The 72089-nt window shown below is 39.7% G+C and overlaps 4 protein-coding genes and 1 long non-coding RNA gene across 5 annotated transcripts in view; 4 read left to right on the forward strand and 1 right to left on the reverse strand.

Annotated features, from left to right (window-relative positions):
• LOC146307814 (neutral cholesterol ester hydrolase 1-like) overlaps window positions 1–1344 on the forward strand; it is a 5844-nt gene extending 4500 nt beyond the window's left edge. The window contains exon 5 of the mRNA XM_084747468.1: window positions 6–1344. Within this exon, the coding sequence (XP_084603594.1) occupies window positions 6–626 (621 nt within the window). The 3' untranslated portion in view covers window positions 627–1344. The remainder of the gene's footprint in view (window positions 1–5) is intronic.
• A 17637-nt stretch (window positions 1345–18981) lies between these two features.
• tnfsf10 (TNF superfamily member 10) lies at window positions 18982–32259 on the forward strand. The gene is made up of 6 exons (XM_084747715.1): window positions 18982–19189; window positions 21019–21144; window positions 27015–27060; window positions 27169–27285; window positions 28522–28766; window positions 31728–32259. Exons 1-6 carry the CDS (start codon window positions 19082–19084, stop codon window positions 31935–31937), a joined length of 852 nt encoding a protein of 283 aa, XP_084603841.1. The 5' UTR covers window positions 18982–19081; the 3' UTR covers window positions 31938–32259.
• Window positions 32260–38252: 5993 nt separating this feature from the next.
• msl2b (MSL complex subunit 2b) lies at window positions 38253–45151 on the reverse strand. Its single transcript, XM_084747108.1, has 3 exons — window positions 43790–45151; window positions 39763–41150; window positions 38253–39002 (listed from the first exon to the last, which is right to left on the reverse strand). Exons 1-3 carry the CDS (start codon window positions 43929–43931, stop codon window positions 38703–38705), a joined length of 1830 nt encoding a protein of 609 aa, XP_084603234.1. The 5' UTR covers window positions 43932–45151; the 3' UTR covers window positions 38253–38702.
• Window positions 45152–49872: 4721 nt separating this feature from the next.
• On the forward strand, window positions 49873–53078 carry LOC146307817 (C-C motif chemokine 3-like). Its single transcript, XM_084747592.1, has 4 exons — window positions 49873–50070; window positions 51400–51526; window positions 51730–51802; window positions 52786–53078. The coding sequence occupies exons 1-4, from the start codon at window positions 49992–49994 to the stop codon at window positions 52849–52851; spliced, it is 345 nt and encodes a 114-aa protein (XP_084603718.1). The 5' UTR covers window positions 49873–49991; the 3' UTR covers window positions 52852–53078.
• Window positions 53079–54878: 1800 nt separating this feature from the next.
• Window positions 54879–56738, forward strand: LOC146307818 (uncharacterized). The gene is made up of 3 exons (XR_014772755.1): window positions 54879–55031; window positions 55491–55563; window positions 56543–56738. It is a non-coding gene; the product is annotated as an uncharacterized LOC146307818 (long non-coding RNA).
• The last annotated feature ends 15351 nt before the right edge of the window (window positions 56739–72089 follow it).

Genomic DNA, 72089 nt, shown 5'->3' on the forward strand with positions numbered 1-72089 from the left:
CACAGCTCAGCTCAGATGACAGCCTGACAGTGAAGTTCAAGGCCCAGGCGTTGATCTACCCCGTGCTGCAGGCACTCGACTTCTACACGCCGTCCTACCAGCAGAACCGAGCCGTGCCCATCCTCTACAGGCCCGTCATGGCTCGTTTCTGGCTGCAGTACCTGGGCGCCGACTCCTCCCTGGAGCCCCTCCTGCTCGCCAACAACCACAGCTCCCTGGACCAGCCGGCCATCAACGCCAGCACCCGCTCCAAGCTGGACTGGACCTCCTTGCTCCCGGCTAAACGCAGGAAGCACTTCCGGCCGGTTGTCAAGGAGACGGGATCAGCGGGAGTGATGGGGGAGGTTCCGGAGCTGATGGACGTGAGGGCGGCACCGCTGCTGGCGGATCAGAGGATTCTGGCTAGGACGCCTAAAGCATACGTGATGACCTGTGAGTTTGACGTGCTGAGGGATGACGGGTTGATGTACGTGAGGCGCCTGCAGGACGCCGGCGTCACGGTGACCAGCGATCACTACGAGGATGGTTTCCATGGCTGCATGGTGTTTGCGTTCCTGCCGATGGTGTCGAGTGTCGGGCAGAGGAGCATGAACAACTACATCCGCTGGCTGGACCAGAACCTGTAGACAATCAAACCGCTGCAGCGTCCGTTTGTGGCACCAAAGACGTCGTGGAGCAGAAAGTCTGGTACTGGAGAGCTCCTTGTTGGACCTGCAAAGATGAAAAAATGTCTTTGGTAATCAGAAACGTAGTCCATGCTTGTCCACACAATGGACAAGTGGGTAAAAAATTAACCAGAAGGTCACAGGTTTGATCTCACTGTCTGTCAGCAGCAACGTGTCCTAACAAAGACACCAGTCAGCTGCTTTGGACAGAAACATCTGCATAATATGTCCAATTTAAAAAAACAGAAACAGAACCAACAAATCAAATTCAAAAGCTCATGATTTACTGAAAATTATTTCCATGAGGAGGTCGAAAGGAAGGAAATTCTCCCGTAGAACCTCTGATTTTGCAGAATGTAAACAAACTAAACACAGTGACACCAAAGAGGGTTCTAGTAACATGACACCCATGTCTATAACACATTATAAACACACTTAGTGCGGGAGTGTGTGCTGCAAACACATGTGGGGGAGGGGCCATCGCCCACCGAGGTCAAAGGTCACCAAAGTTGAACAGGACAAGAAGAAAGGATGCAGATTTGCAGCCACAGATTTGTGAGACTTTTAGCAATGTACAGTATAATTATTAATATCCATAATGCTTTACACCACTAATCATAGCACATTATAAAGCATCTTATAATGACTTATAAGGTCACAATATTTCATTACTGGTCATTCATTTTTGACAATGACATTCTGACTTAAAAAATAAGTCTTATAGTTGTAATACATTACAGACATTTTATAATTTTTTTCTAATCAATATTATAATATATTATAATGATTATAAATTACTTACAAAGCTCATATACGGCACTGATATATGAAAATAGATACATCCATTTCAAAAGATGTAACCGTCAGTGCGCACATACTCCCATGTGTCCTTGATGTTGGCGTGGATGTTAAGTACAGACATACTGTAGAAGTGAATACCAGACACAAAGATGGCGCCCATTCTGTCCAATGAGAGTTGCTCGCCTGGAGCATACTCCAAAAAACCTTTTCTAGCGACATCACTAATTTTTAAACCGCTTTTCTCAGCTCTAAAACATTTTACAAATATAAAACCTCCATGGAACAAAAATGCACCACAGAAGTCAAAACTGAGTTTGTTTGCAGTTTGAAACTCACAAAACACTATAAAAAGTAATTTATCTTTAAAAGAAATTGAGTTCTTCAATTTGACGCAACTTTTTAATGATGAAAAACTGAAGAATACAGACATTAGAATTTTACTAGTGTGATATTTTCCCCCCAAAATATAGTTATAATGCATTATAATAACATTATAATTTATCAGAACATTGATTATAATGTATTATGACCTCATAAGTCATTATAAAATTGATTTGAATGTTTTCATGAATACTTTAGAGTGCTTATAATTATAATTATGCTTTGCTATAAGTGCGGCATAACACATTATATCTATGTCTATAATGCATTATAGAGATGGGCGTCATAGAAAGTGTTACTGATGTTGCCGTGGTGTTTCTGTTCAGATCGCAGCCTCCTGACATCCTGATCACTGCTCCCACTGCTCATGTCCTTAATCTCATCCTGTGGACATGATGTGTGGAGACGCCACACTGTGCATTCAAACACGTATTTAAAAACACCAGAAGGACCACGAAGCGTCCTCACCGAACCCTGAAACCAAAAGTCAACCGTAACCAAAGAAAGTGACGCTTTCACACTCATGTCAAAGGCCATAAATCCAACGCAACAGTCTGGAGAAGGACACTTAAGGCTCATTATTTTCTAGAGAACCAGAATCCAGGAGTTTATGAAACAAATGTTTTAGGATTTAGATTTTGGTATGACTGGAAAGATAAGGGCTTCCCTTTGTGTCCATTTAAAATAGATCACAAAATCCATATATGGCTGTACGTTAGCGAGCTGGACAGCTTTTTCAAGTCACTCATGAGGACATCCACGACTGTCCCGAAACTGTTAATTCACCCTGATCATTTAATCGTGTTTTTGATCTGCGATATGTCGTCCCATCTCTGGTTTGAACTAATCTTCTGCTTTAAACAAAAACTCCAGTATCTTCTTAGTAAAAAGTGAAAATGCTGAGCCTTGAATATTCAACCTGACAGGCTCCTAATCTGTTTCAGAGGGTCAAAGTCACTCTTTAAGTTATCTTCAGCTTTTATTCTTTTATGATGCACTGAGACACTGGAAGAGTCTGCTTACACTCACACAACAGGCCAGTCAAGGTTACTGTGTGTGTGTTTATGTGTGTGTGAGTGTGTGTGTGTGTGTGTGGATAAAGTATGCCAGAGTTCACATCTGTCACTGGATTGTGCAATATTGTATGTTTGGACGTATCCTTCACCCTCTGTAACTCCACTCTCTGATGACCACTGTACCGCAGGGCCAATGCAATGATGATGACGACGATGATGAAAGCTGTGAAATTTATGCGAGAATCACTGTATCGCCACGAGAGACGAGGTCCCAAGTGGACTATCGCGTTTCCCTCCCCCACCGCTGCTGGCCCAAAACTAATATAACGAACCGACGACAGCCTGTGAGCGTCAGACCGACTCGGTTTTGGCTTTCGGCCCAAAGCGCAGCGAGCCAAGAAGCGCCGACTGCGGTCATTATTACACGGCTTCACTTTATTTAGACAAAAAAAAAAAAAAAAGTTGTAACACTGACTATCAGGAGATTTTCTTCTTTTCTTAAAGGGAAATGATTCCAGACAGTTCATTCCCTAACGTGTGGATTTCTGTGAACAATGCAAATTCCATAAGCACACGTTTTGCACTTTTTATTAAAGAGTGACCATGTTTGATATGTGTGTAGAGAACAACCCTGGTTCTAAAACGACTTTAAAAAAGGTTTGCAGATCCTTTTCAACCTGTATTCGATTAAATACAGCACAAAGACAAGATATTTAATGCTCAGACTGAGTACCTTTATTGTTTTTTGTAATTCTACACTCATTTTGAATGTTCCAGAAAGTTGGAACAGGAGCACGTTTACCGCTGTGATAACCTGACAGTGTTAAAGAACTGAGGACAATAATTATTGAAGTTTTGAAAGTGATTCATGCTTGATATACGACTTCATCTGCTCAACAGTCCACAGTCTCTGTTGTCGTATTTTGTGCTTCATGATGCACCACACATTTTCAGTGGGAGACAGGTCTGGACTGCAGGCAGGTCAGTCTAGTACCTGACGACACGCTGTTGGAACACGTCCACAACGTGTCTTGGCATCTCCTCGCCAAGACACGTCTTTCTCTTTGCATGGTAGAGTCTGAACTTACATTTGTAGATGCAGAGACAAACTGTGTTTACTGACAACAGTTTTCCAAAGTGTTCCTGAGCCCATGTAGTATCCTTTATACAATGATGTGGGTTTTTAATGCAGTGCTGCCTGAGGGGTCAAAGGTCGAGATTTCTCTGGACTCTCATACTCATATTTTTTATGATATTATGGATTGTGGATGATGAAATCTCTAAACTCCTGCAGTTTTATGTTGAGAAATGTCCCTAAACTGTTGCTCACATAGTTTTTCACACGGTGCACCTCACCCTGTCCTTATAATGTCCAAACATGACCCTCTCAGCTGTTAACATTTAACCTGTTTACCTGTTTAATGCTCCAGACTGGTGTCTTTTGTTGCTCCTGTCCCAACTTTTGCTTTTCAGAATGAGGCTAAAGTTAATCAGTTTGAACATTAAATATCTTGTCTTTGTTCTGTATTGTGTACAGGTCAAAAAGGATCTGCATTCATTTTTATTAACATTTTACATGTTTTTTGGAATCAGGGTTGTAACATAAGTCATGAATAAATGAGAAATATAGATTTTTAGATTAGATAAGGAGATCTGGACTTGACTTTTGAATGTTTCCAAGTGCTGTTGTTTTAAAGCTGTATGTGAAATTGTGCATCAAATAGTTCCATATTGTATAAGTAAGGTTTTAATATTAGAGGAGGTATGCAACAGGTTGTTTCAGCCAAGCAAATATACAAAACTGGCCCCAATTGTGCTCCTTCAGCGCCAGTAAATCCCATAAATTAGGTGTTTTATTGGCTTCTGTGACAACTCTAGTGGTACGTAGGGAGCAGGATCACAATATTTCATGTTTTCTTTATGTTTTAATAATGTATTGTATTTGTATTATCATGTGGGAGGATTTTTTATTTTTTGCAGAGGGTGTTTGTCTGTCAGTGCACATGTGTCGGTGTGTGAAGACATAACAGTGTTTTATTGCGAGGACAAGATGTGCTGCTGCAGGCAGCATGCGGCAGCGCCTGCAGACGGCGACCTCTGCTGGCCGAACTGGAGACCCTCAGCTTTCAACAGAGGATTTGGGATTTTATATAAGATAAGAAACTTAAAGCAAGACTGTGTAACTTTTGAAAGAAGAAGAAGACTAAGTTGTAATTTGAATTAAAGGGCAATAAAACGGACGACTTCAGTTCAACACAGTCTGGAGTTTTGCCACTTCTGATGTGACGGAGGCTGACGTTAAAAAACTTAAGACAGATACTGCTGTGGAAGTGACATTACTGAGTCTCTTTTACCAACTCTGTGATTCTTATTTGTTTAACCATGTATACATAATGTATATATTAGCATTTAGCATCTTGAATTTTCCATTTTGTGGCCACAGAAGCAGCAGTTCAGCTAAAGTTAATGTGTCGCTTTAAAGGAGGATTGTTTAATTTGTCACAATAAGCTAAACTGAATATGAAAAGTATTTAATCTGCTACAACATGTATTTAAAACCTATTAAACGTGACCAAAATGATGTAGAAAGAAAATCTTTTGCACTGATGATATTTGGTAATAATGCAAGGTGCTGTTCTGAAACAAATGGAACCATGTTCTGTGTTCTTTGAAAATTAATCAGCAATGTTTCTGTCGCTTCTTAAGACCTGTCACATGAAACAGTTGTCAGCTTTTCTCTGATTTTTCTGTAAAATCACTGTGAACTCAATATCTTTGGTTTGTGGACAAAACAAGACATTTGAAAACATCATTTGTCCATTTTTCACTATTTTCTGACATTTTATGATAAATGAATATTTGATTAATTGAGAAAATAATCAGCAGATTTTTCAAAAAGGAAAGAAATCTCACCAGAGAAGTATGACATGATCTTCATCAGCACGTGGAATTTGCGTACTTTTTGCAGATGTTCAGTTTTCCTTTTTAAAAGATAGAAGTTTCAAAGAAAAATGATCGTTAACTGCAGCTTAACTGTTAACTGGTTTTCAGATATCCACAAAAAAAAACATTTCTCATGCAAAATAAAACATTTCACGTGTGACAACATTAATCTGAAAATCAAGGAATAAATTAAAGAATAAAGTAAATTTAAAAAATGTGGAAATATAAAGAAAGATGAATTCATGTGTGCAGAGGTGCCTCAAAGCCAGCTGACTGACAGAATAACAAAAGCAATGAGGAAAAGAATAAAGAAAAACAAGGAATAAAACTTAATGAATATTATATGCAATAAATAAATATGTATTGAAAAAATATAGAAATGTTTGAAATATAAATATATACAGAATTAAATGAAAAATAAATGTCAAAACAAATTTTATTGCTCAGAATTATACTTTTATATTTGAATATTTGCCTCTATATTACCAGATTTATTATTTTATTTGTCTCTTTATATTTCCACATTTACTTTCTTATTCTTTGAACAGAACAGAATATTGTTCATTAGGTGTAAACTTACAGTTCTCAGTAAAATGTCGTCCCCATCCTGCTGTTGTTTTGTTTACGTCTGCATTTTGGGGTCGCGGCGTTTTCAGCTCACCAGCTGATCTCCAAAACGGCTCCAGATGTGTTTTTGGTGATTTGAGATGCAGCTGCCATCAAACCTGGAATCACAGTTGCTAAAATGTTTCTTTGCTGTTCTTTACTGTGATGAAACAGAGTTTAAAGGATGAATTAAAACTTTAAATTATTTATTTTAAAATAATTTAAAATATTTTTGTGACTGAATTTCAGAATAAAAGCCTGACACAGGAGGTGGCGCCAGAACCTCCTGCTGTTCATCAGCCTCCTATCAATAAATCGGCTGTTATAGATAAGTGTGGATATCATTAATCACATGGATCATGAGTCTTTTATTCTTTTTGTTTTTCGTTTTCATGTTAGATTTATGAACACCATAAAACTTAATGGTATTTCTGTGAAAGATTTACACCTCAGTACTTTTTTTTTAAATCCCTGGACTCAGACATTGTTCTTGATTTATGTCTGTGATCTGACGTCCAGCCATATAAAAACCACGTCCAGAGCGAAAGACTCCTGCCAAACTTTACCCATCTGTCATCCCGGTGAAGCGCTTCTTTTACCTACAGCTTCGGCTTCCTCGCCTCCCAGCAGATATCAAAGAAAACTCGCCTTCATCTCCTCTCCTCCTCCTCCTCCTCCTCCTCCTCACACAAACACTCGTCCTTCAAGTCAAAGCCTGCAGAGAAACAGAAACCAAACCCATCTGATGGTTGCGTGACAGAATGTAACATGCCTGTCAGATCATGTGATCAGAGAGGTGAGCAGGAACATGCTTCTCCTGACAGACAGGTTTGTGTGTGTGTGTGTGTGTGTGTGTGTGTGTTTGCGTGCCATTAGCAGCCAAACCTGCATCACCAGACCTGCATCTGGAGAGCCACAGGGCACCCTAAATGTTGGCCTGCTCAGATCTCACACTTGATTAGTGTGCAATTGTCCATCAGGACTTGATTAGCCAAACATTGTGTGTTTGTGTGTGTGTGTGTGTGTGTGTGTGTGTGTGTGGGTGGTGGATCAGTGAAGCAACAGTCAGTCTATAACTCTGCAGCCTGCTGCCTAAAAGGCCGCACGTCTGAGAACAAGTTCTACATTGATAATCCACTCAGCCTTTGTTTTCTCATAACCACTTGATCCCATTTGGAGTCACAGCAGAGCACGGAGCTTATCCCAACATGCACTTTGTTCTCACATTGCAGGGTGGATCCTTCAAAGTTGTCATAAACATCTGGTTTAACCTTTGCAGCCCTCAGCATCCCATAATCCACCGCACATGGTCAGTTCTCAAACGGTGCGTTCAGGAGATGCTCTTCGACAGCTGTGGATCAGCAGCACTGTTCTTTACTTTATATTTCGCATTTTGTTTTTCTGGCAACTTTTTATTTTTATTTTTTAGATATCAGATTGTTACTTTAGTTCTAATGCATTTGAGGGGAATTATTGATTTTGCTTCATAATTTTTTGCATGATTGCACACGGCCATCCCAACATCAAGACCGATTTCAACCTAAATGGGTGAGACAGTAACGCACAGAAAAGACGATTCTTTTGAGTATCTAATCAGTGCATATCACACAAGACAGACACAACGAGACAAACAGGATGTAGGAAGACAAAAATCGATGTAAACGACCTAACAAGATGCAAAAGACCTTACAAGACAAAAAAGACATAACAACATGCAAACAAAGAGGGAAATTTTTTCTTTTATAATTTCACTGACTTACTTATATTTTTACACAAGTATCTGCACTTATACTTGAGTACAGACTGTGAACCTTTGGCTCAAAAATTGAGTCAGAAACTCAGATTGCACAGTGTGTGTCTGGCTTTAAAGGTGCATAGGAATCAGGATGTTTGTGGAACTACTGCTACAACTGGAATTACTGTTATATTAGCGAAGGTGAAGGCAGTATGTGGATAAAACTTAGTGGCCATGAAGCATTTGGTGGCCACAGAGTAATTTTTTGTGGCCACGGGTTGGGGTTAATGTTGAACCGTCATCATAAACAGAAAAACGTTACTGTTTTTGACGTTGCTCAAACAGGTATACAAACATCAGAGATGCCTGTCAGGAGTTGCACTCAGACAAAGTACTTAGATCCTTAAGTATAAGTACTAATTTCTCATATGTCTGTATAATCAGGGAAAAGTACTGTAATATGATATCTGTGACCCCTTCACAATACTTGTTTTGTCCAACTGAATGTAAAAAATTCAAAATTATTATATATTTATTTTTTATTAGATTTTTTCCCCCACCTTTTTAGGCTTTTTATTGACAGGATGGTTTTAGACAGACAGGAGATGGGGGAGGACAGAGGGGGGAGGACAGAGGGAGAGGACAGAGGACAGAGGACAGAGGGGGAGGACACATGGCCCCTGGCTGCTGCTGCTGAGGACTCATCCTCTGTACACGGACACACACTCGTCCAACCGGCACTCCACAAAAATTAAGAAATATTAAAAATACATTAAAACAGTTGAAAGGCCAATCATTTAATTTAATTAACTCAGTTTCAGTTTCAGTTCTACTAAAGAAAATCGTCTAAAAACAAAAACAAATCAGCTAAATTTAATGAAGTAAAAGGTAAAATATTTCCATCTGAGATGAAGTAGAGGCAGAAAGTGGCATAAGAGAAAAATACTCAAGTATAAGTACCATATATTTGTACCTGAGAGCAGTATTTGACAAAAAAAATGCTTGATTTGTGAATTTGCACGATGAAAAAATGGAGGAGCGGCTCACAGCTGCAAAAAATTAGAGGAAAGTGTTTAGCGGGTGAGACAACTACAGAGAGATCCAAGAGAACAATAAGTGTCAAACTGTTGGGAAAACATTTCTCTGGCTCTTCATGAAGGCAGTTTGATCGATGTCCTTTGGCGCACGAATCGTATCATTTACTGTTAGTAAGAAACGGTGTGTTCAGCAGCTGTGACAGCGTGTGGCTGGTATCGTTTTCACCTTTCACCGCCTGTTTGTGATTTTGAGTATTTGATAAATAAATTAATACATATTGTGACATTGCATAAGCTTACTGAATCGATGCCGTGTTGAATGCGTGTTGTAATCAAAACTAAAGGCGGTCAAACAAAAATCCGAGGTGATGTCTTCACTCACTTACTAACTTCACTCACTTAACTAATGTCCTTTTTTGAAAACTCAAACCACAATCTCTTCCTAAACCTAACCAAGTAATTTTGTTGCCTAAACCTGTGATGGCGTAAGTCACCATGACGATCACCTAATGGTGTTAATTGGTGCAAATGTGGCGTGTTATTTTAACAGCGTCCCATGAGACACAGGACAGGACGCCACATAGGAGCTGCGTCCACTGTATTTGATGTCTTTTTGGAAATGACAGGATATATAGTTGGAGAGGAGGTCTGCGAGTCATATTTTGCCCCAGGGCCCCCTTTCAGCTTAATCCATCCCTGCCTCTGGGTCTCATTTGCAGACATTTCCACTCAATCCAGGAGGGAACTTTAAAAAAACACGACTTCACGCGGCTTTTCACTGTTCACACAGATTAAAAAAAAAAACACGTCAGGTGTGACCGAGACAGGCGTGAGACGATAAGGAGAAAAAAGAAAAGCGATGAGACGCTCTTAGCAGCGGTGTGAACATATATTCAGTGTGTGTGTGTCTGTGTGTGACCCCGTGGAGGCCCGACTTCCTCCCTGCCCCCTGGTGCTGCTCGTTAATCACCGGGTGCCGAGATGATCATTTCTTAGAAAAACAGAGGCGCCGGGAGCGAAAACAAACCGGTGAGAATGTGAAAGGAAAGCCGGAGCGGCGGGGAATTCATGAGGGAGAATGTTATCGCTGCGACTAAAGGTCATATTGTTCACTTCTTCCTGACAGGCAGAGGGAGAGGAGGGAGTGTAAGGCAATTTGGAAAGACGGGGGGAGGGAGGGAGGGAGGACGGAGAAAGATTGGTGGGGAGGAAGAGAAAACCACAATGTGGGCCTCAAACTGCACAAGGACACATTCTGCATTTTACACACACACAAAGACATGGAAACAAACCGCGCACACTTACACACGGCGTGGCCAAAAGTATGTGGACACCTGATCATTGCACCTTTGTGTGTTTGAACACGAGTTTTACACGGCTTTGTTCAATACTCGATTGTGATTGGTCAATGACAGCATTCTGAGGTCATCTGCTTCTTTATAGTAGACTGAAGAGGAGCAAAAAATAAATAATTTAAATCCATAAAATCATTTTAAATTAACATTTTGTGTCAAGTTATTGATGTTTTGGTTGGTAACCATGTAAGAAGTGGTACATTTTGCTTCTTTAATGCTCAGTTTCGGTGCTGTGAGAAAAACAAATATGACGATAAGCCTGTTGCATTTCAAATATTAAAAGATTTTTGGTTTATGTCAGTAACTGTGTAGATGAAACACCAAACAATGTTAAAAATCAAGCATTTTATATAGTACACTCAGCAAAAATCGGATCGCAGCATCGCAGCACTTTAATTTTTGCTCCCATTTTTCATGAGTTGAAGTAAAAGATTTAAGACCTTGTCTGTGCACACAAAACATGAACAGCACGATTATTGCACAGGTGTTGCCTTGGACTTCCCACCACCGAAACCACCTTCACTGGCATGTGAGCATCAGAACTGGACTGTGCAGCAGTGGAGGAAAGTTGCCTGGTGTTGACAAGGTGTTGACTTGGACTCCAGATCTGAATCTGATCAAACACCTCTTTGATGTGCTGGAACAACAAGTCCGATCCATGGACGCCGCCCCGGCTCAAAACTTACAGGACTCTGCTGTTGACGTCCTGGTGCCAGATACCGCAGAACACCTTCGGAGGTCTGTGGGGTCCACGGTTTTGGCAGCTCGAGGGGGCAGGTGGCAGGTGGTTTTAATGTTGTGGCTGATCGGTGCACAACGAGGAGGAAAGTAAGGCTTTAATGCAGGAGGAAAAAAAACAGCTGAAAAAGGGACTGACACGAAATTAATATGAAAAAGACCACTGACAGACTTTTAAACCAAAAACAAAAGAACACGGATCTGGAAGCACATTTAATGACATGAATTTTATGCCTGGGTTCAGTCCAGTACAGCCCAAACCCGACGTAAGCCCATGAAATATGCTAGCAATATGGCCCGACCCAACCCAAATCCATCGGGTCCCGTCGGGTTCGGGCACAGATCTCAAGCTCTAATTCAGAGTTTAAACCAGGCAATTCTGTCTTTAAAGTTGAGACCCTACAGGAAAAGCGGGTCTCGGTTCCTTGTTCTCTTTTTCTGTTTTTTTCTTTTCTTCTCCATTTCTCTCTCCTCTGCTGCGTCCCATTCTTCGAAATCGTTGTATCCTCCAAAGAAATATTAAAATCAGTCCTCACCCCGCTGTGATTTACACTGTGACTCACAGCTTGATTGTAAAAGGGATTTGAATTATTTCCTCTCATAACAACAGAGAGCTCTTGCTTTATAACTGTCAGCTTTCACCAAAAAAAAAAAAAAAACAGTGAATGCTTTTATTCCATATTGTTGGCATGGTATTAAGCAGGATAATGAACTTGTGGGTGTGCGTTTAATAGTTTGAAGGCACGACATGGAGGCAAAGAAACACTCGACGCAAAGTGATCCTCTGCAAGTGAAGCCTCTGTAAACTATCAGGGTCTCACGTATATAATAGTAAGCAAATAAAACATAGTAGAAAACAGATAAAATCCAAATTTGAAATATTGTCATCTAAGTTTTTGTACACTTTCCTGTATTGGGTTTGAATTGGTCATGTTTGTGCTCGGAGATTTATTATGAAAATTGCACAATTAATTCCACAAACCAGTCATAAAAAAATCAATGCCATCTGGACGCAACAAAACTTCTCCTCTCGTGCTGCTGCAGCTGCTCTCTGAGTCTCCACCAACTCAACAGCGTTATATCACTCCTCCAACACAAACCGTGATTTAACCTGGCCAAAATCAATATGGGTTTCAGTGTGTGCTATATTTACTTGCTTTACTTGTCTTGACAGCCACAAAACTCCAGAACATTTTCCCTCGCAGGACACTGGAGCTGCTGCCGCCTCAGTTAGTTCAGACCCAAACAAATGTGTTAAAACACCAAAGTCACACTGAGGTCAACAGGATTAAAAACTAACTGACAAACACAAACACACACTCCTACAGCTCCCGTGTCCTGCAAGATAAAAAGACAGTTTCTGTTCATGGAGTCTGGTGGTTGCAAAGACAGCAGATATGGCGGCTTCAGTTCCCCGTTGGAAAACATAGAATGTAGTGTCCATTTAAACCAATATTTATCTTGGCTTGGTTAAATCACTGTTCGTGTTTAAGTGTACGCTATATTTAGAACATTTTCCGCCATTTGTGCTCTCTTCATAGCCACAAAACTCCACTGAAAAAAAGAGTAATTTTCACTCACAGGACACTGGAGTTGCTGCATCGATCTGCAGCAAGTAAGTTAGTTTGGACCCGAACAAATATGTTAAATCACAGAGATCACACTGAAGTAAAAAATAATACAAACTCACCAACAAACTCCTAGAAGCCCTGTGTCCTGCGAGGCAGAAAGACTTTCTGTTCATGGAATCTGGTGGTTTTACCTGTGCTTGTGCACAATGAGCTACACCGCCTCGCTTTTAAACTAACCTTAAAACAAGCCTTCACCATAAAATTTAATGATTTACATTATGGGCGCGTGCATTTTGTCCCCACAAGGAAACAAGGAAGACATGTCCCCACAACGTGAGTGTAAAAACAGATTAATGTCCCCACAAGAAAGACATGTCCCCCCAATATGAGTAGTAACACACGTCCACATTTTAGTCCATGTATCTGGAGGGGGTCTGTGTCTCTCTCTCTCTCTCTCGGGAGAGGGACTCTTGATTCCTGAAATGAAATGAAGCAGTAAGAGAGCAGCCTCCACACACACACACACACACACACACACACACACACACACACACACACACACACACACACACACAAGGAGAGGGGGCCCATACACACACACATACACATACAGTAAGAGAGAACCTATCATAGGCCGAACAGGAACACACACACACACAGACACACACACACTCATACGTCAACGTAAAAAATAAAAATCTGACAAAAGCAAGTTGAGCCAAAAAAGTTTGGAAAGTCCCCAAAAGTTTCCTCTTTGCTCATTGGTCAGCTCTCGGGTTTCCGGCGTAGCCATTGGCCGCTGCGGTTGTCCCACCTCCCCCTTTCCCGAGGTGTGTGCGTGTGGGTGTGTGTGTAGGAGTGTGTGTTTGTGCCAGATATCAGTGATATTGTTCAGCTCTGGGTACTGTGTTCTTTCTAAAGGGAGGGATAAAATTAATACACTGTGTGTGTGTGTGTGTGTGTGTGTGTGTGTGTGTGTGTGTGTGTGTGTGTGTGTGTGTGTGTGTGTGTGTGTGTGTATGTTAGCAGGGAGTTTACCTTGGCTAACTCTCAGAGACAAAGAAGGTTAGTTTTCAGTTGTTTTGATAGATAATGTCTGTGTCTAAATTAATAATCATCTATGAGAATTATATAGAAAACTACTCTGAACTAATCTAACCAAAAAACAAGCCTTTAATGGTTTTAGAAATTTGATGATTTACCTTATAAGGACCCGCTTCTGGTCTCAAAATCAGTGGTCTCCATAATGTGCCTGTGTAAACACATTTTTGTCTAGACCATGATGAAGTTCTTTGCCATTGATTTGGATTTATTACTTCATTAGTTTCTTTGCTTTGGCAGTGGGGACACAAGTGTTTATGTGATTCAAACTGATGTAAGCTGAGTCAGAGGGAGAAATTCAAATTTTGCCAGGTATCCGCTACAAACCTAACACATCATTAAACAAGGTTATAAAGCCAGCAAAGGAAAAACAACAACAGTAAGGGAATAAAAAGTACAGCACTGACATGTCGGCGTGAACACAGTCGGAGTCTTGTGGAGTGCATCACCTGTCTCCGCACGCATCCGTCCATCCGACATCATGTCTTCTAAATTTACAACTGAGCAAGTTCAGACAGCATCTTATCAATGCGTAAGGCGGTGTTTGCTTTTGGCTGCAATTCAACCAAAAACAAAAACAAACCGCTCCAGCGAACACGGCATCATTATTTTACAAGTACTGGTGAGGCTCTTCCCAACCAAAGACTTCTTCAGTCGAATCAGATTTGGTTGTCCAGTACATGTCTCCTACGATTCATTCTTTTTTTCCAGTTCAGTGCACCACATATGTATAGAGTTGCATTTTAATGCCTTTTGTTGTCATCTGTTTTGTCAAAACCTGAGATTTTCACACAGTCAGAGAAAGGAAAAGTTTGCATCCTCCTATAGTTCAGTCATTAAATCGGCACACAGCTGGCTGCAGCAGCGCCGGCGTCACCCACCCTGTACGCTCCGTCACGCCATGAATTCAGGATTTATTTCAACCAAACCAGAGTTGGTGATTTTTGGAACAGTGAAAAGATGAACCAGGAAGTTTTTGGTGAGCTCTATTTAGTTTCTGACGAGACCAATAAATTGTTTGTCTCTGGTTAAAGAAAACATATTCTACTTTTTATTTAAAAAAAAAAAAATCTCTGACTTTCGCGATCCTTTCCATAATGTTGTCAGACATCTCTGCACTCCACGCTCCTTCACGCCATGAATTAAGAATTTAATTAGACTGAACCACAGCCGGTGGTTGTGGGAACGGTGGAAAGACGAAACAAGATGTCAAGTCAAGTTCAAATGAAGCTGACAACAATGATGATTTACAAAGGGAGTCTGGTGAGTTTAAGCAAAATAAAACTAGTTTATTCTCTCTTATCAGTTGCAAGGTTATTAAATGGATGGCAGTCTCTCTAATGGACATAGCTGATCCAGGTGGATATGTAAAGTTTTCAGGATATTTGCAAAATGAAAAGGAAGTTTCTGAGCGTTTCCACCCACTTCTGTTATATGAATATTGGGAGTTCAGTCATCAATAAAAGCAGTTGGTACATTTACATTTTGCTTCTGTTGATAAGTTTTCACCTCAGCTGAGAATAAAAACTTATTTTCTGCATTTTTGTTATGTGCACAAAACAAACCCACTGTCAACCTTGTACAACATGCTTGTCTGACTGTACCTATTTAAGCAGAAAATTTGAATCTGAGATGAGGAGAAGGCAGAGATGCCAAGAAGCGGGACGAGAACAGACAAAGAAAAACCAAGAAAGAGGCAGACAGAGCCGGGGAGAGGAAGAACGAGGGCAGAGGGGAGTGGAAGACAAAGTTTTGGGAGGGAGTCGACTTTGCGGGGGAGTCGGTCAGTTCTGCTCTTCATATCAAAACTTGGCTGGCGTTCAGAAACACACTCAGGAGTGTGTGTGTTTGAGCCTGCATTCATCACGACGTGGGGACTTAAATGTGCTCATGTTATGGGGAAAAGCTCATCCTCAGAGGCTAAAGGTTTATTTTAGGGTTAAGACCAGTTTTTCTGGTCCGTTTTGGTTGGCTCCTAAGTGAGAAAATCAAGTCTGGATGTGAAAGACAGAACTTCTATGTCTGTGTATCGAGGATGCTCTCATGGACGATCTTGACCCTCACATACTCTCTGTGCTCTTTATCACACACACACAGTTTACAGACTCTGTTACCCCCAGCAGGCCTTGCTGGCGTAGCGGTGGAGCACAGTGAAACCTAAGTGGAGAGCGTCTCCCGCGGGACGGCGAGGCGTAGGAGCCAGATTGAGGCCAGATGTTGCAGATGCAGGAACGAGCACACGAGACCGGGATCCATTTATAGGCTCAGCCCACCGCGCTGCACAGAAATACACTGATAACAACACGAGCAGAGCTGTTCACAGCACTTAATGTCAGGGGAAAACACACATTACTGCTCACATTGTTATTTTTTATGTTTGTGTCTGATTTTACTATCATTTGGCTTGAGGTTTATTTTTGGATGTGATCTTAAATGCTTGTGTGGTCAGTCTAAAAATAAGGCTACGCTTCCAAAGTTGCAAAAAGTTGACCTTTGGTTGAGACATAAGGGTTTCGCTGGAGAGCAGCAATAAATCTAGTGTTAAGAGGTCATCAAGAAGTTTTTAAAAATGCACAGATGTCTAAATAATTGGATACTTGTGGAGCTACAGGGGAATACAAGATGTTAAAAACAAGGAAAAAGAAGATTTTGAGATTTTTAGTGCAAAAGTCAACATTTTAAAGGCACGGATGATAGATCAATTAATTATTTACTATTTTTGGATGTTGTCATGCTTTTATTTTTCTTTCTTTTGTGTCACACTGTAAATGCAAACATTGTCCTTACTTAAATACTACTTAATATTACTTTTTCTGAGTAAATTGGTGGCAGTAAAACACAACTTGAGATAGTTCAGTTTGTTTTATTTACTTTTTCCACAATAACTGATTTCCTAATTTTTAAGTAAACTTAACTTTTAACAGTGTACCTAAGGCCTGATAGAATCAAGGAAACCAAATAACACAAAATCCAACACAGAACCTTTAAGCATATGTTGAATTAAAATAGAAATGTTCAACATTATTTTAAAACAAAAAGCGCAGTGAGCTGCCAGCAGTTTTCCTTACAGTTAACTGAAAAAAAAAGATAAATAAACAAAATAGCCCCTTTAAGTTTTATAAGAGAGGAAGAGGTGTGTTTCATTTTCCGGTTGGTAATCAACAGAAGAAGAAGAACTAGAGCTAATATGGTGGAAGAACCATATTAAGAACCCTTTTGTGAAGAAAGGGTTCTTCAGGAGTTATTTGTGAGACTAAAGGTTCCACTAAGGAGTCTTTTCATCTACAGAACAGTCTTTGGAAGAAAGAGTTCTTTGATGACACCCACTTTGGTTCCCAAGGTAAACAGGAAACCAACTCTGTGGACTCTGGACCAATTTATTTTTGGTGGAAATCAAAATTAGGTGCTTGAACAAGAAGAGGGCCGGTTCTACAGAGAACCCTTGATGTATGATTCCAATATCCAAAACTTTTCCACCATCTAATGGTTTCAGAAGCAAATGGTTCTGTGTAGAACCCTAACCCTTCAGGAAGAAGCCCTTTTAAAACGCTTATTTCTAAGAGTGCATGTGGGAAATAAAATATGTGCATATATGGGCATCACCCAAAGTGAGCTGGAAAATATCAGCATAGTGGACATCTGCAAAAATCCAATATAGTGCTTCCCAAATTAATTTGAGATTACATATTTTACAAAAGCAAAGGCCAGAAGAGAAAGGCCAAACAGCAGCTGCAGGTCAGGCTTTTAGTTTCGACAGTATTTTCTTTGCACTGACTGACACAAAACATGAATTTTACACCTTATTTTGACAGTTAAAGGTTAACAATGTGAGACAGTGAGGAACATTAAGTAACAAATGTTTTGTCTTTCACATTGACCTCGTCACTCCTCATCATGTGACCTCAAAATTCTTTCCGACGCACTTTATCCTTCAACACGGTGGCAACAATGTCAAGTGAAAAAGAACATCGTGTTTTTGTTCTGCAGCCTGATAATAAAGTCTAGAAACCCGTCAGCTTCCAAGAATCTCTCATCATCCAACGTGTTGTTCTCAGCGGACATCTGCCTGTCGATAAGACGGGATTCACACCACCAACCACCGATGTGAGCACAAATATGATTATATTTTATGATATATTAGATCAGAAAGAAACAATGACCGGCATATAGTAAGACATCTGGAACTAAAACAGATAAAATGGAGGAAAGAAATGCCTGGAAAAACAACCCGACATCGTGGTTACATGTGGTCTGAGTCAATACAGTCGCAAATAAGTCAGGTGTGCAAAAGAACTGATAGAAAAGCTTAATTTATGGTTTTCCCCCGGAGAGACCCCTGAATTGTATGGCCTAAATCAATGTGTTGCTCCTCAGAGATGCAAAATATATGAATTTGTGTGTGACGTCAATACAGAGAATTGGAGCAGGTGTTCGCTATATTCACATGGCGGCCATTTTCCCGTTGCTTCCCAGCATTCATTGTTTGAGATTTTCTCAAGTACAACTAAAATAACATTAAGTTTATTTCTCTCAACTATTTTTCAAATTCAGTCATCTTAAAATTTAAGGCAGCCAGGACACCAAGTTTTTTTTTTTTAAAGTTCGACGAAATAGTTTGTTTTAGAGTGATTTGTTGTCTTGATGTGTTAAAATTTCAAAATGCAAATAAATGTATTGGTCAAACAAAATAAAGAGATTTGAAACTCTATAATATGATCAAAGTGATGTAGGTACGTGCCAGAATGCAGCTGTGGTGCCACTCTGCTCCTGTTTGAAAAGATTATCTGTGATCATATTCTGATGTAAATGTGTTTTTTCTCACGGTAAAGTTCAGTGAACAGATCTGCAGCAAAGATATGAAGGTTCACAATAAACTCTGAGGCTATCTGTGTTTTTCCAGCGCAGAAATGAAACAATAATCTCTGCAGGAGAAAATCATAGAGGGAAAAAGCTCTTGTTCTCCAGGTCAGGCCGGCCCCGCCTCCTCCTCCTCCTCCTGCAGGGGACGAGGAGGGAGGGTAAAAGTGAAGGAGTCAGCTCTCTGCCATTGTTCTTGTTCTGGAAGTCTGGGACGGGACGGGACGGGACGGACGACGCTGGCGGGTCGGGTACCGGACGGCGGGTCTGTCGTTATGACGGGCTCCGGTCCGAGGCTCGGGGTGCTGCTGCTGCTGGCGGTCCTGCTGCAGACTGTCGTGGTCACCATCACCGTGCTGCACTTCACCACGGCTCTGAACTCGGTAAGGAAAAAAAGTGACGGTTCGGACTGATGAACCGGAGACGCGCGGAGGCTTTTACGCACCGCCATGCAGTGCGCACCGCGGCGTGGGCGCGAAGCTGTTCGGCTTTTGAACGCAACTCTAAGAAAATTAAACTTTTTATTGACCTTTAAAACTTGACTCTACTTTGTATAGACTTTTGAGCTCAATTTATTGTTGACAGTTTTATTGTGGAAAGGCGTTGAAGTCGTTTTTATGCGCTTTGGTTCTGTTGCTGAGCTCCACAGCACAAATACTTCAGGACATTTTTAATTTCCTTTTCCTTTTTTTTGCACAATGCAATGGATGCCACATGTATTACTTTTACAATGAAGTAGTATTTTCTTGCACAACGCTGCTTCATGCACTGACACTTTTCTCTGCGTTTGCAAACACAAGGAAATAAAGAACTCTGGCAGCTGCAGAGGTGGATTGGCTGCAGCTATTTTTTATGATTAACTGTGATTATCAGGACGGGTTTTCACAGAGCTGTGTGTGTGTGTGTGTGTGTGTGTGTGTGTGTGTGTGTGTGTTCTGAACTCACTGCTTGTTGGGTGAAGTCAGAGTCCTTTTGTTACCTGGATTCAGTCCAGTCCAGCTCTCAGTCTGTGTTTACAGGAATTGATCATTAACTCAGATGAGATGTAGCAGCAATATGTGGAGAAATGAAACCTAAAGACATGAAAACAAGGAAGAGGGACACATGCCAGGAAATTATGTCGACTCAGGAGAAACTTAATGACTTGTAGTAGTGATAGTAGAGGAGTTTTATGTTTTATTTTTCTCCCAGTGAAGCATGTCTTCATCTAATTATCTTAATCTGCCACTGGAATCGCTTGATTCATTTAAATCATTTTTTTAGGAAGAGAAAATTGGTACCAGGTTATGATTAAGAATCACCTTTGAACAACCACTCAGATCTTTTTCTGTGTTACAGAGGAGACTTTTATGAGCAATAAACATTTGTCAGATGATCTGTCGTAATTAGTGTGAGGTTTTCTCACACAATGCTTGTACTAAAAAGGCATTTTGGAACAAACATATTGAGGCAATTTTCAAAACTTTCCCTTCATCCATTCCTTAAGGTTTTTTTTTCGTCTCATGCAGAACCAGGGCTGCCCTCTGGTAGTCGAAGATTTGAATCGTCAGCCCCTCAGTCGAGTGAGATTCTTCCAGTCAAGCATTTGTTTTTTTTCTTTTGTCGGTCAGTGTGCATCACAGTTACAGGATGAAACAGATAGAAGCTTTAAAATATACACAGGGAGAACATTTCAGTGATGGATTATAAACATGAGGAATCATAAACAGAATTTTTTATCAGCTTGTGCACTTCAGAAATCCTTGTGATGACAGCATGCACTGGTGCTTAACTAATGAGAGAAGGTTAAACAAGCGGTTTCAGCTTTTGTTTTTCAGCTGTGTATTTGTACACAAAGCACGACAGGCTGTAAACGTCATAAACTGAGTCTCTAAACCACCACAGCCATAAAACTAACTGTGACTGAAGCAGAGAAGAGTGACAGTAACAGAACAGCTGATTTATTGCTCTCGCCAAACTCACCAGACTCTTTTTGCAAAACATCATCATCGGCAACTTCATTCGGGGGGGGGGGGGGCAACATGCAGCCACGGCCGCTGCACACTCGCTTTGTCTGACTGTGAGAAAATCACATCATAGATGATGCTGAAAGACATAAAACACAATTGTTTTAGTTTTTGCTGAAAGTGAGGAGGAGCCTTCGTCTGACACGTTAAAGGAGACGTTTGCTCTGATTGTTTGATGCCCCTCTTGACATTTTCACTCTGTGCAGATGAAGGAGACGTTCGCCAGGAGCAGCGTTTCCTGCCTGACGGGCGCCGACCTGCAGAGCATCACGGCGGTCCGGGGGGATCCGTGCTGGCAGGTCACTCAGCAGCTTCACCTGCTCATTGAGAAGGTATGAATACACTCAAACAGTGACCCTCCACACCTCCGAACTCATCAGTAAAATCTCAAAACCACATCTTCAAGCTGCCCTCCAACCCAGAATGACCGTTACAGGTCAGTATTTGTTGATTGACTCATTGATTATTTGGCCAGCTGCTGGGATTTCTGGCTTTACAAGCTCCTTTTTTTCTTTGGCCTGTGTCTGGATCAAAAACTCCCCACCCACTGGAGTTTGGAGACATTACTAAACTCCCCACACTTCAGCTGCAGAGGCCAACAGAGCGAATGATAAAGCAGCTTTATTATTAATACTCCAGGGCCCCACATGTTATCATACTTTTTATAACTGGGAGTTCTGTGCTGATGAGTTCATTTGAATGGAGCCACATGCAGGTTTCATCACAGAAAAGGGAGTAAAACTGAAAAACAGGGCGGATTGTTCGATGACACTCAGTGCTGCTCTGGAGAAAACTTACAGTGTGTCTGGCCTTGATGGTTTTCCTTGTGTTATTGTTCGAACAGTCAAATGAAAATCTTTGTCACATGAAAGAAGCTATTTGAAGATGTCACCCAAACTGATTTTTTCCTCACCAGATTAATATATTTATAAAAAGATTGCTCCACTGATTTGTTGCTGTGCACTCTTGACACACAGTCTAAAACACAGAGGTGGAAAAAGTACATGCATTCTTTACTCAAGTAAAGAGTATAAACGTAGAAAGTCGTCCTGAAGGACATTTTTACCAGCTGTTCCTTTGCAAAGTTAACTGAACCTCAGCTTTTCTCTGCAAATGAGTCTCCATCACTTGTTGTTTTTGTCTTGTTACGTCATTTACATTTTGTTATGTCTGTCTACATAGTTTTTGTCTTGTTGACACCATCTTCATCTATTTACATTTTTGTGTCATATTTGTCCTGTAATGTCTTTTCATTTTGTCTTTTATGTCTTTTTCATTGTGTTACATGTTATACGTTGTATTTATCGTGTTACGTCGGACATAGTTTTTGTCTTTTCACATAATTTTTCTTAGTCTTTGATATAATTTTTAAATCTTGTTATGTCTTTAAGTAGTTTTGTTTTGTTACATAATTTTCATTTCGTCACATCTTTCATGTTGGATTCATCTCGTTATGTCTTTCACATCATTTTCATTTTGCGTCTTTTAGGTCATTTTCATTTTGTTACATCGTTCTGTGTGATACAATCACAAAAATCTACTGTTCACTAGAAAGTAATTTTTCAGAGCAGTAGGGGAGTTTTCTTATTCATCTTCCTGCCTGAAAAATATGAACACCTGCACACGTTACTTGGTTTCAGTCTTTTCTTGGAGTTTGTTGACAAGGGAAGAAAATCAGCAATAACACAGCTTTGCTTTTCAAAATAAGTGATGAGCAAAGAAGTGATTTGTAGGGACATCTGGTCCTTGTAAGTAATAAATCACAAAGTTATTGTTATTATTATCATCATCATCATCGTCAGGGGCTTCTCGTGCTGCTGATCTGAACTCTGAACATTAGCAGGAGAAGAAAAACGTTGAAATGATCTGAATCACTGTCTGCAGACACACAATGAGCTCCTTCATAGCTGGAGATGTGATGTGATCCTGTGTGGTTTAATCAGCACAGGAATGTGTTCACCTGCCCTGCTCTCTCACACACACGCGCACACGCGCACACGCGCACACACACACACACACACACACACTTTCTATTTGTGTGTATTGTTTGTTTTTGTCTCCTGGTCCTCCTCCTCGGACTCTGCTGCTCTTTTTTTTTAATAACACTCGCTGGTATTTTCTGACTCAGCTGCTTGATTAAATTTAGTTCAGAATATAAACATGATGCTCGGATAGTTTGTGCTTCTAACGGAGAGAAGCACATCGAAGGGTCTTGTGAAGTTAAAAACGACATTTTCTCATCTTGCCGTCTGCTACGATCATACTCAAAATATTTGTAAAAATGCATTTTTCACATTTGTTTTCTTAAAAACATATTTTACTGAGCTGTTGAATTGCGTCTAGATAACTAACTGAGTTGCTGCTCGGGTTTGTTTGTTTTGATAAAATTTTTATGAAGTCTCTACAGGAGGGTAGATTGGATATAAAGCCAAACAATATGTTATAACCAGACAGTCAAGAGCAGTGGTTCCCAGACTTGGGGTCGCGACCCGAAATGGGTCACAGACATGTCTTTATTGGGTTTTATTGGGGGAGAGATTTCTGTGATTCCCTCACTCTTGATCGCATGTACGATGTCAAAATAAAACTACAAGCAAGCGCTAATAAACTTTGGCGTTTGTGTCGCAGGGAGGAACTCAGGTTCTGTTTTGGGCCTCACGCCAAAAGCTACCAGCTCTGTGAGGCTGCCAGCAGTGCTTTGAGATAAATGCTAACTTCAGGATGCTAGCATCTGTGATGCTAACCAGGGCAGGGAGGGTTACTTTAAAAAAGTATTCAGATACAGTTACTTATTACCTGTTAAATAAATGTAACTTGATTACTTTCTGTTACTTTTGGATTAAATCAATATAAAATCCGGTGAAATTGTTTTGATTAGTTGTTTGTTCCATGAAATGTAAGAAAATGGTGAAACATGTTGATCAGAACTGAAGACGACGTCCTCAAATGTTTCGTTTTGTTCACACACTCAAAAATATTCAGTTTACTGTCAGAGAGGAGTAAAGAAACCAGAAAATATTCACATTTAAGAAGCAGGAATCAGAGAAATTTGACTCTCTTTTTTTGATTAATTGATTATCAAAATGGATGCAGATTAATTTAATACTCATTTAAAAAAAAATGTCAAAGTAAACCCCCAGTTTTTGGCACAGTTGCTGGATGGTGTGAGGACTCGTTGCCTCTATTGGTCAGGTTGGTTATAGAGATTATTTTGCATTGAGATTTTTGGCCTGGCCTCTGTGTGCCTTCAGCACAAAAAGTTTGAAAACCACTGACATCAAACTTTGCGTGCAGCTGTGTGAGGCTGCCAGCAGTGTTTTGAGCTAAATGCTAGAAACATCCATGATGCTGTGAAGCTGATGGGAATGTTTTTAGTTTAGCAGGTTTTAGCTCAGGAAGATGGACGACCAGGAGAAGCAGCAGGAGTACCAGAGGTGGACAGGATCAGCAGCAAAATATATTTTAATACCTAAAGAAAAATATCAGTATCACTCTAAATGTAAACTATATAATATTTTTAGTGTGCTTCCTGTCAGAAAAGTCTGTCTGACAGGAAACTGCTGTTTAAGTCAAATATCACTCTCTGCAAAGCAACCAAACTCCATGGGTGAAATCAGTGATTTTACTTTGCAGAACACGTTGAGTTGCTGTTGCACCGCTGCCTCGATCTGTTAGTTTGTTCGTCTTGTTGTGTGACTTTGGTGAATCTAAACTTTTCCTTTAAAATGCAGAAGTCACACAATAACACAAACAAACCAACCGATGGAGGCAGCGGCAGATGAGAACCCCCAGTGTCCTGTGAGGTAAAATTACTGTTTTTGTGAGTGGAGTCTGGAGAGAGCAATATTTGGCTTATGTAATGGGGATTTCCAATCGGAAGAGGTTGTCTGACAGCAAGTTAAAGTGGTGAAAGTATTAAAAAAGGACAGGTATAATGGTTTTCTGACTGGAGAATTGGCGCCACCTACTGTTTACCTCCATAACAAGCATCTATTCTTATTTTCTTTTGCTGATTTACTCGAAGTTTGGTTAAAATTTGTGACACGTTTGGATGAAAACACAACCCATAAAATCATTTATTTAAAGAAAGAATTTCTAAGCTGATTCTCTGTTTATTCAGAGATGTCAAGGATGAGCAAAATGTCAAAACAACCAGAGCGATGGTGTGTAGTTTTCTTTTGGAAAAGCAAAGTCTTTTTGTATTTTGAATTTTAACAGTTTATGTGTTTTCTTCTTGTTTTGTTTTGTGTTTTCTTGCATTCGAGGGACAGCTATATAAATGTCATAGGAAAGGCCTGCATGTCTTCGTTTGAAGTTCCCCTCAAAATGAGCTCTTACTTCCAGCTTCAAGTCAAACTTCAAAAGAAAAAGTTTACAGCCAGAGTCATTATAGGGCTCTTTTACTCATAAATTCTGGTTCAGGCTGACTTAATGCAGGTAAATTTGACTCATGAATGAGTTGTTTTCTTTCATCTCCCTCTCAGTTATTACTGAAGCTGTAGAAACATTTTAAAAAAGTGCGGATGATTAGCCTTTGCAACCTCTCCCGGCCACAGTAGAAAATACAACAATGCTAATGAAACCATCACCTTCTGCACAAGTTCCTTATTATGATGAACATATAATTTTATGGAAAACATTCTGTTATATTATAGTATGCCTGTTTTTTCTCTCCTCCCCAGTGCTGTCAGCATGCCTTGCTTTTTTTCACCATGTTTTTCTCATTTCTTTTACACTTCTGGAAACAAACTGAACTGAAATAAACACGTCCCGAGTCCACTACGGCTCAGAAAATGGTTTTCATCAGTTTGGCAGCCGTTGCATCACTTTGGAGGCAATTCATTGGCAAAAGGAACGTAAAAAACGAGGAAGGGGGGGGCGAGGGGTCGATTACCAGGGAAGGATCTGTTACCAACCTGAACATGAAGGCTCCTTTTTATTCTGCGCAGCAAACTTCCTGATCCTGATGTCAGCACAATTTCATGGTTAAAGTCAAACAAAGGGCTGCTGAGTCGACCTGCGGAACCAACTGACGGCTCGTCTCAGAAGATTAAGTTTTATGCATCTTCACTGCTTTTATAAATTAGCATGTGTTGGAGGGTTTTTTTTTGTCTTGAGTCTTTTTTGTTTCAAGTAGGGCTGCAGCTAAGGATTATTTTCATTAACGATTAATCTGCCAATTATTTTGTGAAATTGTCTTGTTTTGTCCACAGCCCAACGATATTTTGGAATTTTGACTTTTTTTCTTTAAAAAATTAATCAAACAGATTAATTAATTGATTATCAAAACAGTTGGCAATTAATTGATAACTGATTACTTGATTAATCATTGTGGCTCATAGTTTCAAGGCTCATGGCCCGCTTTGAGAACAGAATTGTGACTTTAAAGGAGTGGTTTGGAATATTTTAAGTGTGGTTCTAGACGGCGGTTGGCATGCCTCCAGATTGAGAACCAGCAGGAGTCTCAGTGTATTTTAGACACACTATATATATATATATATATATATATATATATATATATATATATATATATATATATATACAATTTTTTGCTGCTTTACTTTGGTATTAGAATGTCTTTTCTGACAGGAAAACTCTGTTATATAAGCCAAATATCGTGCCCCCTAAAAACCAACCAAACTCCATTTGAAAAATTAGCAATTTTACTTTGCAGAACACAGCAGTTGCTGGTCCACCGCTGCTTCAATCTTAGTTTGTCTGTGTTACTGTGTGACATTGGTGTTTTAACGGGATAGTTCAGATTCACTAAAATCACAAAATAACACAAACAGACTTACTGGAGGTAGACCAGCAACACATGTGTTCTGTGAGGTAAAAATACTGATTTCACCTATGGAGTTAGGTTAGTTTGAGGAGAGCGATTTTTGACTTATGTAACGGTGGTTTCCTGTCAGAAAAGTCTGTCTGACAGCAAGGTAAAGTGGTGAAAATATTCTAAATATAGCGTACACTTAAATTGATTTTTAAGGTTTCTGAAATATGTTTTGCTGCTGGCCCTGTCCACAGCAGTACATTGATTAGCTTCCATGCTGGTGCTCCTCTCTGCTTCTCCAAACTGGGGGTGTTTCAGCTGCCTTTTACTGTGGGTAAAAAACTACCAGTAATCTTGTCCCTTCAATATGTCCATTAAAAATACATTCATGCATTCTTTAATTCATGCTCTTTACTGTTTGTCCTGCAGTCTCTGTCTCAGCGTTACCAGAGGCAGATTTCATCGGCAGTCAGAGGTGAGAAAACTCAAGCTCATGCACGCATCTCACTGGTGCAGCTAACAGACCTAGATTTCCTTTAAATATCTTGTGGACTCGTCTTTAAGTTCCTTTTTCCGTTCTTAGATGAAGTATCTCGAGTGCTGCCCTCACTTGTGATGGTTGACAAGGCTTCATCTCGCCCCAAAGTCGCAGCCCACGTCACCGGCAGCTTTGTGCCCAAACTGGAGCAAAACGGAGGAGGTGAGTGCTGCAGACATTAAACACGCACAGTGATGTCTGAGTTTAACAAGCAATAACCTAGACAGTGGTTTGGTTTGAACGTGTTATTTATGACCTTATTGTTTTATGATGAGTAGGAACTTCTGTTTGCTTAATGTGATCTGACAAAGATAAATAGGTGTCTGCTTTGGTTTAAAGTGTCATCCACTGACAGACCAACACTTTTTGTCAAGTAAATCATCCTGCACTAGACCACATTTTAACTTTAGTCATTTTAATCAGAAGTTGAACCAAACTCTGCTTTGCCCGTCACAAGTCTTTTCGTGTCAAGTATTTTCAGGTCAAGAGGCTCAAGTCCTCAAGTCTAGCTATTTTGATTTTGTCCACTCAAATTCAAATTTACAGTCAGCTGTGGCCTTTTCAACATGTCAGGATGCTGAATGCAGCTGCACAATAAAAGATGCATTTTATCCAAAAAAGATGTGTTTTGCAAGGAAAAATATAAAATTTACTGCAACATGTGATCGGAGAGCTACAGATCACGTGGGGGTTTTAAAATGCAAAACAGCTGCTTGAACGACGGCAGGAACAATATGAGAGGCTGCTCGAAGGACTTTGGATTTTTTTTATTCTAATTGTTTCCACCCAGTTTTAGCAACTCAAGCTGGGAGGCTGAGTGAAGCATTTAGACTCTTGACTTGTAAATCGAGGTTTCTATAAAAATATCTGCAGAACAATATATGCAATTTAAAAAATAACAGGCTGAACAGTAGAGTTTATACTATTGAACATACCTGAGTGAGATATTGATATTGCACAGTTTGAAGAGAAAAAAATTACAGCTGAAACACTGATATTGCACAGCATAAAAATACTAAATACATATTAACAAATACAAAAATAGATTCATATACAGTTGTATAAATAATACATGAAATATAGTGATGGTGCAGTCAGTCAATATTATGAGATACTTTGCTAAAATGTTGGTAAAGCTGCAATTTATAGGTTCCCTAATTTCATGGTAAACAGGTGGTAATTACCAAGTAACATATTTGAAATTTCTTTGAATTTACCTGCAAATTACCACCAAATTTCATGGTAAGTATTAGATAATTAATTCTTTTTTTTAAATGATCAGATATTTACCATGAAATTTTGGGGATATTTGCAGATAGTTTCAAAGGAAGTTCACATATATGAATTGGTTTTTATGGGTGTGATGTTATTGTGAACGTGTTTGTTTGTTTTCCACAGCTCCGGTCCCCGCTAGCCGTCGAGTTCAGGGCCAGAAGATCTCGTGGTGGGAGGGGCAGAAGGGACTGGCCTTCCTCCAGGACGTCCAGCTGGTGGACGGGGAGCTGGTGGTGCCGCAGCCGGGCCTCTACTACGTCTACGCCCAGACCTACTTCAGACACACCCACTCCCTGGAGGAGGAGGGCGAGGACAGCGAGGAGGCGGAGGACAGGGGGAGACCCCTGCTGCAGTACGTCTACAAAAAGGTGAGGGTCGCCATCGTGTTTTACAGTTCGCCTCTGATTTAATCTAATCTCGTGTTGCTGTTTCTTCTTGGCCTGACCTGGATCTGACTTAATTTACAGCTGATGTTTTGACTCTATTGTCAGAAAGCATTTTAATCAGTGGTAGAAGAAGCATTCACATCTTTTACTTAAAACTACTAATATCACACAAACTATGCAGGATTTTCCAAAAAAAAAAAAAAATGCATAGATACAAAAATAATCCCTCTCAGTTGTCTCCCACAACCCGGCAGAAGTGTGTGGCAGCACCTGCATCTACAGAGATCCCACCTTCCACCCAGATCTGATAATTTTCTCGTTATTTTGTTGTGCATGAGACACTTAACCATCCCAAAACATCGGTATTTGAAGATTTGAACATTAATTAACATCAGACCCTGACTGATCCTGTCAGATTTAAACAACGAAGCTACAGCTGCTGTGCCTCGTGCATAAATGCACATCTCTCCTCAGTCTCCAACCGATTTGTCCCACCTGCAGCTCTTCTGCCGTTAATGAGGATGTTAATTTTTATGACCCGAGATGAACTGCAGTGCAGTGTTGCCTCAAGATAGCAATGCACCTGACCACACCTCATTTTAAGGGCACAGGACGAGAAAATAGCAACTGCGTCTGTCAAAAACAAGCAAAGACAGATGCACTGCGCTGTGCAGCGCTTTGCACCAGCGGAATAAAGAGGCCAGACTTTTTGTTGCACTAAACACCCGCAGAGTGATGATTCACAACAGAGGAGTGTGTTCGGGGGGTCGACTCCTCTGAGTCTGACTAATTATCAAATCTAATGACTAATGTGAATCCAGACAGTGAGTATGTGTTGCATCACAAGACGACAAACATCCAATAACAACCACTTTTTGCTTAGTCAGATGAAACTAAATCTGTTTACGACTCAGCTAGTTTGGAGCCATGTGTCCCTCAATAAAAACTGTTGAAACTGTGAAGTGAGTTGTTTATTATTTGCATGAAAACTGAAAATTTAATAGAATTCTTACCCAGAAAAACGGCTGAGAAAGATGTTGACAAGGTGTTACATCAGACAAACTATATTGAATAGGTTAAAGTTAAAATGTCAATCCATTCCATTACAAAAATGAATAATGAATTTAATTAAAAGGTAAATTCAGTGTTTACTCAACCACAAACGTTCAAGAATTTGATCCAGTAATTTTTCTGGAAGTACAGTTGAAGTTTGTGTGCTTTGAATTTTCTGTGGATCACAGATGTGTGCCTTCGAGAAACAAAGACCAAATGTAATGTTGTCAGCAGTGATTTAGTATTTGTGAAACTTTCCAAATTGTCCACATATTGACCGGCACTGTTGTCCGGCTGAAGCGACATCAGATCCATCGTTTCACCCGTAGGATAAATGTTTAAGATCCCATCCATTCAAAAAATGTGTTTCTCATATGTTTTTGTCCCCGAACATGTCTGACATCGATTATACTGAACTGTATCTGTGCAAAGTTTGTCACTGAGGAGGTATTTTCACATTCCTCTACTGAAGGGAGGTCTGTGCACTTTCCTAGTTCAAATACCTAAAAATAGCTCATATAAAGCTGCCTGTCAACGGCATCACATCCCCTTTACCCCCTCGAGTTTTATTAAACAAAATCTTAAACTCCACTCTAAGTTTTACTTTCCTTTTTATATTATTTTTATTTTTTATTCAACTCTTTTAATTGTGGTTTAAATGTCTTTTTTATGTTGCTTTTATGTTCCTGTCTCACCTCTAATTGTATTAACTTCCTTTATGAAGATGGATAACATGAGATTCCCAAAAGTGAAACCAAAGCATCTCTATCGCCTCCTGGTGGCGGACCGCAGTATAATTCATAAATCCTGACTTCCCCATGTTAATAGAGGGGACATGAGGAAAAACTGAACCATTAAAGTACATTTCAGGTTGCTCTTATCATGCTCAAGTCTGTTCACGTGTTTCTGATCAGTTTGGTTTTAATTAGTTATTTAAAACCAGAGTTTCATGTAATGAATGAGCTCTGTTCGTGATTGAGACAGCCGGCTGTGTGGGCGGGAACTCAAAAGCGTGGCTCCAACACTGCAGACTGCAAATGATGTCACCAGCGCTTGTATCCGGGATATTTTGGCCTTGGTTTCGTACAGTGGGAGACAGTGGAGCCGTGGCATCCATCTTTTAGTTATGTAATTCAGTGTTTCCCAACCCTGGTCCTCAGAGCTCACTGCCCAATGAGCTCTGAGGACCAGGGCTGAGAAACACCAATGTAATTGATATTCACAGCGTGGAAATTTGCCTTTCGTTTCATCATAAAACGTGATAAAAATACAATACATAATAGATATGACAGTACGTTGTGTCAGCATACGCAATCATAAAAACATATAACTCACAAAATGACAATCTTCTCACCACACACACTCGGATGTGAGGTAGGACATTTGTAAACATGACTAAAACATTGCCTCATCTGTGAGCATGATTTATGCCCGAGTCATGTCCGACAGATTTTAATCGCCTGTGGTGTTTATTTAACAATGAAGACAGCAACTCCCATGATCCCACACTACTTCACGATGTCATCACACACCGTCTTTTGTTATTGTTTTGAATGAGGGAGCCCCAGTGGTGGAATTTGCAAATTGTGTGTTTAAGAAGAACTGCATTGTGACACATTAGATGACTTCTTGGACCAGTGTGAAGTATTTGCAAAGAACGTTTTTATAAATCAGAAACAAAATTCACTGAAGGTGATTAGATATCATCACATAAATCATCCCAACTAGCAATCCAGCAGTTAGGAATCAATCAGCTGATCATTCAATTCATCAATTAGCCTGTGTCATTACAACCTGATAGCTGCAAATTCCGACCTACATCAGACCCCCCAATGCAGCACGAACACCTTCCCCCGTGCCGTGTCACTCACCTCTCCTTCTCCCCGCCAGGTGAGCTCCTACCCGGTTCCCATCCTGCTGATGAAGACGAGCCGAACCTCCTGCTGGTCCCGGGGCTCCCAGTTCTCGCTGCACTCCGCCCACCAGGGGGGGCTGTTCCCGCTCAACAGCGGCGACCGCCTGTTCGTCACAGTGACCAACGCCTCCGCCGTGGACATGGACGAGAAAAGCAGCTTCTTTGGGGCGTTCCTCATCAGCTAGACAATGACTCGAGATCGCAGGTTGATCTGGAAAAAACAAATCAACAGGATCAACGGACAACATCGTGTTTTTAATGTTTGTGATGAACGAATCTGTTAAAATTGTTGCAAACTCAAGAGACTCCAATCAACTAACCCAGAAACTGAAAAACTGTAGCAGCAACTCGTGAAGAAATCTTTTTTTTTTCCAGGATCACAAAAGAATTTGGGAACATCGGTTTCACGAGATGAGAAGAGACTGATGTGGATTAAACTCAAGACATATTTGAATGTTCTACAAACATTTCTTTAAGGTAGAAATACAAGAAAGTTTTTAAAGGTATAGATTAGATAATTTTAAGTGTGGTTGTATGAGGTCATTATCAATAGTCAGTGTATTAACTGCGGTAGATGGCAGTTGACACATCCCCAGTTTGGAGAAGCAGCAGGAGTACTGGTGCAGGACAGGGTCTGCAGCAAAATCACTTTAATTGTATGGAATATTTTGACTGCTTTACTTTGCTTTTGGACAGCTTTACCCAAAGGGAAACCGTCAGAACGTCTCTCTTCAAAGCAACCAAACTCCACTGGCAAAATCAGTAATTTCATGTCACAGAATAAAGGAGTTGCTGGTCAACCGCTGCCTCGATTGATTAGCTTGTCTGTGTCATTGTGTAACTTTGGTGGGTCTGAACTAACCCTTCAAAACACCAAAGTCACACAATAACAAAACAAACTGGCTGATCAAGGCTGCGGTTCACCAGCAACTCCCGTGTTGTGTGAGGTAAAATGACTGATTTTGCCAATGGAGTTTGGTTGCTTTGAAGCATGTGATATTTAACTCGTATAACAGCAGTTTAGCATCATAAAAGGCTGTCTAATGGCGAGATAAACAGGTGAAAATATTCTGAATATAGCATATAGCACAGTACACTGCTTAGCTTCCTACTCTGGTCCTCCTGCTGCTTCTACAAACCTTGAGCGTACTGACTGCAGGTAATACACCGACTATCGATAAGTACCTCATACAACCACACTTCAAAAAATCCCTTCAAGGTGTGTATTTAAAATACACACAAAAAAATAGAGCCTGCTTATTCATGATCAAAGCATCCATAACTGTGGCTGGCTGGCTAACCTACACTGAGCTGACTGTTGAATTCTGATGTGTTTATTTTTATGGACCATTATTCTTGTGGCCTTTTAATTCTTTCAGTTTGAGAGCATGACTCATTGATTTCACGTTTCAGATTTTTGTCATGCTTTTGTCAGGGGCTGTTGCACAAAAAACAAATCAGTGAGCAGAGGAGAAATCTGAGAGCAGACGTTTAACAGCAGCCTGTGTAGTGTACCGTTAGCTCTGTGCTAATCTAGTGTTAAACTTACATAGTGAGACTGTATTTTACAGTTTGTACATGGACGTCATAATAGATCTACACACACTGACCTTCGCCACCTATGGGAAAGGAAAGTTGGAGCAGTTTGCAAACATTACACTCCAAACATCTTATCAGTTTTATATGATGATTCATTCTTTAATGAAAACTTAGGAAGGGTAAATTGTTTGTATAAAACTCTCATCGCTGAACATTTGTGATTATCTGAGTCCACCTGTGTAAATGTTTGGTGAGTGTCTGGATGCTCGTGTAAAGGTGTAAATATTGTGCTAATATTTTCTGGTTGTATTTTTCTAATAAGTCAGTTCTGGGTCTGGAGCTCTTGGTGAACTCTCCTCTGCTTTTTATTTGCCAGATGTCAAACATAACTGTGGAAGCTTGAACTCATGAGACAGTTTATCTCCTACCATTCCCTTTCAGACAGTCAGAAGAGAGGTTGCCCACGGTGTAACATCATCACCTCCTCCTGCAGGAGTCTTACAGTAAATCTGAAAACCCTGCTCCTCATTGATGAGACTCTGTACTGTGCTTTTGCTGGACAGCAGCACCACAGGCTCTCGTTCTGCTGTCTGTCCTCCAGCATGTTGGCTGCTCTGTCGCAACCGTTCTCCAAATGGTGCATTTAATGTTCACTAACGCCTGGTATTCTCAGGCATTCATGTCATGTTGGATTGACTGCAGATGTGACACACTGACTTTGGAAAATAATCATTCACATCAGCATCCAAACAGCAGAAATATGGGATTATTTCTCATAGCTCGCCGTCTGTCTTCCATGTGATTGTGGTGAACACTGAGGCAAAAACCCATTGATGCTCAAGAACACATAAACCAAAATGATCAGTTATATTGACTGAAGGAGAGCTGGAAGCATCGCTGGGTTTAAAAAATGAGCCTGAAGTTTCATTCTTCATTTCGGAAACAGTAGTTTGACAAAAAAAATTCTTAACTTAAAAGGGACAGTTTGGATAATTTGAGGTTGAGTTGTATGAGGTTCTTAGTCAGTGTATTACCTGCAGTAGACGGAGGTCGACACGCACCCCAGTTTGAAGACGCAGCAGGAGCGCTGGTGTAGAAAGCTAAGCAATGTGCTGCTGTGGACAGGATCAGCAGCAACACCACCTAAAAGAAAAGTCAAATGTCACTCTCTCCAAACCAACCAAATTCCTTTGACAAAATCACAAAAAAAAAGAAGTGTGTATGTGGCAACACTGTGCCAGAGTTAAGTCTGTAGACCAGGAGATCTTTGTAACACGACGATATTTTATTTAAAATGGTTCTGTGCCTGTTCAGGCCAACAAACTTCTGTTTCCCAGGTTAAGAATGAACCCTCATCCAGTTTCAGCAACTTAACATCAGTGTTGTTTTTTCCAATATGACATGAACGCAGCATTCACTGTAGCACTTCTGTAAATATTACAACACTTTTTCCTTTCCTTTTTAATTTCTTGTTTTTTCTACGAATGTATAAACTTTCTTTAAATGTTTTTTTCAGTGTTTGCATCCACAAAGATGACTGTGGGAAACGTTTAATGTAAACTCCAGAACCAAACGTGATGTAGCATGGATTATTTGTGCTCTTTGACACAAATCTGGACGTTAACCTGAGACAAAATGCAGTAAATGAAGCAGCCGGTACCTTTTGTTCTGCCTCCGTACGGAAACATCCACCTGCAGGCAGTCCTCTGTGTCAGCTGGACCTCCAACACCTGAGAGGAATCAGGAAGCACACCTGCACACAAATCAGGCTGTAGACAATTAAAGGGACAGTTCACCCCAAAATCAAAAGTACACGTTTATTCCTCTTACCTGTGGAGTCCCATCCAAAATAATCTAGATGGACAAACAGCACTACAGGCAGAGAAGGGAAGTACTTCAATTAAATGTATTTAAAATATGCAGAGAATTCTTGTTGTAGAAAAAAAAAATTAACAAAAATTCCTTTCAGAGTATTTGTGTATTTGAAATATTTAAAATATATTATTTAATGCAGTTTTATCCACAAATAAGACACATTATCATCAGGTGTAAACTGCAACACGATACAGAAACTCATTTCTACAGATTCTGTTGTCTTTTGGATGTTTTAAACTAAATTTTTTTTTACATGTTTCTCCTTTAAAGTCAGCTCCATGAGGCTACTAAATATTTATATCAATATTTAAATAAATTTCCTCATTTTGATACATTTATTGAGGAAGTATTTGTAATTTGTAACAATCTGATGTATTTGTGCCCATCTGTGACTTCAGATAACAGGGAAAATGTCTTTTATTTTTTATTTTGGGGTGAAGTGTCCCTTAAAGAAAAAAATTGAACTGTTTGTCAGATTGACCAAATGTGAATGTAAATAACCAGGAGTTTTTGTATGTAAATATGTCAAATAAAGACACTGTAAAATGAACTTATGACACCTTTGGTGGTGTTTCGATTGCAGAACACTTAATTCACCGAACATCTCAAATTCATCAGGGTATATAAGATTGTTTCTAGGTGTCTTCAATGATCAGATTGTTTACAGGGTTTCTGCAGGTTTCAACAGGTTACATTTAAATCTTTTTAATCTATTTCATCTCCATACTGGCAAAAAACTACAAGTTTACATTAGTAGTTATTGGTTCCATGTTTATTTTAAATGTGAGCAATAAAAATCTTCCCAAAAAACACATATAAAAGTGAGGCTGAAGTTAATGCAACTTTATAAAATAAAAAATCATTATTTAAGATATTTTAAGGCCCAAAATTCAGATTATTGGATATTAGGCTTAATACAGAGCTGCAGAAACCCTGTAAAACCACACTGTATTCTGATTGGTCAGTTATGACATTCTGAGGTTTGTTATTTCTAAATAGACCACTGCCACAAAAAACAGACCGTTTCTATGAATGCAGCTGTAATCACAGAGCAATAAAACCATTTAAATTAATATTTTTATGTCAAATTAGTAACTAACCATGTAATAAGCAGGATAATGTAAAGTGAGCTGGTCCTGCATCACCGTCTCAAAAATGACCCATGCATTGTGCTGTATGCTTTCTATAAATTAATTAAGCCATTAAAAAAAAGTGTTGCCACAAGGGGACAAAAGAGCAGATCAAAACAGGATAGAAGAAACCTGTACTTACTGGATTACTTGACAGCTACGTGGTTGTTTTGTCCAGCCGGTGCTCATTAATTACTGCAAAATGAAGCTCTATGCTGCCCTCTTGTGTCCTTCAGCAGTACAAGCACAGGCAGAAACATGAGGTTTCAGAGGGACACAAATAATCACACAACACTGTGTAAGTTTTTGATTTTCTTTCTTTTTTGTGGAAATATGTTACAGTTATATTACAGGTATTTAAATGCCCCGAGGGAGAACAAAAACCGTTTGGAGACACCAGAAAACTAACACTAAGAAGGAGACAGCAACTTAACTGAGACAGAAAAAAGTCCAGACTGGATTGACAGACTTGACAGGCAGAGCGGGCCGAACAGACGCCCAACACGTAACCTATGTTAGGAGACGTCCAATAAATACTGCAAATGTTGTTAACGCAACTTATTAAAAAAAAAAAAAAAAAACAGAACAAAAGACAGGAAAGGAAAACTGGTGTGCTCTCCTTCTTGAGTCCTTTGTGGGATTTAGCAGCATGTGTGTAGCTTCCAGAAACCAAAAAAAAAACCTTGTGAATAAGAATGTGCAGGGCCTGCACTCAACCAGTTTTTAAACACAAGTAAGAAGAAAATATGATGGGTTAAGCAGTGTGTGTGCCGGTGTGAAAGTCGGAAAAGTGCTTAATACAAGAGGACACAAATGATTAAACAGGGTAAATAATCAGGGATAGGACTTTTGTCTTCCACCGACCAAAACAGCTGGTTGACTCCATAATTTCACCAGTTTTATATATGTTTTTCAGTAGGTAGTACTTGTTGAGAGTATTACCTACAGTAGGAGAGGCAGAGAGGGTCACCAGCCTGGAAGCCAAACAATGAGCTGCTGTGGGCAGGGACAGCAGCAAAAAAAAAGATTATAAAAGGGTCCATCTTAAGAAATTAAAAAGTTAACAGCTTAACTTTGCCATCAGACAGCTTTTTCCAACAGGAAACCACTGTTATATCAGCCAAATATCACTCTCTCCAAACCAACCAAACTCCATAGGCACAATCAGTAATTTTGCCTCACAGAACGCAGGAGTTGTTGATCTACCGCTGCCTCGTACCGGTAGTTTGTTTGTGCTATTGTGTGACTTTAGTGTTTCAAAAGGTTATTTCAGACTCACCAAATTCACACAATAACACCAACAAACTAACAGACTGAGGTTGTGGTAGACCAAAAACATCTGTGTTCTGAGAGGTGAAACTACTGATTTTGCCTAAGGAGGGTTTGGAGACAGTGACATCTGGCATATTTAAAGGTGGTTTCCCGTTGGAAAAGCATGTCTGATGGCAAAGTAAAGTGGCGAAAATATTCTACATACAGTGTACACTTAAAGTGATATTGACTTTTTTTAGGTGGACTTTTTTCACGTGGATAAAATACCTTTTGTTGCTCACTGTCCGCAGCTGTTCATTGCTTAGCTCCTGTGCTGGTGACCTCCAGCTACTGACCATCAACAAGTATGGTTACATCTCGTCAGGGGTCTTTGATCGTCATCTACTCAATTGAGTGTCTTATTTCTAGTGGTCAGAGCAGAGTTTACAAAATACAATCTACCTTTTCACCTGTGTGTAAACATTCTGGTTGAATGCAGGTCTGCTCCTGCACCGGCGGCTTCCATTGTTTTTTTTTTTAAATGTAACTTATAAAATATATCATAAAATGTCTTCTTAAATGGAAACTCATATGTCCATGTACAAAAAGTTCTTTCTTTTATATAAATTACACCAGTCTCTTATGATGATGATGATGTCTCCGGTTCCTGCTAATAAGGTTCATCTCCAAACCAAACCCTTCCCCTCATACATACGCTCTCACATGCACGCACACACACGCACACATACACTCACACACACAGAGGCGTGTGACCGTGGTCAACACTCCCAACGTAGCTACACAACATGCTCTACACATTACCCATAGTAGAGAAGAAAACAAAAAAAAGAAACTCTATTCCCACTGAAATGAAATCTCTGCACATACAGTAACGCTACATCTCTCTTTCTTCTTCCTTCTTCTCTTCACACTGCATCTGTATGCAAGACCACAAGCATGGTGCAGTTTCGGGCGATGGACGGAGGGCCACTCCTCAGCCTCAGCTGGTGACCCTCGCTATCGCCTGTCACTGTAGCTGCCTTGTTCTGGCTCCGCCACCCACCGCGGGTCCCTGGCACGCCCAGATGGATAACGCCCAGCTGGCGGGCGGGGCGGGGAATGTGCATGACGACTGACCGGAGGAGGGGCGGGACCTCAGCAGTCAAACCGCATCTCCAGTGAATCGTCAAAGCCCCTGTTGTCGTGTCCCGCCCCCGACAGGAAGGTGGCCGTGACGGGGGCCCCTGTTGCTGTGGTGACGTTGAGAAGGGTGTTGCCGGGGGAGCTGGTGGCCGGGCTACGGAGGGCCGCCGCGGTGATACTGGTGAGGTTGATGCCCAGCGTGAGACGAGTCTGTTCCAGAGCTTTCTCTGGCACGGCGAAGGCTTCCAGCTTCTTCTCTCCATTAGCCATGTAGGAGTTCTGGCAGCCGCGGCAGATACAGTCCAGACACGCCTACGAGAGACAAACATAATTAATAACAACATCAGAGCTGCAACAATTAATCAATTGGTTGAAAACTTTTAAATTTACTGCCAACTATTTTAATAATCAATTGGTCTGAGTAATTTTTTAAGAAGACAAATGCACACTTTTCAAGCAACTTTACACCCCTAATTCTGAATAAACTATAAATCTTAATGTTGCTGTTAGTTAAGAAATGTTAGTTTTCTTTGATTTCTTTATAATAACAGATATTTGTGGTGTAAGTTTTATCTGTATGTGCGTTGTGTGTGTGTGTGTGTGTGTGTGTGTGTGTGTGTGTGTGTGTGTGTGTGTGTGTGTGTGTGTGTGTGTGTGTGTGAGATTCTAAAGAAAAGAAAATCACCATGAAAGTTGCTGCCGTGGTTTAAAAGGTTTAGAAACCACCACTTTGGCAGTCTAGCTTCCCTAACAGCCAAAGCTCTTTATGACTGTATCAACAATATTTCAACTCTATGCAAGAATCCCAGGGAAACAAATGGGTCATAAAACTACCCTGCAATGTAAACAAACACAATCAGTTAAATGTAATGAGCCCCCAGGCGGGCATTAGTTTGTTAGTATATGTGTTGTGAGTCATTGAGATAAAGATTTCGATATATTTCCTAACATTAGCAGTTGCGAGAGCAGCATCAGCTCAACACTGGATGAAAACAGCAGACTGTGGGGGAGGTGGACGGAGGGCTTTATGCTGTAATTAAAGAAGCTGAGACAGGATCAGTGTTGTTCTCACCTTGCGGTTGGAGTAGCAGGGGCAGCGCTGCCCCCTACAGGTCAACACCGAGGGGTTCTGTGTGGCTCGGCCACACTTGCAGCCCTTCTTCTCCACGGGCTTCTTATACAGTGGCTTCGAGGGGCTGGGTGGGTGTGTCAGGGGGTGCGCGTGGGGGTGCGGGGGTACTCTGTCACGGGGTTGTGCACGGGGCTTGGGGGCCCCTTGCCTGGCCTTGGTGTAAGCCTTCTTGGGGCCACCATGGTGCTCCACAGTCTTTTTCAGGGCCTTGTTGGTGACGAGCACAGTCTTGCCCACCTTGGGGGGCCCGCCATTAGGCACCGGAGCCAGGTGTGGGTGGGGTGGGGCTGCAGGGAACTTGGGCTCCTGTTTGGTTGTGGCACCGGGGTTAGGGTGATGGGGGGAACTGTTGGCACCGAGGGGAGGCCCTCGTAAGAGGCTGGAGATAGGGAGGGGCTGCACCTTCTCGCTGTCGCTCTCTGAACGGGAGCGTTTGCGGTGGTACCGAGGGGGGACGTGGGGGATGACCGTGGAGGGCTGAGGGGGAGGCTGCAGGGAGGGCTGCGGGTGAGGTTGGAGGGGCCGAGGGCTGTTCTCTGGGGGGAGAGAGGGGATGAGGCGGGAGGAGTCGGGGCCAGCTGGACAGTGAGGCCCGTTGAGGCTGGACTGATGTACGGAGGGGGGGCAGTCAGGCTGGGGGGTGGGCTCAGGGGTGCGGTCGGGGTCAGTGTCCGTCTCCAGAGTCCTGAGCACCTCCTCAACACTCAACAACAACGGCCCCCCGCCATGTTTAAGGTCGTCCCCAAAAGTGCTGATGTCACAAAGCCCCGCCTCCCCAGTCCCAGTGACGCTCACACACACGGGAATCTCCTCCGAAAAGCTCTCCTGCTTTGAAACACCTCCACCTGTTTCTATGGTGATGGGTTGTAGAGCATCCGAACTAACCAGGCCGTTACAGTCATGCAGCCCGTTTACACTGATGGGGCTCGGCTCCTCTGCCTTGAGCTCCTTTGTGGGTGGAGCTTCATCAGGCTGTGCCAACTCCGACGTGGAGGCCGTCTGCGACACACCAACTGGATCTGTAATGTCCTCCACCTCTGGCTCGCTCTCAGCCAGCGTCAGGCCCTCATTGAGGATGGCCTGGAGGTCAGGTGAGTTGCTGGCAGCGCTAGCTATGTGTGGTGCGAGCGGAGACTGGGTGATGTAGAGACAGAGCTTCCTGTAACAGTGGACAAGCAAGGACAGCTGCCGGTTTTCCTCAAAGCGGGAATAGTCCTTACACCAACTACAGGACGGCTTCAGCTGCATCCTCTGACCTTTACAGCCTCGACAGACGTAGTGCTGACATGATGAGTCGGTGGGAGCGATGGGGTCCTGCAGCAGGTTACCTGAACAGAGGAAAAAAGAGCAAATATGTAAAACAAGTAAGCTGCATAAGTGATATTAAGCTGATTTTTAGGTGGACCTTTATGTGGCTAAAACATAGCCTTTGCTGCTAACCCTGTCCGTAGCAGTTCATTGTTTAGCATCTGTGCTAGTGATCCTCTCTGTTGGCCTCTACTGTGAGTAACACACTGACTATTGATAAGTACCTGATACAACCTAGGGCTGGGCGATATGATATATAAATGATACCCTATGATGATCTTGTAGAATATGATGTGTTGCTGTAGATTAAACCAACTTTAAACATCTCCAAAATGACTTTTAATAATTAATCATCAGTAACGTGGATATAATAACTAAGTGCATAATGGCAAATAACAGAACAACCACAACAGTCTGGATAAGTTAAGAAATCACATCACTTTACTGTAATGCAGTGTTCAAAACCAGGAGAAGACAACACATGACAATATTATTTTATATCAATATATTGCTCAGCCCTAAAACAGACCTGCATTAAATAATCTTAAACAATCCCTTTAAAATTATTTAGGATTTACACTTGATAGCTTCCTCATTTGCTGAGTGTTGATAGCTTCCTCAACTGATATTTGTAAACCTGAGTGGTGCCTGGCAACTCGCCAGACTGAATGACAACCGCTCTTTGAGAGGGGCTTCCTTAGCAACGCTGGTCGCTAGGGAGTGCAGCTGCAGATAGGAGAAAAGGATGAAGGTGCATTCATGAGAAACAACCGACCTTACACACACTCTGCACTGCCTGTCTGATAAATCCCACGTAACTGCAGAAAGTCTATATTTAACACGATGTATGGACTGCCTTCGTATCGATCTATTATTTATACAGTCGAGGTGGAGGAGCAATCAATATCTGTGTGTAATGAAGCTCCTCTTCTTTTCAGTACTCCTGCAATCACAGCAACACAAATATCTCCTTTACCTCAAGAGGTATTCCCTCCATATATCCACTTACTTTGGCTAAGGGAGAGTTAATGCATTATGTATGAGCAGTGAAAACCGTGCATTGAATATACAACCAAAATAAATCAAAGATGACGTTTATTTATGACCTAACATAAGCAGACTAACCACAGAAAGGCTCTCATGCTTGAATTACAGCCTATTACAGTGTATTCTTTCTTGTACAGTAGCAGCTACTGATGACTGGGTATGAACACTGTGAAGTTGTCCCTCTTTTTTTCTCTGCTTCTTTAATATTTCTGTCCATATATTTTACCGTGTGGTGTATTTGGGGATGAGGGGGGTGAGAAAGAGATTAGGTGCATAATATCCTGTATGTGGAAGGGCTGTTATTCAACACGATAAACAGAGAAACGCCCCGATGCTGCCAAACAGCACACAGAGGGGGGTGTGTCATGATGGGTGTAGCTGTGAATTATGAGGCGTTCAGGGCGCTACGGAAACTGCACTTTCGCGTTGTATACAAGTCTAATCGTTCAAACCTATATTCTCTGAGCTTATGCAGAAAGCCCCATCACAGGGTATTATTATGCCATTGGGTTATTATTATCCATGCATTAAGTCTAAGCAGTATTTTACTGCTGCAGGTGGTTTGGGTCATAATATTTATTTTATTCCTTTTTAGGTAAGCTTAAAATTGTATTGATAGATTACTGTACAACATTCGCAAACATTTTCCTTTAATTCTAATATATATAAAGTGATGCACTTTTAAGGCAAACAGTCACAAAGAAATCCCAACATACACCAGTTCATGACATTATTTTGAAGCACTACAGAATGAAAATAAATAAACAAACAATATTATCTAGGCTTGACTAGATATGAAAACATTTTTACATTTCGTTTTATGGGTAGGACTCTGTATATTTCATCCGTTTTCTTAATTCAGACTAAGTACATACATATACTTTGCTCTATTTATGTTTTTTAATTTATATTTATTTGTTATGATTAAAATAGTGGTGAAAGTTTACTGATCCAATAACCTGATATAATTTTAAACAAAAAAGTTGATTGTTAACCCGTAAAATATCCTGTCTCCCTTACACATTGCTGTCACAAGGGTACACTACATTTGAGGGGTGCGTGTGTGTGTGTTTATGTGTATATTCTGTATTCTGAATACAAATTATTGACCAATGTAGTTTGTTTGTTTTTTCATGTTTAATAACATTAACAAAGCCAAAAATATCCAGCCTGGGTTGAGCCCTCATCAAGACTATGTTGATCTGCAATGCCATATTTATGTGGCATAAAATAATTTTGAAGAACCAGCACACCTATTTGTGTTTATAAACAATGTTGTGAAAATGACTGTAAATCCCATTTTAACTGCAATTCTTTGATTGTTTACACAATAACTTTTATTTTAGAAATATTAACACACTCATTCATGAATGTTAGGTACGACAAATTCTATTGTCAATATCAGATTACTACAGTTAGTTTTCACAACTGTCACAGTGCCGATTCAGATATTTCCGACTGCACTTGAAAGCAGCATTTTTTAAAGGTTCGCTCCCACTGCGAGCACAGCTGACAACAACGCACGTTACCGATAACATCTCCCGTTAATACACTGCTTCACACGGGTATATTATTATCACATTTAAAAAAAATAAATAAATGAATAACTTACCACAGACCAAGCAGGACAGGGACTGTCGGAAAAACGGCAGCAGCTTGCAGAGCTCCGCCAGGGCCCGGGGGTCTCGGGGGTCGCACTGCAGCACCGACCGACTCGCAGACACGTACAGAGAGGTCGCATTCACCGGGTTCATCTCAGCCAACTGTCCCGGGGCTCCGGTCCGTTAAAGATGAAGTAATTGGTTAAAAGTCACACGATAATAACACAAACAAACTAACCGATGGAGGCAGCGGCGGAGCAGCGACTCCCGTGTTGTTCTGCGAGCTACAATTACAGTTTTTCTCTGAGGAGTCTGGTGGCTTTGAAGAGAGCATAGATGGATGCAACTGCCTCAGATCCACGTCGGTAAATCCCACATATATAGCAGTCTACGCAGGGAGCAATCGAGGTTACTCATCCCAAGTCACATCCAATCCATCCTCAATGTGGAGCTCTGAAAGTACTGCTGCTTCTCACACAGAGGCCGAGCATGCATATAAACGTCGGTTCATCCAAGTCGGTTCGGTTTGTTTCCATACAATCCACCGTGAGTTATGATTAGAGAAAAAAGCATCGTGTGGCGATCTTTTCCTCCATCAGTGGCCTTTTGTAACGTTACTTACAGCTGGTTAGCTAGCGGCAGCAGCAGATTCAAACAGGGGCTTTCGTGACAAAGTGCTCCGCTTTGCGATGCTTTCCCCCGATAAATCCATAGTCCGCTCCATATGCATGCTCGTCCCGGGTGTTCACGTCCATACCAGTGCTGGGATCACACAATGCATTTATTATCTGACACCGAGGCTGCAGCGGTGGCTCCTGTTTGGCTCGGCGGTGCAGCCCCAGCAGGCTCGTTATGGTTGTGTTATTGTTCGCGGAGATTCAAGGCGGCTCGAAAACAAAACAGGCCGCCCCGGCGTGAAAAGCTCCTCTGTGGAGGGAAACGACAACAGCTGCGCGTCGATAACAAGGGAGATAGGTGATGGAGAGGAGGTGGTTATAAAAACAAAAAATATTTCGAAGCTCCGACGCTTCTGTCGGTGTAAAGAAAAATAAACCAGCCGAAGCACCGGGCTCTGGTGACAGTGCTAGCCGTCTGAGCTGCACCGGGAAGCCGGCTACAAAAGCAGGCCGCTTCCCTCTTCTCGGGATTAGCGGGAGTCTCTCGTTCTCGTTGGTCGCCTCGGTGGGAATGTAGCAGGAAAACCGAGGGTTTAGGCGATATTATGTCCTCCTGCAGCTTTTAGTAGACCTCTAAAGTGTCAGTGAAGATCAAAAGTGAATTAAATCCCTATTTGTGTACCTTGCTATCGTTAGCCGCCGAGTATTCCTCATACGTCCCGTCGCTTTTCCACACACAAACAAGGGGGCGCTGTGACTCAGGTCTCGCGAGAACACACGTAACGCGGTTAATTTAAAAAAAACAATGGCAGTCGTGTTTAGAAGGGAACCCTAGACCTGCGAAAGATCTCGCGAGAGTAATCATTCTAACCCAAATCATGACCTCCCCTTAACCCTAACCAAGTGTTTTCTGCCCCAAAAGCTATAAAAAAAATTTTATCCACAGCATTTACACATTCTAAAATATAACTGTTTTGTACAAGGTGCACATTAAACTTATAACACGTACAAATCTCGCGAGAGTTTTACAAATAAAGGGTTGCCTCTAGATACGTACCGAAAAATACATCCAAGGCTGTGGAAGCCCATTTCCGCAGTTAAAATAAATAATTTTCCCATGGTAAATCATTATTATGAGAGAAAAAGTCATAGTTGTAAGATAAAAAGTCGAAATTGTGACAAATGTGTTAAAAATGTTGAAATTTGAGATAAAAGTAGACATTTTGACATAAAAACTCGCAATCATTAGACAACAAAAGTGAAAATTATGAGTTTAAAAGTTTTTACTGTGTGAAAATGGTGGAATGTGCAAAATATTGATCAAAGGATGTGAAAATGTTCATTGTATAATTTATGAAGAATATGTGCAAAGATAATAATCCAAACAATGGGTTAATGCTATACACTGAGACAGTTTTCTTTGTCTAATGTAATAGTAAACTGAATAATTGTGGTTGTTCCTCTAGTCAAACAACACAAGCAATTTTATGACACCAAATTCAGCTTTGAAGAATTTACATTTTATAGAACTATTAATTCATTAATGATTAAAAAATAATTAGTCGATAATTAAAACGCTCCCATTTGATATATTTATACTGATTGATTGCAAAGAGACCATCAACATCTACAATGCCATATTTATCTGGCCTGTTCTCTTATATTCATTTTATCTTATTAAGCTAATAATTCACATGCATGAGGTCATTAATTGTTTTCTAAAAACAACCAGCCTGTTTGTGTTCATAAACCATGTTGTTGAAATGATTATAAGTTCTAATTGCCTTTTTTGTACTGTTATACAATACCTTCGCATTTAGAAATACTGTCGCAATATGCCCACTCATTTATGAATGTATCATATGACAAGTTGCTCAGTCACTGTTTTCACTCTCAGATGACACCATCAGTCAGTTTCACAACTTTCACAACTGTCAGAGCACGTTTTCTGTGAAGACAGTTTAACACCTCTTTCAAACCAGGCAGTTTAGGACAATTTAGAATCAGTCTCCCAAACCGGATGTCTTAGTGAAGACGTAGTGCATTTTGGAGATGAAACCACAGCGAGGTGCTGTCTGGGAACAAGCAGGCTGAACAAAGAAGGAGGGAAAAAGGGGAACAGAGAACTCATCATGGAAGTCTTTGGTAAATTCTGTTAATCTGTAAAAAAAAAAAAAAAAGCTCCACACCCACACAAATACCCACTTACAGGAAAGGTGACAGGCCAACATGATGCAAACACACTGATACCACATATCAATGCTCCCGCTCTGCTCTTATCTCTCTTCCTCTTTTTTGTCCTCATCATTACTGTGGTCACACACAGAGGCTTGAGGCTCATGACCAGCAGGGACTTCCCAATCTGAGGGATAAAAATACCTCACATTTCCCTCTATATGTTGCTTTTGCATTCAGTTACAGCTGCGGCGATTAACCAGTTTATCAATTAGATGACTGACAGGAAATTAAGCAGTGACTGTTTTGATATTTTTGATAAATAATTAATTGTTTCGATCATTTTTCAAGCAAAAAAAAGCCAAAAAAAAATCCTCAGATTTTAGCTTCTCAAACTTAGGGATTTGCTTGTGTTTTGGACATTTGGAAAGATAAAACAAGCAAACTGAGGACATGAATCTGGGTTTGGAGAAACTGTAAATTAATCTGGAGAAAATAATCAGCAGATTAATCGATAATTATAATAAGCCCTACATATAATATGAAAATAAACATTTTCAAAAGATTAAACTAATCTTATTTAATTTAATCACACTGAAGTTGATTAATTAGCTGTATTTCAGAAAGTCACAGCTGTGATAAGTCTTTGAAGCTACCTGGTTAAACAAACAGAAATGATACACAGGAAAATTCAAATTCATGTCTAAAACTGCAATCAAAAACATCTATTTCAAGTGATAAAGTTTCTCTAAACCTTCATATATTTTTTTTATTATTAAAGACTTGCATTCACATGTTTTAACAACCAACTCCATTTGATGAAGAGCATGAGATGTGGAAAAAGCTAGTAAGTAAACCTTTGACTACAAGTTTAAAGGGATATAAATGTGGTGAGAATATTTCGGATGCAGCTGCATTCCATGTATGTGAGTAATTCCTCTTTTATGGTTTTCAGCAGCTTCTCACACCAACATGACTCTTGTTGAGGTTATTATGGTAACAGAGGATGCTAAGAATAGTCTGTCAGTCCATGAGGATTATTCATAGTGTGTCTCTGACTTTGAGTGATTCCCCTCTTCTTACTCACACAAAATACGAGGAAACTAGGAAGCTGTTCTGATATCCTGCCCACTCAAATAATTAATGCAATCAGCACTGGCAATGAGATCATTTAAGAATTCATTAAAAAATACTGTATCTATGTCAACATAGTTGCAGGGTTGCCACACATTTTCACCGACAAAATTGCAAAATCTTTCCATGACCTTTCAAGAAGCCATGATAAAAATGTCTATGACCATTCACAATCTATTTTTACAGGATGAGAACTGTATTACACAGACCTGTTCCTGCACTGTAGTGTATTTTACTACAAATGTCAATTACTGTATGAAAATTGAAAAGTAACCTTTTTCAGTCTCTCTGTTTGTTATGTTATTATTCACTTGAAATACTTATTTTATAGAGATACAGTTAGTGGGGGTGATATGACTATATATGTATGTATATATATATATATATATATATATATATATATATACATATATATATATATATATATATATATATATATATATATATATATATATATATATATATATATATATATATACAATTTGGTTTTGGTTCTGCGACCTGGATATTGCGCCCAACTTATATCAGTCTGGCACACTTGAAGTTGTTTCCTGTAAATCTTGTGTATATTTTGTGAATGTAAGTCAATCCCTGCAATGAGTCTGATGATCAACACTGGGCACCCAATAGTCTGATTTGTAATGGATTACTGTTTACTTTTGGATTACTCAAAAGCATCAAGTGTAATGTTCCCTTTTAATTTTTTCTCAACTAGGATGAAAAGTAATTTTTTTCCCTTTCTTATAGTTGCACATAGGCTCTACCCAGAGGCTAAATTGCACATAAGAGTTGGAGGTAATAAATACGATTACTGTTACTGTCAATCTTTGTAATTTGGAGAAGAAGAGTCGAACAAATGTACATATTTACGGACTTCCTCAGTTAATCTGGTCCATGTTTGTTCAGCTCACAAAGGAGCAGCAGGAAATGCAATGCTTCCAAGTGGACCAATCAAAACTCGACGCAGACAACATGCGCTCAAATACTTGTAATGTGAAATGCAAAGCTGTTTAGACTCTAGCTTCAGCTAACGTTAAGCACGCCTGCAGCTAGAGTCTAACTTTTAGCCCTCCTTGGACAATAAAACTTTAAGTGAGACATTGACAACTTTGTGAACATCTTCGAGGAATCAGGTTCTCTGGTTGGATAAGTTGTTGTTGCAGATAACCAGACTTTGTTCATTGTCTTGGTTGGCTCAGCATTTCTACAAGCGTTAACCAACGCTCAGCCTCCAGCTGCAGTCGAAAGCCCGTACCTACATGATATTTAACACGCTAAAACAGTATGTGAGATTTATAGACCCTTTTACAGCCGGTAACAGATGTAGTGGTCTCTTTCAGTCGTCCAGACTAGTTATCAAGCTGCAAATGTTGAATTAAACATTCTACCAGCAACAAATTCACCAAAATGTCTGTTTGTTGCGTATACAATACAGTTTCAGAGCAATCAGCGCTGTCTATGGCTGTATGCTGTTAAACGTGTTTACTGGACTGAGGATCTGATCAAAACTGCTTGTCTTGACTGACAAGCTGCTGTGCTCCGCCATACTTTCGTTGCCAAACCACGGACACAGCTTGCTCATTGTTTACGAGCTGTAAATCTGTACATCTGAAACCTTAATATGAACCACATAATATTCCTGAACACTACTAGCAGGGAAATATTACACAAACACTATGGTTGACAAGAGGAAAATCACGTGTGCTTCGTTTGAGGCATAAACTTGAAACCGTTAAAAGGTGCAGGTATCGGTATCAGTCACCCTCAAGCTCACAAGGGCCCCAGAAAACACCTCACAGATTTATCACTAACAAACTTTTTCATAATTAATTATAAACACAGCACGTCTTTGTCTAAGGCCCCACAACGACTAAATCTGGCCCTCGTATCGGTACCATATTGCAGGTATAAGTCGCTGCTGTTGAGTTTTGATTTTAACATCGGTGAAATGTGACTGTCAGATAACAGTAAACCACAGAAAGGGCAACAACACCACCGAAGAAGATGAGCCCCACTCCAACACCTCACTGAACTTGAACATATATGGACATGATGGATAAACTCTTCTACCCTCTGGGTGTGTGTGAGTCTCAGTCCCCGTCACTGCAGCACACTTATTTCCATCCTCGCAACATTGCTCATGACATCGAAAGGTTCCTCTTTTTTGCATGGAGCTCCAGTATTTAAGATGACACCTCTCTGGTGCATTCATCATTAAATCTCGGTGAACAACTGAATAAAGAAGCTGTTTCCAGAGTCAGTGTTTGGTGCCGTGCAGTGTCTGAAGATGTGGACGAGTCTCTCTGCCAGCCGCTGGATTTGTCTGCTCACCCTGGTGGTGGTGATGCTCTTCTTTGCCTCACAAGGTAAAACTGAGCTCATGCTTGAATGTTGTCCTCTGCTTTATGTGAAGGAAACTTTCTGTAACAATAGAAGGTAAGGATTTAATATTTAGTTCAACCAGCAATAAGAAAGGTTTTGCTTTATTATATAATTATGAAGTAAATGTTGATTGCACAGTGTAACTCCATATAAATTTCACTTACCTCTTCAGTGAACAGGTTTATGTTTTCTTTCAAATTTCCAAAATTGTGTTGATCGTTTCTTCGTCAAACTTTGGAAACAAATGCATCTCTGTGCTGAATAACAGACATAACCAATGAATAGGCTGGTTAGCGAGTGGATTAAGGTTATCGAAGGGCTGGATTTGGCCCACAGGCCAAAAACCATACAGGCCTGTGCTCGGCTCTGAGGAGAACCAAAAGCAACTGTTTTAACTTTAATTTATCACTCAGTCAACCAAGAGAAATGATCTTTCAAGCAAAAATGACAAATATTTGGCACTTAAATTTCGGAATTTGAAGCTTTTCCTAACCTTCCTAGAAAATGCAACAAGTTTCTTTGACTACTATGAAAATAATGAAAACTAAAGGGCACTTGGAGACCACAGACCAAGTCCACAGCTTAATGTCCTCTCACACTATGTTAACAAAAGTAAAAAAAAAGTTCATGGAAAACTGCCCCATGACTTGGATCTACATCAGAATTTAATGGGTTCTTTCTTGGCCCATGTTAAACTTTTCTACCAACTTTCATGAAATTCGGTTCAGCAGCTTTTCTGTGATCCTGCGGACAAACAGACAAACAAACAACATGGGAACATAACCTCCTCGGTGAAGGTAATTAGCTGCAGCACTTACAGGATAAATGAAATAGCAAAAAATCTGATCTTAATAAAAAATGGGCTTTGATTTAATCACAGTGATTAAGGACTAATGCAACTGTAATCCATTATAAAGATCAATATCTCACAGTTTTAAAAGAAATGCTAAGTATTGCATGAGGACTTTATTATGTTTTGCTCAAGTCAGTATAAAGTGCCACACAAAAGGAGGATCAGCTAAACCATGTTTATGACCTCTGACCTTTTTATTAAAGGAAATTCTAAATTAAAATAAAGACCATCTGCCTACACTAATAATATTTGATTCGGTCATCACAAAGCAGCTTTTCAGGGAAGTGCAACTATGATTACAGTCAGTCTTGCTGTAAGAATATTTCATGGGTCCTCCCAGTGCATATAAGGTCACCCTTACTTTATCAGTGACTAAATAATGACTGATGTAATGCTGAATAATGACAGTCTTTGCTCTCTTTCTGTGTGTGTGTGTGTGTGTGTGTGGGTGGTGTTGCAGTGGATTCCTACGCCCCAAACATTCTGGCTTTGCCCTGCTGTAACAACGTCAGCTCCAGGAAGATCGAACGGATCAAAGACTGTTACGAGCAGAAACCACGAGACGGCTGCAACCGGCACGCCTTCCTGTACGCACGGCACACTTTGAACACTTTGTCCACTGTTGGCATCAACCTGGAACATAAAGAAATACTGTATTATGACATTCTTCAGCTTTGTTTAGGTCTAATTTAGCTGCAGGAGGGGCTGTACTCAAGTTAAAAATGAATTTAAAATAACCAAACATTCAGGTAAAAATATGCCTCTAATTGTCTTGTGTCTCTGTTTCCAGGGTTATAACCAGGAAGAACAAACAGTGGTGCGTCAATCCAAATGCTGCGTGGCTCAAAGACAAGATCGAGAAGGTGAGAATCAGACGTCGATCAGTCATACAAAGCAGCAAACTAAATGAAGTCTGGATTCATGTGTTTAAAGCCAAAGTAGGTTGATTATCTTCAGTAATAATTTAGATGAAAATAAACTGCTAAGTTCTGAGAGATTGCATTCCCTCTCTATCCCTCACATTGGTTTGGTCCACTATCAAACTATATTTAAAATATGAATCAAGCAATTAGCGATAAATAAGAGTTATTCAGACCATCAGGGAAAAAGCGAATAATATATAAACCTCTTATTTTGTGATTTATTCCCATGCATGCTTCCATCTCAGTCAGCACTCCTCTGACAGCAGCAGCACAGCGTCTCTCCTCCTCTGCTCACACTTTGCCTGAAATATCCGCTCTTATTTATAGGTCTGGAAAATGAAAATTGTTTCTAAGTAAAATTTTGCCAAGCTGCTTTACTTAGAAACTACGTTGGTTTTACTTGCATCTACAGAACGTGGATTTTAACAAACTAAATCAAAAAGAAATCTAAAAAGCATGAACTTTCCCACTAAAGTCTGGACCAGAGAAAGTCAAGTTTGAACTGTTAAACTAATTTGCTTTAATGTACTAGAACAATTTTTAACTGGTGATGAAACATTGTCAGTTTATTACTGATGCCTCATAAGCAAACGAGATAATCTGCGAGAAAATTGTCCGTTTCGGTGTCCTAAATAGCCGCCACTTCTCAGTGAAATCAGATGAAACAAACCTGTGTTTACATTTACCTAATAAAAGTTACAATGAGTAGTATGCTAGCCAGTTAAAAAGAAGCAGGAGACCTTTATTTATTTATTTTATTTTTATTTAGACATTGGTTGGTCCAAGTACTCTAAGAAGCTATAAACAAACAGACCAAAAAGTCAATTTCTCAGTACATCACATTAAGAAGTATTTCCTGTTTTTTATGGACTAATTGTACATTTATCTCCTTTAACTTTTCCCTCTTCCTCTCCACTCTGCAGGGAAAACTGAACTGTCCTCCTGATTTGGAGTTAGTAAACGCCGTCCAGCGTGTTGCTGTGGCGTGATCAAAACGTCCCGGCAAAGCAGCTCCTCAGCTCATTCCCCGCTGATTCATTATTTATTTCTTTTAAACAGATATCTATTTAAAATGTAAGTTATTTTTGTATTAACTTTTATAAAGCTTTTAAAACATAATTTTATGGCATTATTTTGTAAATTGGTCAGAAACAGTTGTGGCAGCATTGTTCTTTTTGAACATGGAGCCAAAAATAAATCATGTTAAATGGATTTAAAACGGGACTGACTCTTGTTTTTCTTCATGTATGATGACGTCTGTGCTGACTCAGTGTCACATTTTATTAAGATAATAATTTAAGAGTTATAAATTTAGATGAGTTAAATGAAAACATAATCTGAGCTTTTCTAGATTTAAAAAGTAAAATATTATGTCAAACTATACAGGCTAAAGCCACAGGAAAAATTAAGGAGACTTCACGATGAGACAAGGACAAGTTAGCAGCTAAGGAGGTAAAGACACAGGATTAAATTCACTGCAGGAAGGGAGAGAATAACAAGACGCAGGTGAGAGAAAGGAAATCAAGGACAGGTGAAAATAATCATTGATCAAAAACAGCGGGAAAACGGACAAAAAACAGGAAGTAAAAACAACAAAGACACACAAGGGAAGACACAGCAAAATAAAACAGGAAGTAAGTATAAAAAAAACATAAAAATAACACTTAATGGTCTAAATCAGTTTTCCCCAACCCTGGTCCTCAGAGCTCACTGCCCTGCATGTTTTAGATGTTTCCCTGCTCCAACACACCTGATTCAAATGATCAGGTTGTTGTCAGGCTTCTGCAGAGGCTTGATGACGAGCTGATCAAACAAGCTGTTGACTCTCAGAAACTTGTCTTCTGATTCTGTTGTGGTTTTGGGTCTGCTAGACCTCTTCCTGTCACAGTTTCCCCCAGTTTCTGAGTGCCTTTTAATGGTGAAGGAAACTGTACTCACTGACACCTTGACTTTCTTCGCTATTTCTCTGTAGGAAAGACCCGTATTTTTAAGTGTTACGATGGTCTGTCTCTCTTCTTGTTAATTGCCTTGTTTATTGCCATTTTTATAGCAGCACACTACTTTCTGCAGTACAATACTGTTCAAATAATGCTCATGAGGGTATGGTACCACAGTGTGTTCCAACACTACTTTTATGCAGATAGAGGGGGTTGTAAGGAATCAAGAAAGGCTGGGACACCTGTAGGAATTGGAAGCACCAACTTTCAAGGCTTGATCAACCTCCATTGCTGCAGAACACCTTTAAGTTAACCCATTTCTTGTTCCCTGAAAAAGGCCATTTTGTATAATTCTGAAATGTACATTTTTTTCAGTTTTGGGTAGCCTTAACATTTTTTTTAACCTCTGGCAGTTCACCACTTACCTTTGTACCATTTCAAGTGATTCATTGCACTTGAACTGCTTGAATTTCAATAAAAAACTGGAAAAATTGGGGTGTTTGACCTTTTAACCAGTAGTGTATCTCTACACTTTGATTGGGTGTTCACATACTTTTTTGTGTACAACCAATCCAAACATATATGGACATACAAACTACACCATCTTCTGTGTGTCTGATAAAAAAAAAAAAGGTTCCTCTTTTAGTGTGAAGCTGCAGTACAATATAAGATCATACCTATCCGGCTCGTAACTGAAAAACAGAGTTACAGCTCAGATCCAGAGTCAGTTTGCAGCGTTTGAAGATGTGGATGAGTCTCTCCGCCAGCCGCTGGATTGGTCTGCTCACCCTGGCCGGGGTGATGCTCATCTGTGCATCTCAAGGTACGGCTCCGCTCGTATGCATTAACTGGACTGTAGAACAATCCCTGGTCATGAATTTAGAAAGGGAATCTCTCTTACTTTAAACTTATTTTCATCATAAAAAAAAAACACTTGTTGTGAGCAGATTCATGTAGGAACTACTTAATGATTGATGGAAAGTATGATAAACAATTTAATTTGAATCTCATTCCTCATTATGTGTCTGCACTTCTGAAATTAAACCTACACAGATGATGGTATTCCTGCATACTGACTGTATTTCTGTCTCTCTCTATGTGTGTTGGTCTGTCACAGCAAAGAGAAATACAAATCAACCCTGCTGTTATGGAGGCAACTTGTGGATAAAAGGACCAATCGAGTCCGAGTGCCTCATACAGAGCGCACGAGGCAGCTGCATAAGTGCCTACCTGTAAGCATAATTTATAAATATGTTTATATGCTCATCTGTCTCTTTACAGTGTCATTTATTCTGCAAAAAAAAAAGAAAGTGTGAAAATGATGCAAGAACATCGCTCAGTGACAAACGTCTACTTCGTCCACTGTGGCATTCATCCAGAAATGAAAAATGTTCATTAAATGGCTTAAATGGCTTTTTGGTTTAATTCTGTACACAACCAATTACACAAACACGCTGCACTACTGGATCCCGGAGCTTCGAATCAGGTGCAAATCTCTCTGAAATGACAAATGTTTGATTCACAACTCTGACGATCATGATAACAGACGAAACCTGAGGCGTACTCAAATTCAAAATGGCCACGCTGGAGCTAATGCTGAGTTAGAGGTGTTTTGGAGACGAGCATCAGTCCAATGAAGGTCAGGTAACAAAAATGTCTTATTGGTTTACTCCTGTGTTTCCTGTTTCCAGGGTGAAACCTGTCGGGGGGTGGTGGCGGTGTATCAAAAAAGACTCCCCCTGGATACAAAGGAAGATAGACAAGGTGAGAATCAAGAGTGCAGCCAAGACAGTGGCTCTGCATGCTAACATGCTCACAGTGACAACGCTGAAAATGATCTTAATTTAGTGTGTTAGCTCATTAATATTTACTGCAGCTGAGGCTGATGAGATGTTTTGCAGGTATTGAACAAATTAAATGAAAAGTCAGAAGATCGGCAAAGTTCTTACAGTTCGTTCTGTGGGGAACATGAATGTCTGCGCCAAATTTCATGGAAATCCATCTAACAGTTGTCCAGATATTTTACTCAAAACCCCAAATGTCACAACTAATCCGAAGAAACCATCTTTTGGCAAAATATATATGATCCAGATGATCCAGATGTTTTGGCTTCACTTTTGGAGAACATGTCATGTTGTCCATGTTCTCATACAGTCAATGATGCAGATGCACAGAGCTTATCTAAGGTAACACAAAGCAAAGTGTAGTGTGTTCACATACAAAATGCATTATTCTGAGCTGGAGAATTACATTTTTTAAGCTTGCAGGATGAAAAATGATGTTAAATTAATTTTCACTCAATCTGAAGCTATGCAATGAAAAGTTTAATAAACTAAATGCAAAAAAAAACAAACAAAAAAAAACATTCCCACTACCGTTTAAACGAAAAAAAGTGAAGTGAAGCAGTCAAAATACTTTTGAATTTGAATTATTACTCATGTAGAGGATTGGATCTATTGTATGTTTGCTGAAAAATATTCATTTTTAAGTATAAAGGGGATCTTTTTTTTCTTGACTGTATTTTAATATGAATCTGCACTAATAGATAATAATGTCTCCTGTTTAGCAAACTTAAAATAAGATTTAAGTTAAACCTTTCTGACTGAACCAGTCTTTAGAATATATTATTAAAAGTACTCTGACAAGCGAGTCTACAAGTATGTTGTCAAGTTTCATATATTTCAGGAACTTCTCTGTCTGATTGCACGTCTCTGTTTCTCTCTTCTCTCTCTCTCCACCACAGGGAGAAATAGTCTGTATTGATGAATTTTCCATCCTATCACGGTTCTGAAGTCCCGGTGAGGACGATGCAGCGTCACTAAAGCATGTCTGTTATACAACTTCTGTGACAATCTTCTGAAAAATTTACCAAAACTGTAATAGAAATGTTTTTGGAATTGAACCTGGAACCAAGAATAAATCCTCTTAAATTAGTTTAAAATGCAGCTGACTCTTGTTTTTTTTTTGTGTTTGTTTGTTGTGTTTACTCCAGCTACTTACAGTTTCATATAGAATATATAGCCAAAAGTAAGTGGACACCCTGACAAATCTGTCCTGGGAATTCATGAAACAAACAGGAACCTTTTTATTTTACAATTTGGTCGTCAAAAACAATTCAGTTAATGTAAAGTGAATCGGTCAGTATAACACATGAAACAATTAAAAAGGCAATTATCAGCAAGTGTTCACCGGTAATAATTGTTTGCAACACACAAGTGACTATAATGAGAGCAGTTTGCATGTAAAAAGCACATATAAATATCTCATTTTCATGCATAATATCAGATAAACATAAACTGCTCCCACTAGAGACAGAATTAACAGCATATTCAGCTCTTTAAGAAAGAAATACACATTTATGGGATGAGAATTATCCTCCTCAAAAGAACAAAGGATCATCACACACAGTTCAGTCTTCTCCGTCACTAACAGCCTCATTTATCCCATCGTACAACACTGGCACATCTGCCCCTCCTTCCTTGCAAAAAGTGTTATTTTCATTGTGAATTAGAAAATAGTTGAAGGGCCACGCACCTCACAGGGGACAGGGGACGTGATCTGACACTGATACAGAGAGTCAAAGTCAAAGTCCCGCCACTTCCAGTTTGAGAGAGTTACATACATTCACCTGCAGGATTTACAGGAACAACACAATAAATTCACCTGCGTGTCCGTGCACAGTGCAGGTACACTCATTCACGCTGGATTTATTAGATGTTATCTGTTGTCACCTGCAGGTGGCTGCAGTCCAGCATAACCAGCATCACACATGAATAAAATAATAATAATAACTAAAGCTGCATGATTTGGTGAAAATATCATACTGTGATTATTCTGACTGAAATTGTGTTATATGACATGATTAGTGAGAATGGTAATTTTTGTATCACAATTTTAATTTTTTACTGAAAAAAAAAGAATAAAATTGAGATGATGGGACATTTGTTTGAGTCTTTAACCTGAAGAACAAGATTTTTAGACCAGGGTATCTTTACAGCGCTACAGTGCTCCATTATAATGCTGATTCTTACACTTTTATCCTCGGTTTGGTGATTTCGATAATATTGCATCCCCTAATAATTAGTTTAACTTGTCTTTTTTTTTTTTTTTTTTGCAAATTTTTAATTATTTTGATGCTGGCACTGATGTGAATAAAGATATGAATGTTAGGCAACAGTGAACCAGAGAAACTACAGCATCACCACTGAGGAGGACAAACAAAGATCTGAGATAAACAACTGATCTGAACATATATGGACACCAACATCAAACACAACAAGTGTCACTCATGATAACAGTGGTTCCTCTTTTTAGCGTGAAGCTGCAGAATATGAGATCACACCCCTCTGGAGTCTGATTGACAAAAAGCCACTTGCAGCTGAGATCTGGAGTCAGTGCCTGGTGCCCTGCAGCGTCTGAAGATGTGGATGAGTCTCTCTGCCAGCCGCTGGATGTTCCCGCTCACCCTGGCCATGGTGGTGATCTTCTCTGCATCACAAGGTAAATCTGACCTCATGCTAACAAAAATACTGATCTTTCATGTAATCATGGGTCTGTAAGCTGCTCATTATGTGTGTTTAAAAAGGAAATAATGCGGACATGCTCGCGTGCTTGCAAATATTTCCAAATAAATATACGTTTTTACTGAATAATGACAATCTCTCATCTTTCTCTCTCACAGGTCAGCAAAGGATGATACAACACCCCTGCTGTCCTGGAGGCCAGGCGAAAGAGGTTGAAGACATCCAGGGATGCTGGAAAGAGGAAGGCTGCGAACTCAATCACTATTTGTAAGTGTGCTCTGAAAATATCTTTGAACATGCATAAATCTTAAATAAATCTCTCCTCTCTATAATGAGCAAGTATCTCCGCTGTGTGGTTAATGTTTAACACAAGGTGTTCCAGAAATAAGACTCACATTTAGGTGAGAATAAAGATGCCTTATTGTTTTATTCCCACATTTCCTCTTTCTAGGATTAAAACCAGCAACAACAAGGTGATCTGTGTCAAACCAAATGCCAAGTGGATCAAAACACTGCTCAAGGAGGTAAGAAGGAGCAATTAGATGGTGACATGCAACAGTTAGAAGGTTTGAAGAATGGAAAATGTATGTAAAATCTAAGTTCATAAAAATGTACATGTAAATAAAATACATAAAGTCAAGGATTTTAGGTTAATTATTTTTTGGGTGTGTGTTTTGTTTTGCTTTGTCATTAGTGTAGAAGTCTAGAAGTGTATATTGCAAATGTTGAGAAATCTAATCAAATCTTATTTTAAAATATATGTGGAAAATATCTGCAAAATGTTTACACATTCCCTTTTTTCTCTCCATCTTTTCCCCTCAGGGAGCTCTGGCCTGTAAGCCAATGTTCTCAAAATTAGGAAGATTTGAAGTCCTGGATAAATATGACATGGAGTAACAAAAACGATGCAGCAAAGGAGCGACTGAGATCGATTTCTGCTGATTTACTTCTCATCGCTTTTACCGAGACATCGATTAAAGTTGCAGCTATTTTTCAACAAGATTTTTTTTTTTTTTACAGCTTTAAAAGCATTTTTGGTTTTATCTTCGCTGCTGTTTTCTGCTTTCTCTATTGGAAATGAACCTACAAGAACAAATAAATCAGATTAAATGTTTTTAAAACGTGTCTGAATCTTGATTTCTACATGTTTAGAGCAGGAGTGCAGAACTGGCTTTGCATGAATGGGGATTTCTGTGCTGAGTGTGAGAAATAAAAGTGGAAACATGAGTGGAATCGATGAATAATCAGTCGGTTATTCTTAGCTGTCTGAGCCTGTGACCACATCCTCGTATGTGTGTGCACGTGTACGTATATATACATGTGTTTTATTATTGGTGTGTTTATGTTTAAAACTTGGGACATTCCCCTCCTCACCCTGAACTGTCTCAAAACACAGACTTGATAAAACGAAGGCCAATAATTTGAGATAATGTTCAAGAACATTCAAGAAAAATCTACTTTTTAATGACGATGTTGTGATAAGGTGGCAGGCAGCAGACAGATGTTTCCTTCAGGAGGTGGTAGAGACCAAAAACAGAGCTGAAAGAGGGTGAATATTGGACATCAGGAGGCCTGAAACACAACTAAAACATGAATGATATTTTGATTATTTGAAATTTGGTTTATTGATAACCAGTGTGTTACCTACAGAAGAGGCCAGTTGACAAGACCCCAGTTTGCAGAAGCAGCCAGAGTAACTTTTAAATAAAATAAATGACCCAAAACGATTAAAATCGATGCCGATTAACTTAATAATAGATTAAATATTGCAGCTCAAAGTGTCATGTATTATGCATTTTTATTTTTCTTCTTTATTTTAGCAGATAATGAGGTAATTTTGCTAATTACACAAATGTCCCTTCATGCAGCTCATAGTCACCAAGCTGAATTTCATCGTCTAGGTCTGTAGATGATTATTTAATTCCTTAAAGTTTGCAGGAAACATTATCACTGGGTCCAAGAAATTTCCAGTAGATTATATGTGTAGTCTAGCCAGTAGTCTAACCAGTGAATATGACATTTTCCTACTTTCTGGCCTCCTGCAGAGCAATGGATTTATTGATTGATCAAAAAATAATCAGCAGATTAACTGATAATGGAAATAATTGTTAGATGCATTGCTAATTTGTCTTAACGCAGACTGTGAGTCAAGATTTCCTGATATTTCCTCTGTATTTAAATATTTTTGCTTTTAACTGAAGAGAAATTTGTGTTCGACAGGTTAAAATGACGGCTGAAATGTGACATTTGGAGGATACTGTAATCAAAGAAAAATATAGAGCATAATACATCTTTTCCCCCTCCTCCTCTGGTCCATGTTAACTGTAGTTATTGGGATTAAAAACATATAAGAATAATGTCTGGACATGGGACTTCAAGTTTGGTTCTCCAATACATTTATTTCATATTTTGATTCTTTTCACATTAGTTAAACTTTGCATCTAAGGTTTAGCAGCAGGGTTATTAATGCAGTGCCAGTCGTGGTATTTTTATGCGAATGAGTTGGAATGACAGTTCGATAATTTGTACACAGAATGATGAAACTCTTTAAGGTTTATTAGAGGGGAAAAATAGATATAATGCAATACAATGCAGCAATATAAAACCACATGTCATGTCCAGAGCGTGTATCTGTGGTAATGATCAGGGTGGAACATCTGTCAGTTGCTGATTTCGATATTAAATGACAATCTTGAGACACCAGGCTCATGCTAACGCCTTTTTGGAGAACCCACAGAACACCTCATCACGGTGACGGGACAAGATGAAGCAACGAGAAAGAGGAAGAAAATCATGATATTCAAAAAAAAAAAAAAAAAAACAAGTAGTTGCTTCATGTTTATGTTTCTTTGCACGTGTTGTCAAGGAGAGGAAGAGGAACTGTGTGTACATAGGTTCAGTGCTGCAATGATTGATTGAATACTTGGTCATTAATCGATTATTAAATCAATCACTAACCATTTTGATAATTGATTAATCAGCCTGAGTAAACTGTTTTAAAGAAAAAAGTTAAAAGTCTCCTTAAATGTGGATATTTTCAAGTTTCTTAGGCTTTAGGAAACGCTGATCGACATTTTCAACTAATTGATTAGTTGAGCCTGTAATACACTGAGTTTAAACCCTGTGATGAAACACATTTCATGAATTCATGAATATTATTTTATCAGTTTCATTATTATAGATTATTTGTCAGGGGCAACATTTAAGAAATATTCATCTCTTTTCAGCTCCCACTATCCACCAGCATGTCAAGTCTGGGTCGAGCTGTGGTTCGCACCATCAGAGCTGGACTGGGTCCGGCCTGGAACCGCCCCCACAATTACCCACCACAATTTCTAGTGCTCGAGCCTCCTGTAAATCCACTACCAACAAACCAGAGAAACCAAGACAACAGACGCTACAGTTCTCTCAGTTTGCAGCGTCTGAATAATTCTCCCTCCACCACAGATGAAATCAGTCAGCAGGACAGACGTTCTGTACGCCCTGCAACTTTAATTCACACTATTACTTTATTCAAGATTTTCAAAATACAACTTGTGTTCCGTGAATCACCAGGAGTCGAGACAGACTCAGTTCCTTCTGAAGTGAGACAGAACAATCTCACAGACTTAGTTGAAAGTCATCGAAAGAGACTGAAGGACAGAACGTCTCTGTGCAGCGGACCTGTGATTCCCTGCAGATCCACTTTCATTTATTCTGATCCACTCTTTGTTGTTTTGTAATGAACATTTTATTGAAGGTTTAAACAGAAATAAAGCAGACAGGATTTGATTCACCATCAAAACCAAACATCACTGCTTTATAAAACAGGGAAATAAAGGAAAAAAACACACACATACACACACGTTCTTTTGACATGTGTATGTGTTTTTATTGATAAAAGTCTTTTTTTTAAGTCAGTGTTTAACTTTCCATCTGTTGAGACGCCAGTTGGGATGGTGGCTGCAGAGGAACAAGCTTCACAAAGAGTGCGTACGTTTTAGGGACAAATCTGGAATTCATCAATATTTTCTTTCCTGAATTTGTCTGTACTCTGTGAACAAACTTAGAACAGCTTCAGACCATGTGCACACAACTTTTGTTGCATTTCATGAATGTATTGTGATAGATTATTATTATTAATATTATTATAATAAGGTGAAAATCGTTGCTGGATGTCATCACTCTCATCCTCTTTTAATTTATCCCACTTAGATATTTCCAATAATTGCGATGAGTCTCTTATCTTGGGCTGACAGATCAGGTGCTCTTTGTTTTCCACCTGTGTCCTTATTTTTCTTCTGGCCTGTTGTTTTACTTTTTTTATACATCAACTTTAATGTCAAACCATTTCTTCTTCCTCTGAGACACAGTCCGTTTCTCCTGGGACACGACAAAACATGCACCGCTTTGGTTTTTGCAGCCCGTTGAGTTTTTATTGTAACCCACTCAAATTAAAGTTTAATCAGGATAAAACTAGTGCAAGTGAAAGTGCACTTGCAGTGAACGTTTGACTTCTAGTGTCTCTGTGGTTCTGGGCTGCCACAGCAGTTTGGTAATCCAGCCTGGGATATCCCAGCATGCTTTCTGCGCAAAAGCCAAGACAACTTGTCATAACACTTCCTCTTTTTTTTTTTTTTTTTTAATACATTTTGTCAGTTTGGCTGCAGGTTTTCTTTCGTCCACTTGATGGCGACACTGACCTGTAATCACCGTGACAGCTGCCTGTTTCCACAGACCGGTGGTGTATTAATTCAGTTGTACTTCAGATTTAAAGTTAAACCAACAAGTCCTCAGTCACACTGATGAACATTACAAACTAATTTTATTTCCTTTAACATTTTCTAAGTTAAAAAGTTAGTTCTTCATCTCACACAGAGCTTACAGATGGTGAAGCAGCTTTGTTTCAGCATTAACTTTAAGACAATATGTCAAACTGCTCCCAATCAGTTTATTAAATTTGATTAATTCAATACTAACATCATAATATTTTTTTGCAATGATTTATATGAAAGTGTTTTCATCATATTTTTTCAACAAACTATAAAAAAGAGGGGTCTGAGGTGAGTTTTAACTCAAACAATGCATGCTGGGAAGTCTGCTAATAAAACTGATGATGTTTCTTTATTAAAGTTAGTTTAATGAGTTGATTGAAGCCATTTCAGAATAGTTATTCAACTAATTTCACAAGACTCGGTCACAAGAGAAGAGCTAATGTTTAAAATATTCTGAACTTCTTAAGTTTAATTAATTTTATTAAATAAAACTTGTATATTTATGTGACATCAATGAGAAAAGATTAGTCAATTTCACTAAATCACTGTATGATTTTTTACATTGTGACTGATCCTGAGAAATTAATCCTTGAAACCCTAAATGATGCACACAGACAGCTGACATCAGGTTTCACCTGAAGAGCTGCTGAGATTCAAAATAAGAATCTGTTTCATGACATTTGACAAAAGTTCAAACTGTCAAATGTCGCACAGGTTTTTCCTTTATTTGTTGTTCAGCCTAAAAGACAGCTGAGGATAAACTGCGGCCTGAGAGACGTCAGCAGGGCTTCACTTCCACCAGCAGGGGGAGTCCAAGAGTCAAGAGACTCGTACAGAAATACATCATGGACCCAAAATATTTCAGGTCCCTGTTAACCAGCAGAGTGAGTCAACATGTGTCAGCAGCTGTATTCTTCCAGATAACATTTACGACACAACAGTTAACAGGTATTGTTTAATAAGATACAAACGAAACATCTTTCCTGTGAAACCGTGAAGCAAACAGAGGAATATGAACTACCTGCCCCTTTCCCACAGTCAAAGTGAAACAAAACTGTGTAATATTTCAATTTAAAACGTCTTACAGATATTAAGAATCAGAAAAGTCATGTTCTCTGTAAAGCTACTCAAATTAAACACAGTACATATTAAATCCAGGGACTAAACCGAGGGTTCAAACCTACATGTAATATTGCTGCTGACCAGTGTCAACCATGAATCTGGAAAATGTCAAACTTTTTGATAATGACTGATTTTATGGGCTCAATCCATCAGAATCCCCTGAAATGACGTGACATGGAGATACACACAATGTTCAATATTAATGTTTTTATTCACTTGGGTCGATGTCAGTTTTTACTCCCCCCTGTTTATTAGCAAATATCAAATACCAACAAAAACTAAAGTTAGCTGTCATTTTTAATATATGACTGCAACGTGTATAAAATGTCAGAGAAGAGTCGTTTATTATAGTCTGAGGTGATGTCAGTCTGAAAAGATATTCAGTTTAATATGATGATAATCAAAGAGAAGTGGGAAATCTTCATGTCTGAGAGGCTGAAAACAGCATTTTCTGTCATTTTTTAGTTATAAATGACTTTGAAATAGTTTAATCCTTTTTCACCACTTGCTGGACACTGTATTCTACTTGACAATCCTTATGATTGAGCCCTATAATATATTAATTATATATATTATATAATATATAATATTATATAATTATAATTGACGTGACTTTCACTCAGCAGCAGATAATTATGTTCCTCCACTTCAGACCCCCTCCAGTTTGGGAAGACTATATCAAAATGTGCATTTCTTGCACGACAGCACACCAGAAGACAGGTTTTCCATATTTATAAAGTAATAAATGTTTCAGCTCATTGTTTAACTGTCTGGCCACAGACACTCTCACAGCGGTGCACAGAGCAGCTGTTTTTTTTGTTTTTTTTAAAGTTATAAAAACTTCCTGTACACTGTGTGCTCAGCAGCAAACCACAGACAGACACATAATCTGAGCGCTTCAGGACGCTGCACAACCATCGCTGATTATATTTGTTCAGGGATAAACTAGAATTCATGTTCAATCCAAAGTTCTGAGCTGATATATCTCCAGTTTTTCAAAACTTTTCATCTAGATCAGAATTATCCAGATTTTTGAACTGGTCTTGTAGGTTTTGTCCTGGTTTTTGAAAGAATTTTCAGCTGAGATCATTCTGATCCAGATATCACAAGATCAGGATCACACAATCTGGGTTTGCGGTCTCTAGATCGGCCTCCTTCTGTCGGTCAAAGTAACATTTTATTAACACAAGCGAACATGCTGGAAGGTGCATTATTATTATTATCATTAATGAAATGTCTCACTGGATCATAAATAAATAATACATAAATAATTCATAAATAATTCAATAAATAACCTTGCATCCTTCTGCCATGATGGCATGATGCAGCTGAGAATTATGGTTCACTTTCAGAGGAAGCAGTGTGAAATTCTTGTTTTCGCACTGATCCATTTTTACACAACAACAGGTTTAAGTACCAAAGGTTATTTTATCGTTTTAATTTTCCTCTCTTTTTGTCTGCGTCATTTGTAAACTGACCTGTCGTGCCTTTGTAGTCTTTATTTATCTTTTCTCTCGTCACACCAATGATTCACCATCGCCTCTCAGCATCTAATACTGAAGCTGTAGGCGCCTTTTAGCTGCAGTATCTGACACGATCAGAAAGCTGTTTTTAACACGTGATTAACGCTCTGAATGAGTCTCAGTTTACTTAGATTTAGGCTCTAAGAACTACTTGGTCAGGTTAAGGTTAAAGGAGGCATATTGTGCTCATTTTTGGGTTCAGATTTTTTATTTTAAGGGTTCTAACAGTGAATGAATGAGAGCATGAGTGGCTGTCTGTCTCTATGTCTCAGTCCTGTGATGAACTGGTGACTTGTCCAGGGGGATCCCGCCTCTCACCCAGTGTCAGCTGGGATAGGCTCCAGCTCCCCCACCACCCATCATGGATGATGGATGGATGGACACATAATTTTTCTTGTACTGTCCATTTTTTGCGGCAGCTCTTTTATTCGCTTTCTGTCTGAAACACTCTGTTTTAGCTCCTGTCCCCCCCTCCCAAAAAGCCCAGTCTGCTCTGACTGGTCAGCTCCCTGCTCAGGGCAGCAGGCACCGCCCACTGTGATTCACCTGGTATTGAGTAGTCTTAGTAGTTTTCATATTTTGAGGGTCTTTAGAGACACTGGAGACGCATATTTTTGTTGAAAAAGCATGAAAAAGTGTATTTTGCATGTTTGGGGTTACTATAACTCGGAAAGTCATGTGACATAAGTCATGCGTCGCTGAAGGGACTCACGATCTCTGGATGAGATACCTGGAGCTTCCAGCTTCAGTTCGGCTGACCTTTCAATCAGATGCTGTGACGTCCTCGGATGGAAACGGTGAACATGCATACGCAAAGGACACAACGTCTGAACATCCCCTCAGAGACTAGCTGGTGAACACAGCGGAGTAAAAGCGTCCTTCAGGCTTGGTGAAACCAAAAAACAGCTAAAAAAGAGTAAATATTGCATTTTCCACTGCCTCCAAGCGAACAAAGAATCATTGTTTTAGATTTAACGTCATCTATACTCATACACAAAGCTGTGGGCGGGTCTATGTGGGCCTGTCAAACCTATGTAGAACTCAGGACCAACCAATCACAGCAAACAAACAGCATCAGGGTCTGAGATCTTTATCTCATTCTCCGAAACTGCTTACAGCAACAGCATCACTATTGAAGAGGCAGCTGTTTGTGGTTTAAGTGTCATTTTCATTCTTATTATCCGTCATTTATTGTCATGTAACTAAAGTGAGAACGAGACAAACAGCAGCAGGCGTGAACATTACAGCGACTTCACCTTAAACCCACCATTTTATTTATGAGTTGAGTTTTTGATTTAGTAAGAGTTTATTTACCTGAGAAAACACATGAAACCCACAAAGAATTCAGGTCCAGAAGGGAAAATTGAGAAAATCATCAAAATAAATCAATAACATAAATAACATAAACTATTTCTATCTAAAAATGAACTTAATTCCTGATCCAAACCAGCCCAGATCAAGGTGCATTTACTGGATTTTCTACAGCTTTTAATCACATCACATGATTTTTATCAGTGGCTGAAGTTTGATCAATTTTTTTTTACATGTCAACACATCCGTTTCCATGACAACTAAACAAACTCCATCGACTCATAAAGACCATGTGATATGGTTAGGGGTTTTTGAGTTGGGATTGTTTCATCAATTTTCTAATTTTGGATAAACTGTTCCTGCAAACAGCATCTTGAATAAAAGAGGCATATAGAATACAGCTGCAAATCCTTCTACATCTGTAAACATAATTTTTCTTCTGTGAAATAGATGTGGTTAACCATCAGCTCTGTAAAAATATTACACATGGCTACTGTTCAAAAAAAAGCTTCAAAGGTAATATAGTAATATGAGAAGCTATGTAACTTATTACTTTTGATACTAATAAGTAATATGTAAAATAATAATTTTACTTTTTAAAGGAATAATAAGTAAAAAGTAACTTATTACACTTCTTGGGTAAGTTGTTCAACACTGCTGATAAAGAGGTGAAGATTATGATGACACAGTGAAGTTGACCTTTGACCTTTTGGATATAAAATGCCATCACTGGCATCATTTCATCCTGTTAGATATTTGTGTGAAATTCTGTCATAATTGGAGCATGAATTCTTGAGTTATATGACCAAAGATGTGTTTTGTGAGGCCGCAGTGACCTTTGACTTTCAAATTCTAATCAGCTCATCCTCGAGTCCAAGCGGACGTCTGGACCAAACTTGAAGAAATTCCATCCCGGGATTCTTGGGATATCACGTTCACAAGAATTGGATGAATGGTCGGACTGATAGACAACCCAAAAACATAATGTCTCCGGCCTCGTCTGTCGTCATCGGGGACACAAAATGTCCAAATTCTCTGATTTCAGCTTCTCATATGTCAACATTTTCTGGTTTCTTGAGTCCTCCTGTGTCAGTAAACTGAATATCTTTGGGTTGTGGACAAAACATTTGTAGACGTCGTCTTGGGTTTTTGAAAACAGCGATCAACATTTTTTTACCGTACCAAACAACTAATCCATTCATCCAGAAACTGACTGACTGATTAATCAATAATGAAAATAATTCACTCATTGATTTTTTCTCTGTGGGAAACGTCCCGACAACATCCAGTGGTTTACAAGCTGCTGCAGACAGTCTGTTTGAACAGCTGGTTGTCATAGCGATCTGATGACATGCTGCTAGCGAGAATTTGACCATAATTTCTTCACATCCTGTGAAACAGAGGTATGATGAGCGTGACACAGCATCTGGTCTTTCAAAGTATTAGTAAGACACTGAATGCTGATATCGACATTAACCTCTGAACCGGAGGTATGATTAGTGGAGCACATGACCCAGTCTTCCTTCTGAAACTCCACTGTATTGGCATGATTAGTTCCCCTTTTTTTTTCATTTTTGCACAGCTTAAAACAGATATTGGAGGAAGGGCAGGAAGTCATTCAGTGGTTTCAAAGAATTTTAATCTTTCCTGGCATGAGGAAACCACAAAACCACAGATTTTCCACTGTAAATCACATTTCTTTAGAACTATCCATCTAAAATCTATCTATATCATTCTGACATTTTTAATACCGTTTTTTCCTTCCTGATATCGACTCCAGTACGTGAACTTTGTGCATGTGTCAACACCGACACTAACTGACACTAATCTGACACAGAAGCCGTCTACCACTAACCCTGCATGGATGTGCTATGGTTGCTGTCGTTGTTGCATGACCTGGTCTGCTGGGCTAATAAATCACATGATGTTGGATCAGTGCATACACTCATATAAGCCAATACTTATATACTTAAATATTTCAGGCTGTACTGGAGGCTTTTCCAGTGCTGGTATTGGTATCGGAACAACCTTAGGTCTGACTATGACCGTTAATCAGTGAAATACTTGATCTAAAAGGTCAGGTCTCCTTTTCAGATTAAAAAATAACTCACTGTACAAAAAATAAAGTTATTTTTTCACCTTTGACACTAGGTGCAGAAACAGTGGTTCAGAAACCTTCATGTCTGGACCAAAACTCTCCCATAACTATAAATTGCTCAGCTCAGTTCAGAAAACGGTCCCTCCAGGGTTTCACAGGCTTTTTTCAATTAAGAACATTGATAAATGGCAATGAAAATTGTTCCTTTCAGTACCAAATAAATTACAAAAAAACAATTTGCAAAAAAGCATTGAATGGAAAAAATTTCAGCATTCACAGGCATTGGTTTAAGTTGCATTAATTGCTGCGATCGCAACACTGCAACTTCCTGGCGGGACTGATAGAAGAACCAAAATATATTTCTCAGTAGCCAAAACTCATTTTAATCACTCTTATATCCACTAGCTGTGTCTTTCCGTCACTAGGACGTACGCTCGTATGTAGATCAGCTGGGAAAGTGAGAGATGAATCTTCACTCTGCACTCTCTCATTGCTTCACCAGTCTGATACAAATCCTGCATCATTGTGGAAACTTCTCCAATTCACATGTTAAACCTCAGATATTAAAACTCATTCAAGCATGGGGAAGCAAGTACTGTGGCCTCAGACTTGGAGGTGCTGACTCTTAAGTCTGGGTTATACTTCCAAACAGAAACCACAGACGCATAGTAACTGCTTTTATACTGCTTTCTAGAGTCCACTTAGAGGAAGTGTCCCATACATGTGTGGTAGATCGGTGTCTACAGGGTCTCCTGAGATCACTCTAAACACCTTCTATCCATGAAAATGCTGTAAATTACTTGAAGATGAAAAATGATTCTCCTCCTGGAGACGGCTCTGCCTTCTGAGTCATGGGATGGTTTGCCAGACCCTCCTTCAGTCTATTTCCCTTTCCTACCTGCGTGAAATTCTGAGACACCAAAGGTTTGTTCCCCGTCATTCTGACTTTCAGATAACTGATGACTGCTTCAGGAGTCCCCTGCGCAATGGTGAATTTGAACAATTTCAATTTCCCCCAGAACGCAGGAGAAATCTGCACAACAAGCAAATCAGGGTCAATATCTGTATGTCTGACTACAACCTCTCTGTGACAGATTCTTTGGACATCTGTGGACGTGCAAGACAGGTGCAGGAAATATTTTTTAGTTGTGATTAAACAAAAAGATGATATGTATAACTTGCTCAACAAGATATTTGTTGTTGCTATTGGATAGAGAAAGCATATGTGAGAGATGTCAACATTGGACAATTTGAAGACATCAGAAAAACTTTGATTCTGGCTTCTGAGGGGACGTCTTTTCAAGAAGCCCCGAGCAAACAACAAGACATTCAAAAGACGTCTTTTGGACGCATCTTTGCTCGGTGAGAAAGGGTTTTCTGGCCACAGTGCTGTTGTGATGAAAGGAGAAAATTGGACTTTGGACATCCACGACACCCTGTCAAAGGTTCACCATTTTCTTGTTTTTTTCCATCATGTCTGATTGTATTAACAAACACGTGGGACAGCAGTGAGCTCATCCCTCAGCCGCACACAGATCGCTCAGGCCGTCTTCTTGCATCAACTTAGCACCTGGTGAACCTCAAGTTGTGGAAACTTGATAGATGTGTGATTACACGCAATAGGAAAGGAAATACTGTCTGTGTGCGGTACATGTCACAAGTCTATAATGCTTCCTCTTTCATCCACACAAACTAATGAAATCAATAAGCAAGGCCAAGTCAAGGCTGGGAGCAGTGCAAATGCTGATGTAGTGTTAAACACTGTGAGAATATCTGCACTGCAATAAAAATAAAGACACATTTGGGAATTGCTGTAAAAAAAAAAAAAAAAAGGTCTCTCTGATAGCTGGAGTCAAAGTGTTTCACATTGACTTTGCACTGATTAAATAAAGGACGGGGGAAGTTTTGTGATTTCATCCACAGGATGCAAGCTGTTGAAAAGAGGAAAGATAAGCTTGAAAAGTCTAAAAATAAGATGGTGTAGAACAAAGGCTCCCAAGAAGAGCAGAGCCCTCCCCAGCCCACACACCAAAAGAAAAAGTGATTTATTCTACAGCTTTACTGTCCAAAATAAACATGAGTTCATATGTTTCCAGTCTTGAAATGTTTACCTTTGGTAAATGTCTCTTTTCTAGTATAAGCTACACATTTCTTTGTTAAACAACCCAACTTAGTAGGTTCATACAAACTCATCCTTTCCAAAAGAACAATATTAATTCATTATAACAGAACTTGAGAGTTGAGGCCTTCTAATGGGCCGTTTCCACCAGCGTGCCGTGACAAATTGCCTTTCCATTATCACTTTCAACGTGAGACACCTGAGATGGACTTACTCTGAGGAGAGAGGAAGACGTTTCTTTAAGTTTTTGTTATGTTCAGCTCTCAGTATTTTTGTAGCCTCTAACAGAATCTTTATGTTTTGAAATGTTGTTTCTGTATTCTGTTGATGTTTCTACTTTCAGGTATCTGCATTATTTCACTGTTTCATATTTTCAGCTGTGTTGGAGTCATGTTCAGTTACTGCTGATGAAAACCCCCTGAATGACAACATTTCCTGTTTGTGCCTCATAAGTGTTTAGAAATGTGTTTATCCACTGGTTTACAGCTGCTGGACTCGGGCCTCCTCTAACTCGTCTTTAGGTAAAAGACACACCTTGCTGTAATGGAAACACAAACCCCCGCCGTGCTGCACTGACGGGCCAAGTCAGGCCAGCTTTGTGTATCCAAAGTATTCCGCTATTTTTAATTGTTTAAAAGTTAAAAAGTTTTTACATGTGCAAATCTAATTTTGACAACCTTAGAACAGACAAAGTCCTGTGGACCCCCTGTGATTTCTGGACCCCAGATTGGTTGGTATAGTATAGACCAAAAAGCTTTTAGCCTGTCTCACTTTGAGTCTCTCATGGTGATCAGCGGTTGTGATGCTCCTGATGTTACACTCTGATAAGGCATGTTGGTT

Source organism: Lutjanus erythropterus, chromosome 21, assembly GCF_056507025.1.
Source record: "Lutjanus erythropterus isolate fLutEry1 chromosome 21, fLutEry1.hap2, whole genome shotgun sequence".
In the NCBI taxonomy this organism is placed as follows: Eukaryota; Metazoa; Chordata; class Actinopteri; order Lutjaniformes; family Lutjanidae; genus Lutjanus; species Lutjanus erythropterus.

Excerpts from the sequence above, each read along its gene's own strand:
- tnfsf10 (XM_084747715.1), top strand. The coding sequence starts at position 19,082 with ATGACGGGCTCCGGTCCGAGGCTCGGGGTGCTGCTGCTGCTGGCGGTC. Across the intron at positions 27,286-28,521 it reads ACTGGAGCAAAACGGAGGAG|CTCCGGTCCCCGCTAGCCGT; the intron begins GTGAGTGCTGCA and ends TGTTTTCCACAG. Across the intron at positions 28,767-31,727 it reads TGCAGTACGTCTACAAAAAG|GTGAGCTCCTACCCGGTTCC; the intron begins GTGAGGGTCGCC and ends TCTCCCCGCCAG.
- msl2b (XM_084747108.1), bottom strand. The coding sequence starts at position 43,931 with ATGAACCCGGTGAATGCGACCTCTCTGTACGTGTCTGCGAGTCGGTCG. Across the intron at positions 41,151-43,789 it reads CCTGTCCTGCTTGGTCTGTG|GTAACCTGCTGCAGGACCCC; the intron begins GTAAGTTATTCA and ends TCCTCTGTTCAG. Across the intron at positions 39,003-39,762 it reads CCTGCTACTCCAACCGCAAG|GCGTGTCTGGACTGTATCTG; the intron begins GTGAGAACAACA and ends TGTCTCTCGTAG.
- LOC146307817 (XM_084747592.1), top strand. The coding sequence starts at position 49,992 with ATGTGGACGAGTCTCTCTGCCAGCCGCTGGATTTGTCTGCTCACCCTG. Across the intron at positions 50,071-51,399 it reads GCTCTTCTTTGCCTCACAAG|TGGATTCCTACGCCCCAAAC; the intron begins GTAAAACTGAGC and ends GTGGTGTTGCAG. Across the intron at positions 51,803-52,785 it reads TCAAAGACAAGATCGAGAAG|GGAAAACTGAACTGTCCTCC; the intron begins GTGAGAATCAGA and ends TCCACTCTGCAG.